The 72,089-nt window shown below is 45.0% G+C and overlaps 1 protein-coding gene across 1 annotated transcript; it reads right to left on the reverse strand.

Moving 5' to 3' along the window:
* Positions 1-12,068: 12,068 nt before the first annotated feature.
* RAB12 (RAB12, member RAS oncogene family) lies at positions 12,069-59,020 on the reverse strand. The gene is made up of 6 exons (XM_077492469.1): positions 58,614-59,020; positions 30,739-30,799; positions 22,340-22,478; positions 19,186-19,275; positions 15,258-15,362; positions 12,069-13,382 (listed from the first exon to the last, which is right to left on the reverse strand). The coding sequence occupies exons 1-6, from the start codon at positions 58,861-58,863 to the stop codon at positions 13,269-13,271; spliced, it is 759 nt and encodes a 252-aa protein (XP_077348595.1). The 5' UTR covers positions 58,864-59,020; the 3' UTR covers positions 12,069-13,268.
* Between the last annotated feature and the right edge of the window lie 13,069 nt (positions 59,021-72,089).

Here is a 72,089-nt window from a genome sequence, read left to right on the forward strand (position 1 = left end):
ACTCACTCTCGCTCCCTCTCACTCGCTCACACCCACCTCCATCCGGCCACACCCCTCCAGGAGGTACATCCAATTTTAAATGCCGCCCTACCATCGCATGCGTGCTGGTCGGGACCCCCGTGAGTCCGGTCGCGGGTCCTACGGATTCGATCGCCAGGGGGATACCTGCGATTGTCTCACGGGGCGGCTGAACGGGGAGATGCCGCTGTAAACAGCATCTCCCCGTTCTGCCTAGCAACAAGTGACGCTGATCTCAGCTCCATGTGATTGAAGCAGCGATCAGTGTTCACTAACACAAAGCCCAGCCCCCCACAGTTAGTAACACGCCCCTAGGAACACTTAACCCCTACAATGCCACCCCCTGGTTAACCCCTTCACTGCCAGTGTCATTTACACAGGAATCAGTGCATTTGTATAGCATTGATTGCTGTATAAATGACAATGGTCCCAAAAATGTCCGATGTGCTCGCCACAATGTCACAGTCACAATAAAAATCGCTGATCACCGCCATTACTAGTAAAAAAAAAAATGAATAAAAATGCCATAAAACTATCCCCTATTTTGTAAACGCTATAATTTTTGCGCAAACCAATCAATAATCGCTTATTGCGATTTTTTTTACCAAAAATATGTAGAAGAATACGTATCGGCCTAAACTGAGAGAAATTTTTGGGGGATATTTACTATAGCAAAAAGTAAAAAATTGTGCGTTTTTTCAAAATTGTCGCTCTATTTTTGTTTATAGCGCAAAAAATAAAAACCGCAGGGGTGATCAAATACCACCAAAAGAAAGCTCTACTTGTGGGAAAAAAAGGAAGTCAATTTTGTTTGGGAGCCACGTCGCATGATCGCGCAATTGTCAGTTAAAGCGATGAAGTGCCGAATCACAAAAAGTGGTCTGGTCTTAACCTCTCGAGATCCGCGCTGTAGCCGTCATTCGGCTATAGCGCGGATCTCGAGAGGTTAAGACCAGACCACTTTTTGTGATTCGGCACTTCGTCGCTTTAACTGACAATTGCGCGATCATGCTTAAAGCGACGAAGTGCCGAATCACAAAAAGTGGTCTGGTCTTAACCTCTCGAGATCCGCGCTGTAGCCGTCATTCGGCTATAGCGCGGATCTCGAGAGGTTAAGACCAGACCACTTTTTGTGATTCGGCACTTCGTCGCTTTAACTGACAATTGCGCGATCATGCTTTGCCGGGACGACGTCTATTGACGTCGTTCCATGCACGAGCGGCCTGCGCGCCCCCTGAGGCTCGCCTGATCACAGATCGGAGCAAGGGGTTGATCCCGACCCCTTACCACGTGATCAGCTGTCAGCCAATGACAGCTGATGATGTGACACAACAGAGCCGGTAATCGGCTATTAGCTGTCAGCGCGAGGAGAAAAAAAAAGCCGATCACCGGCGGCCGTGATCGGGACATCAGTCCCGATCACACCAGCGTATCAGTGCCCACCTGCCCCCTGACAGTGCCACCTAATAAAATAAGTGCCCCCCCATCAGTGCCACCCATCAGTGCCCATGGTGCCACAAATCTGCCTCAACAACAGTGCTGCACCCCAGTGCCACATATCCGTGCCCATCAGTGCCGCCCATCAGTGCCACCTATCAGTCCCATCTATCAGTGGTACCTATCAGTGCCACCCATCAGTGCCATCTTATCTGTGCCCATCTTTGCCCATCAGTGCCGCCTTATCTGTGCCCATCAGTACTGCCTTATCTGTGCCTATTAGTGCCGCCTTAACTGTGCCCATCAGTGCAGCCTATCAGTGCCCACCAGTGCCGCCTCATCAGCGCATTTCAATGAAGGAGAAAAATGACCTGTTTGCAAAATTTTATAACAAACTATGAAACATGATTTTTTTTATTTTACATCTTTTTTTGTTTGTTTAGCAAAAAATAAAACTGCCAGCTGTAACTAAATACCACCAAAATAAAGCTCTATTTGTGGGAAAAAAATGATAAAAATTTCATTTGGGTACAGAGTTGTATGACCGCGCAATTGTCATTCAAAGTGTATCAGCGCTGAAAGCTGAAAATTGGTCTGGGCAGGAGGGGGGTTTAAGTGCCCAGTAAGCAAGTGGTTAAAGTGGTGTTGCCATCAAAAAATAAAAAATTGTTTAAAATTCTTTAAAAAAAATGTTGAATTTTTTTTTTTTGCTCACCTCTAAATACCTGTTGCTAAGGGGTCCCTCATAGTCCGCCTTCTTCCTTGCCCGGGCTGGTGACATCACTTCCCCTCATGCCGCACAGTCACCTGGGAGCTGTCACGTGTCCCAGGTGACTGCACAGCATATCACGGCGCCCTGCGCCGCTTGTGCAGGTGCAGTGGGTGCCCGGCTGTGGCTTCACAGTACGAATGACAGCGCCGCGAGCAGAGCGGGGAACGAGGGGAGGCTTCGTTCCCCCGCATCGCTGAACCCTGGGACAGATAAGTGTCCGATTATTAAAAGTCAGCAGCTGCAGTATTTTTTTTTTTTAGGGGGTACCCCACTTTAAGCCAGCAAAATGGTCCAGTCTGAAAGTGGTTAAACAAGCACACTATTGCAAGTTTTTCATTTTTATTTTTCCGTCTTTAAAGGTTTCAGTTATTTTTGTTTTATTGAATTGCAGAGATTAAAATGTCACATTAAAAGGTGGAGAAAAAAAAACCAGATAAAAAAAAAAAAAAAATCAGACCAAGATTAATTTATAAAATCTTAAAAACCTGGCCTTTTTTTAAATGGGTGTGCACACTTTTTATATCAACTGTAGATTAAAAAAAAACCCCAAAAAAAACATAATATACACACTGTATATATTGAGAAATCAGTACATACATTTTAAATCTCATCCTTCTGTAACCAACCCAGAACAACTACGATCACTGTCCGGTCTTCCTTCTGACTTGTACGTTGCACTACGATATTATATTTTCCAGGGTAGTGAGTCAAAATATTAAACATATCTACAAGATGGCCAAGGCACTCAGCCTTTTTTAGAAATAGGTTGTCAAAACCAGCCCACACATCTCTCAAATTTTTTCTTTTTGACTGAAAACTGCATTGCGATTGCCTTAACACAATGGTAAATAGTTCTATAATCATTAGTATCGAGGGTCTATGAATAAGGGCTTTGTGAGCATACCTAAGGCAAGTTAGACTGCTGCGTGTGTTAAATGGCCACCTGTAGTCTCCATCAGAAGCCTGTGTGACAGAGCACCAGCGTAGCAGTGCCATCAGAAGACAGACAAAATGTTTTTCACCCCATATTAGGACATGCTTAACCCATGTCAGCATAACCAGGTAACCATTAAATTAGATTTTAGTTTACAATAAAATGTTAAAATTGATGAAAGAGCGAAATGATTAGTTTGGACATGTACTTAAATACCCACATCTACAGTGGGCATAGAAAAGAATCTCTGAACTTTATAATAATCACATTATGTTGCTTTGCAGCCTGAAATGAAAGAAGCAAGACAGAAGACAGCAAAAATTACCACACAGTGGTCGAAGGAGAAAAGGATGAATGTCCTTGCATGGCCTAGTCAGAGGCCAGATTTAGACCCCATTGAAAACCTGTGGAATGACGAAGACTGCCGTCCACAAGCAGTCATCATCAAAACTTCACTGAAGTTGAGCAGTACGGCAAAGAGTGGGCAAATATTCCAAAGTCTAGATGTACAAAGTTAGTAGAGACATATCCCAACAGACTAAAGGCTGTAATTAACGCAAAAGGTTTTTTCAGAAGGTCTATTTTAGAATTTTTTAACTTTCTTTCTGACATATTGGTGTTGTATTTTTCACTTGGATGTTATATACAGTAAATACAGTTGGATGAAAAAAATAAAAATAAACCTGCATCTGTTTCTATTTCAGGCTGCAAAGAAACAAAATTTAATTTTAAAGGGGGATGATTATTTTCTATACTCATTGTGCAAACAGTTTGCTAAAATATTTAGCGCCCATGCTTTAACCACTTCAATACATGCCCATAGTCATATGATGTCCGCAGATGGGCTTTACCATCCTGATTAAGCATCATATGACGTTCCCAGCTTTCTGTGTCACCAAGGAGCTGATGCGCGTTCCCGGTGGCTGTGATGTCTGCCTGGCACCCATGATCACTCATGACAGAGCAGGAACATGGGTGTGTAAACATACAGATCCATGTCCTGTTAGGGGAGAGGAGACAGATAGTGTGTTCCTAGTATATAGAAAAACAAATCGGTCACCTCCCCCAGTCAGTCCCATCCCCCCAGTTAAAATCACTCCCTAGGTAACACATTTAACCCCTTGATCGCCCCTAGTGTTAACTCCTTCCCTGCCAGTGACATTTATACAGTAATCAATGGCTATTTATAGCACTGATCGCTGTATAAATGTCAGTAGTCCCAAAATACTGTGAAAAGTGTTTGACCTGCCAGCCGCAATGTCACAGTTCTGATAAAAATCGCAGTGAAAGAAATATATTTCAAATTATATATATATATATATATATATATATATATATATATACACTCGCGCGAGAAGTAAAAAAAAAATATGAATATGTTAAACCATATAAAAATATGAATAAAGTTGCAGCTGCTGTACAAAAAGTGCTATACACTCGACAAATTAAATGAATAAATGACAGCGCTCGTAGGAGTGCAAATGATGTATCAAAAAATAAAGTGAAAACAATTCATAGGTAAGTGAATATTCATATATTGGTAAATGATGTGCTCCAATTCATAAAGTGTGATCATGCTCCAAACTCCCTCCTGTGTCCCCACTCACTGGATGGACTGGACCCCCAGCTTTTCAGGCTTAGAGTGTTGGCCAGGGATGGTTATTCACATCAGGATACCAGGCAGATCTCAAATGCTCATGACGACCATGCGTGGATCATAGTACCCAAAACGACATAAAGGAAGGGGATTATAGTGAAGTACTGTTTGGTAAAGGTATTTATAGGGCAGATAAAAAAGGTACTTACAAAATGTAGGTTAAAACAGGCATAGGTTTAACAAAGGATTGCAATTAGAAACACCACTGATGGCGTGTGTTCCACCAAAAACTGAAAGTGACGCTGTGTGGATTTAGAGCCGGAAATTGCGTCAATGCATTTCTCACTCCCTAGGGGTCAATAAATACCTTTACCAAGCAGTACTTCACTATAGTCCCTTTCCTTTATGCAAGCACTGTAATTTATTCATTTCATGATTTAAAAAAAAAAAAAAACGCAGATCACTGCCATCACTAAAAAACAAACGTAAAAAAAAAACATTTTGTAGGCGCCATCACTTTTGCGCAAACCAATCAATATACGCTTATTGCAACTGTCATTCAAAATGTTACAGCGCTGAAAGCTGAAAATTGGCCTGGGCAGGAAGGGGGTGAAAGTGCCTGGTATTGAAGTGGTTAAAGTCTAAACGCCCCGTTTACTGTGCCTTCAAATAACAGATGTGCCTGCTGTATAAACTTTATGTAGCAACTGCTACATACCGTGCTGTGTTCTGGCAGTGGGACAGAAACTTCCCGTCCTGCTCTGGGCACAAAATGGAGTAGGGCTGAGCGCTGCTCAGCCATTCAAAGTAAGCTTTGAATTCTAGAAATGAATACAACGCTTCCTTTATTTGGCTTAGGCAGGCATTGCAAAGTTATCCGCCTGCCTCAGCCAATCTGTGGAAGCTTTGTATTCATTCATATGATACAAAGGTTCCTGTGAATGATTGCTGAGCAATGCTCAGCATGACTCAAATTTGTTTTGGGAGCAAGATGGGAAGCACTCATCTCGCTTCCAGAGCACAGCATTGCATACTGTTTCTAGCTGATGCTACATACAATTTATACAGCATGCCCAGCAGGCACATCTGTTAGAGATAGTTTTAAAAGGCAGAGAAAACTTGGCTTTAGTCCGGTACATAAATTCTTAAAGCCTAACCCCTAGTACACACGATGAGATTATCGTCCGACTTATGGTTAATTTATTTGTTTTTGCATGCTAGTCTCCATATTGAAAATTAATAGGTTACTAAAGTACAGAAATTCTCGTATGACAGAATAAAAATTTGGAAGTGTGGTAATGAATTTTTCTATTTTCTGATAAAAACTGTAGTATGAAAAAAAAATTTGTGTTTGCCCCTTCGGATAACTTTGGATGAAAGCTGTGTATGAACTATCTGATTACCATACGATTGCTTTGAAAGCTCTGTTTTTTGTATGACATTCTGATTATGTGCACTAGGCTTAAGGCTGGCCATACATTATACACTTTTCTTGTACAGGTTATGATGAGAAGGGACTGAAGCAACCAAAGTTTTCACACAAATCAGTGCTCAGCATAGAAAAGCCTTTTTAAGAACATTTCCCAAAAAATAAGAGGCTTATTCCTCATTTCAGGACAGTGGACATGCAAATCATTGCTTTATGACTCGTCAACCAGATTTTTTTTAGTGCACATATAGCCTAATATTATAGGGCAATTTATTCCAAACTGCATACAGCGGTTTGAAGCGATTTGGCCATCATCCGTACAGTAAATGGAAACCATGGTTTCTTTGACGTAGGCTTTGGTACCCAAAAAGAAAGTATAACAATAGGATTTTTAAAACAGCTTACCTGTAAAAAATCATTTTCTTTGAAGTACATCACGGGACACAGAGCCATAGTAGTTACTATGTGGGTTATAGACCACCTTCAGGTGGTGGACACTGGCACACCCTAAGACAAGAAGTCCACTCCCTATATAACCCCTCCCACTACTGGGAGTACCTCAGTTTTTGTAGCAAAGCAATACACGTGTATACCAACAAGAAGGGAGGGACCTCTGTGTCCCCTGATGCACTTAAAAGAAAAGTATTTTACAGGTAAGCCGTTTTAAAAATCCTATTTTGTTATCGTACATCACGGGACACAGAACCATAGTAGTTACTATGTGGGATGTCCCATAGCAATGCCAACTGAAGGGAGGGAGACAACAAAAGTAGGGCACCAAGAGACTAGAGGACTTATACTGCTGCCTGCAGTACACTGCGCCCAAAGGCAATATCCTCATGACCTTTTACATCTACTTGATAGAATCTGGTAAATGTATGGACTGAAGAGCAAGTTGCTGCCTTGCAGATTTGAGCCATGGAGGCTTGGTGATGCACTGCCCAGGAAGTACTAACAGCCCTGGTGGAGTGTGCTTTAATATGAAAAGGTGGAATTCTCCGCTTTAAACCATAAGCTTGAACAATCACTTGACAAATCCATTTAGAAATAGTAGATTTCGATGCTGCCTGTCCTTTCTTAGGACCTTCTGGCAACACAAACAAAACATCTGTTTTATGAATCTGAGCAGTCACTTTCAAGTAGACCTTGACTGCTCTCACCACATAAAGAGAATATAGGGTGAATGAGCAGAATGGGGTTCTGGAAAAAATGAAGGCAGAACAATATCCTGGTTTAAATGAAAACCTGACACTACCTTCGGTAGGAAATTAGGTTGAGGACGTAGAAGATATGGCAACCAAAAAAACTAATTTCCTTGTCAAAAGGACCAAGGGAATATCTCCCATTGGCTCAAAAGGCTGTTTCTGTAATGCCGACAGGACTAAATTCAAGTCCCAAGGGTTCAGGGGTGACCTAACCGGAGGATTAATCTGCGTTACCCCCTGAATAAAGCTATGAACCAAAGAGTGAGAAGCAAGTGGTCGTTGAAAAAATACCGATAAGGCCGACACCTGGCCTTTGATAGTACTCAAGGCCAGCTTAATTTCTAATCTCATCTGTAGAAATTCAAGGATCCTACCTATGACATATTTCCTGGGGTGCCAACCACTGGATTTACACCAGGAGACATATGCCTTCCAGACTCTATAATATAGGAGTCTGGAGGACAGCTTCCAAGCCTTAACCAAAGTAGAAACTACTGAACCTGACAGCCCACGCGCCTTTAGAATGTGGGTCTCAATGGCCAAACCGTTAAATTTAGCATTTGTAAGGTAGGATGGAATACCGGACCTTGCGAGAGGTCTGGTTTGTGGTGGGCCATGAGTCCCCTACCGCCAACTTTACAATCTCTGCATACCAAGATCTCCTGGGCCACAAGAATCACTGCCTTCCCTTCCTGCTTGATCCTGCAAAAAAGTATCAGAAGCAACAGAACCGGAGGGAATGCATAAATCAGTGAAAACTGATCCCACGGAAAAACCAAGGCATCTGTTCTGCATGTCAGCGGATCCTTTGTCCTTGACACAAAGTTGTTGATCTTTTTGTTGAACCTGGACACAAACAGATCCATGTCCGGAATTCCCCATCTTTGACATATTGATAGAAAGAGGTCGGGGTGAAGAGACCATTCTCTTGGGAACAACTGTTGGCGACTCAAGCAGTCCGCCTGCCAATTCTCTATTCCTGGAACGAAGACTGCCGATAGGATATGATTCACCTCTCTCTGGGCTGCACGACTTCTCGTGCCCCCTTGGGGATTGATATAGTCCATTGCTGTGGCACTGTCGGATTGGAGCAGGACAATTCCGTAATCTGAGCGTCCAGCCTTTCAGGGCCAGAAGAGTTGCCCGAATTTCTAGAATATTGATGGACAAGGTTGTTTCTGATTTGGACCATCTTCCTTGGCCAGGAGCTTCTTCTAGGACTGCTCCCCAGCCCAGAAGGCTGGCATCTGTTACCACTTTCAGGTAACTGGTAGGTTTTTGGAGATACTTGGTTATCAACCACCGACTGAAGCTTTGACGCACTTTTGGGGATAAACGCATTGGGAAGTCTAGAGCTTGGACCTTCTTGTTCCAAGTTGATAGGATACTGTTTTGCAACAGTCTTGAATGAAGCCACCATCTTTCCCAACAATCTCACGCAAAGTCGAATAGAAGGATTCTTTTTTGCTTTGACCACCTGAATCAGTTCCCTTATGGAACTGATCTTTGTCTGGGGCAAGAACACCCTCTTCTGAGCTGTATCTATGATCAGACCCAAGTACTCTAATCTCCTTGATGGTTTTAAGGAATATTTCTCTAGATTGAGAATCCAACCTGGGTATTTCAGGTAGCTGACTGTGGTGACCAAACTTTTGTTTAAGCGGGCTACAGACTGATCTATCAAGGAGTAGATCGTCCAAGTAAGCTAGAATCGTTATACCCAGAGCCCTTAATCTGGCTAAAGGGGGGGCCAAGACCTTTGTAAACACTCGAGGTGCAGTAGCTAGACCAAAAGGCAGAGCTACAAACTGAAAATGAACATTTTCCATCTGAAAGCATAGATATTTCTGGTGAGCGGGAAACATAGGTACATGGAGCTAAGCATCCTTGATATTGATTGACGCTAGCAGTTCTCCACTTTGTAGAATGGAGACTACTGATCGAATTGACTCCATGTGAAAAGAGCTGATATTCAAAAACTGGTTTAGATCTTTGGAGATTTAAAATGGGTCTGACCACCCGTTTGGTTTTGGTACCGTGAAAAGGTTTGAATAAAACCCTAACCCTCGCTCTTTCATGGGGACCACCAATATCACCTTTTGAGACAGGAGATGGTCCAAAGCCAAAAAGAGAGACTTCTTTTTTTCTGGATCTCTGGGAACGTTTGATCTGAGAAAAACAAGGAGACAGGAACTCCAGGAACTCTAGTTTGTATCCTAGAGATATTGAGGAAGCCATCCATTTGTCTTGAGACTGTTTCTGCCAGATGCTTGAGAACTGCAGAAGTCTTCCCCCCACTTGAGCGAGCGGGTGCATCCCTTCATAAGGAGGTTTTAGTATTTTGGTTTGTGGGTTTCCTCCTCCAGGGCCTCTTGTCCCTGGGTTTGACCCTGAGGTTTACCTCTTGAACATGACGGTGGAGGCCATCGTGACTGCCTGGAGGCTGATGCTCCTGGCACTGGAGAAGAAGCCTGTTTAAAAGAAAACCGCTTAAACCACTTCTTAACTGGTAAAAGGGAACTTTTTCCATTAGAAATTCTTTGGATGTATTTATGAAGATCGTCCCCAAACAACCGTTCACCGCGAAATGGAAATCTAGCCAAGAGCTTTTTGCATGGCGCTTAGGCTGACCAATTTTTCACCCATAGAACTTTGCGCACATGCACAAGCCCGAGCACAAGCTGTGAGGCCTGGAGAATAGAATCTCTCATAGCGTCTATTGTAAAATAACGCTTCTGATATCCTGGCCAAATCTTGGGCCTGCTGATCAGGAATAATCTTGAGCACCTGTTTAAACTGGTCTTTTAAGGACTGACATACACCGATCGTTGCCAGCGCAGGCTTAACCACAGAACCTGCCAGAGAATTATTGTTTTTAAATAGGAATTCCAACTTATTATCCATTCTTCATACTTCAGCATTTGAGCATTGTCTACCAGACAAGTCATGTTTTTATTTACAGAGGATATAGCAGGGCCAATTGCTAGAATCCCTAATTTCTTTATTAAACTCTTCCTCCATAGGATAAAGTGTTGAAAACTTTTTTGGAGGAAAAAACTGTTTATCTGGGTGCTCCCATTCAGAAAACATGAGCCTTTTTTTTAGTAAAGAATGGATAGGAAAAGAATGAATAGCCTGGGGAGGCTTTAGCCAACCCAAACAAGAAGTGGGCTTGTTGACTGACTCTGCTGCTGGCAGCAAAAATGTGAAGCGGACCAATTTAGTGAGAGATTGTACCAACAAACTTTCCGATTGTGAACCTGATCCTTCCGTATTACACTCTTCAGAAGGAGTCATCAGCCTCTTCCTGGTCCCCTGAGAGAAATTGTCATCTCTCGCCCCCGTTCCACAGTTTGAGGGCCCTGGGTAATGGAAGGGGACATGTCACACTTAGTCCCACTCTGGGATGCGATTAACGCATCAATCTTTTGTTCCAAGCCTAAAATGGTTGAGGAAAAAAACCTCTTCAGTAATATATACAAGAGCTGCAACGGTAAGAGCAGCTGCAACACCCGGCATCCCTGATGGCTCATTCTGACCAGTCATTTCACTTTCAGAGGAGGATGCCTTCTTTTTTTCTTGGCTTTTTTAGTGGCTGTAGAAGTCTTTCTATAGCCCTTTTTTTAGGTGTTTTTACCTCCCTTCCGACCATAACCTGATGCACAAAGCAGAGGTACTACCAGAAGGAACGCATCCACTGGTTGAGCAATAGTCCAGCCCTGCTGCTGCTTTTAATGCTCAGCCTGATGCAATAGTAAATGTGTCAAAAGGAATGCCTGTGTCACCAAACCTCTTTCATGCCCCTCTTTGCGCGTGTCCCTCCGTCAGCTTGCAGCAGCAACAATGGAGCTTTTAAAAAGCACATTCTCGCATTGGATGTTGGAGGATGTCAATGCTGCGCTAAGCCCTACCCACCTCCATCCAATTTGCCTCCCTCCTCCTTTAAAAAAAAAAAAAAAGTTTTCCAGAGCGAGCGGCAGGCCTGTGATCCTACAGGATCATTCTGTGATGAGGAAAATGGTGATTAAGGAACCTGGAAGCCACCAAGTAGGGCGGTGTGCTGATTGTTTTATTTTTGTTGTTCTCTCCTAACGCTCTTCCTTGTGAGAGTACAGCCCAGGTGGGGGGTGTCTGGTGAAGAGGAACCCCCACCCCTTGACTTAACAGAGGTCTGCTGCTAGCTGGAGAAAAAAAAAAGCCTATTGCTCCGGACACAGCGTGATCTCTTGAGAAAGCATGAGAAGGTATGTGCTCCATACAGCCCTACACCATAGAAGTTATGGTTTCCATACACTACTCCAATGATGGCTAAAAAGCTTGAAACAGCTGAACACAGTGTGGAATAAGTGGTTCTATAGCATCAGACTATATTTTCACTATATATTCACTATATAGTCAATGGAGTATAAACCAACGATTTTCATGGACCCGCCCACAGTCTGGAAAATAGTTACTTTTGGGATATGTAATGGCATGATACATGTAAGTATCTTCTGTTCTAAGAAGGCTTTACTGGGAGATGTACCAGACTAAAAATGACCACAAAACCAATTTTAGTTGGCAGCAGTTTCTGCTGTAAGTAAAAAAAACAACAACAAAAAAAAAAAACAACTTTTAATTATGTTGTAGCGATGTTTTTAAAATCAAGGCATAAAAAGAACACAGGCATTCATAAATAAATAAAAAAAAAAGTTTATTTCACTTCATTAGTTAGAAATACGGTCTTGATTCCACAAGGACACGTTATCCAAATGCATTATCTGCCACGGTTTCCCCATACTGTATTATACAGTGCATTGAAATAGAGAGATATCAAATACAGACTTCACAAAACCACCATGATTAGAAGAAGTGTGCCATTTAGGTGTATGTTATGTCTTTTCATCAAAACAAAAAAAAAAAAACCCTCCCATGAAAATTGGCGAGGTCAAATTTGCAGATTAGTAAGTGAATAGAAAAAATACATTATTTTCAGTCCTCTTGTGATCCATTCCCAAGTGGAAAAGCAGTCTTTTTCAGTCAATACATCCACGTAAGCCCATCATCTGGTGTGCGCAGTGAAGTCCCTACAAAGTTCATAAACCACATAACTTTTATGTTTGATCAATTAAGCCTTAATACCACACAATGGATCCTGTGCCAGAGGGACTTAAAAAAAAAAAAAAAAAAAGAAAGAAAATGGGGAAACTGACAGCTCAAAGTGTAAACCACTAAGAGCAAATGCAAAATAGTGGAACATAAAATAGATCCTTCAAACTATTTAGACGTTAATAAATACTTCAAATAAAATAAACTACTGGAACAAACATTAATATTCGTGGCAGATCCAGTAATCCTATAATGCTACAGATTAAAAATAAAAATTGCACTGTATAATAAACTAAATATAATACTGTATATGGAAGCATTTTATGGAAACCTTAAATACTTAAATATTTTGGAGTGATAATACAATTTAGCAAAGCACCATATATATGTCTAGATTTAAAAAAAGAAAACAAAAAAAAAAAAAGGGAAGAAAACAAGTTTGGTAGCTGTCAGCCTGATTAAACATGGGAGCAGAAAATGCCATGACTTTAACACTAACTACTACACAACTAGTGGAGCCTGAATAAAACTGCTTTGCAGGAACCACTGCAGTACAGCGCTTACAATGGGCCAATCCCTTTATCCAGAGGCCATTGACATTCGTGTGCAAACTCCCGACTGTGAGAAAAAGAAACTCTTCCCAAATGCAGACCTATTCTCCATTTGCTGCTTATGTATTTACACATTTTACTGAGTCAGAAGTGCAAAATGGGACCTTCCAAATGATTGTTTAACAGTGCACGGGGGCCGAGTGTCACTGTGCCACTCTGTCGGGGCACAGAAGAGAATCAACAGCACCGGACTGGAGGTCGAGGTGGTGGCAGTTCTGGAGGAACTTCGGGCTCTGGCTGCAGAGACAGGATGCTGTTGGAGAGCTCATTCCTCATTATATCCAGAGGCATCTGAAGAAGACACAGATGACAAGATTAGGTCAAATGATTATACTTTCTTCTAAGTAAATCAGATATTAAAGCGGGGTACCCCCTAAAAAAAATATATATATATATATAAAAGTCAGCAGCTACAAATACTGCAGCTGCTGACTTTTAATAATCGGACACTTACCTGTCCCAGGGTCCAGCGATGCGGGGGAACGAAGCCCCCCCCCCCCCGTTGCCCGCTCCGTTCGCAGCGTCGTCATTCGTACTGTGGGCACCCGGCTGTCGCTTCACAGCCAGGCACCCACTGCGCATGCGCGAGCGGGGCAGGGTGCCGTGATATGTCGCGCAGTCACCTGGGACACGAGACAGGTCCCAGGTGACTGTGCGGCGCGAGGGGAAGTGATGTCACCAGCCCGGGCAAGGAAGAAGGCAGACTACGAGGGACCCCCTAGCAACAGGTATTTAGAGGTGAGTAAAAAAAAAAAATCCCATTTTTTTTTTTAAAGAATTTTAAACATTTGTTTATTTTTTGGTGGCAACACCACTTTAAAATATTAGCATTTTATTTTAATATTTAAATTAAGAGAAATAAGAGTGTTGTCAGTGCCAACTCATCATTTTCCAAAACTAGAAGAAGATCAGCAATCCCTGACTACCTGTTTCTCCCAGCACAGGTAAAAATAATAATTTCTAGTGGGGAAACCAATGTTTTTTTACCCAGGGATGGAATTTTGCCATGCATTGTAAGCAGTTAAAGTAGAAATAAAACAAATACTTTGATCAGTCTATGTGGTAAACAGTTGTTCTGCCCATATACTATATCCATTTTCTATCACTTTTTAGATTAATAAATTGAAAAAATTAATAGCCGTAAATGATCAATAGGTTTCCAACCCAACCAATTTATACTTCTCTATTATGAATATTTCAGTTCGATACACTGCACAATTATTGCCAACCTGTGTCAGGGAGGAAAGTTTCAACAAAACATTGAGGTTTGTATATAAATCATAACTGTACTCATCCACCGTCCTCATCTGCAATTGGTATCCAGCTAAAGTACTTTGCGAGGTCTGGTTTTCTGAAGTTGGTATTTACTAGCGTTGCACTGATAACAGTGGCGATACTAATCATTTGCACATAACTCCGATACTAAAACCAATACCTTCAAACTTTGTTCACATGTGTAGGCTGATTGCACCTGGAAATCAAGCCATGCATGGTTCCCCTAAAGCCTGGTATACATCACTATTTTTTTTTTCCTCGGGTGAACGGAAAAAATAACTTACAACTCCGGTTACAGCCGCTATACTAACGATCCAACGTTAGTAGAGCGATCTTTCCTGCTGTTCTTTTGTGTTCTGACAGGGGAAGGCCTCGCCACCCCCCCACTTTGGTCATTGCTCTCAGCCATTGGCTGCGAGCACTGATCGGGAGCCAGTCGGCCGATGGTTTTCGAGCATGCTCGTCTGACAGGAGCCAGCCAATCAGCCAGCTTCTGATGGACCGTCTGCCTTACACACGGCCGAATATCGGCCCGTTTTTACTGAACCGGTCAATGTTACCCGACATAGTACACTTAGGATTAAGTGTTTGGTGGCTTTTTGTACTCTTACAGCATCAACCCCCTCACTCTGTGCTTTTTTTTTTTACATAACACAAAACTACTGCCAAGTGTTTGGCAAGGGCTAATGGGCTAACAGTGAGTGGCCCGGCAGTTTGTTTCTAAAATTGTGAAGCCTCCTTTAATATAATACAAAGTACTAGCATGAAGTGTGCAACGATATAACTTATAGAAATATGTAACATGACATTGCTTCAACATACTATAACATTTATGTAACATTCTTTATAACTATCCATTGTGTGTTTTACTAAAAAGGAATCGGCAAGTACCTTTTTTAATATGTCATCAACCAATTTCAAAAAAATTTCATCTACATTAAAGTTGTCCTTGGCACTTGCTTCACAAAATCGCATGCCAGTAATCTGTTGTGCAAACTACAAAGATAGAAACAGACAATTATGTAAAAATTATATAAAAAAACAAAACAAAACACAATATAGGTTAAAATAAAGGATTAAAATATCAAATAAGCAATCAATTCAGAAGCTGTGGATTATTTTATAAAAAAACATAAAAAAAAAAAAACACACAAGAAAAAAGGCAGTGGGTTCCATACTGTATTAGAGAGTGGAAAAATTAGCCTGGCTGTAGCCTGAGAACATGATTGCTAAAATTACCAAACTGTCTCACATATCCTCTGTCTGCACCAGGACCGAGGAATCTTGTTTCAAATTTTTGGCAAGGTGGTATAGGGTCTTGGACAAGTTGTCTCGCATTTATCCTTCAGTGTCCTCACATTTCTGGAGAGGATGCAGACAAAGGGGAACATTCCTACATATTTGGTGGGACTATCCCCGTATTAAACCATTTTGGGCGGGGGTTCGGAGCACTATAGCTGCGGCCATACAAACACTAGTTAAAAGATGATCCTCTTCCTGTATTATTTCACGCTACCCATTTGCCCGTTGGTAAATATAAAAGGTCTTTGATACCCCATCCCCTTAAACGTCAGCAGGAGCCCAATACCCCTATATTGGAAATCCTCAGGAGTTCCCATGGTGAGAGATTGGCTCCTATGGGTACAAGGAATCCAATAGGCAGAGGAGTGGAGGTATCAATGTGAAGATAAATACTCAGTTTTACAAGATTTGGGCATTGTGGATTGATTGTCCCACCTCTGCCAAGTACAAGCAGCGAATAGTGTAAGTTTTTTGAATGTGTATACTGATTACTTTGGAACATAGATCTTCATTGGGGATGATTTGACATTTTTAAATGTCTTCTATGTTGTGATCATCTCTTCTGCCCTAGGTGGTAGGAAGGATTTTTCTATGTTTTTTATCTTTCTTTTTACCTCCCCCTTGTGCTTTTCACTAACCCTGCTCTGTTTCTTTTGTCTTCTTTGACTCCAGTAGGATCTAGTATTAGGTTCTTATTTGGGCCTTCATTGTCATCTATTTGCTAGCCATTTGCACCAATTTGCAGCGATTGCTGTTGTATTATGCTCCTGGTTTATACAGGATATTGGATTTTTCCAGGGCAACGTGTGTGAGACCAGTCTTATATTTTATTTTATCAGAACTATGCTGGAGTCTGTTCTTATTGACTCATTGCTATGTTTTTTATATGCCTATAATGATTTTTTTTTTTTTAAAGTGGAGGACTAGGTGGTCAAGGAGAAGTTGGGTGGATGGAGTACAAAGTACTTAAGTTCATGGTCTGAGCTACCCAAGTCTGATAACTGCAATGCACTTCCAGGACCAGCAAAAGCTTACTCAAGTCTCCAATATAAAGTGTCAGCTCCACATTGGGGGAGTTAACACAAAGCTTCCTGTGCCATTTATAATGGCACAGGAAATCAGCATGAGAGGCTTGCGCCATATTATCAAAGCAGACAGACCTGTTTCAGTTCTATCTGTGCCACCTGCAGCAGATTCTATTTCAGAGTAAAACATAAACCCGTGCAGGCTTCGTGCCCAACTAAATAAGAGGTTGCATCAGTTTTCAAGGGCAGAAGACTGGATCTGGTGTATGGGATGTGAACACACTACAGAGCCTGCATATAGACAGGGAAATGGTGAGGGCATTAGGAGTTGTGGCAGTGTGAGGCAGAGCAAGCAGCTCCAGCTCCAGAATGTAGTGTCGGACACCGATGCAGCATAGAAATTAGAGCAGATCGATCCTAATTAACAAAGAAGCTTACACCGCTTTGTCAACTAGTGGCAAGATCTGCTTAGTTTTCTCAGTTTAGAAGAGGGGTGCAGGTTTTATCCCTGCTCCACGGTTCGTTAAAGCCTGATTTTAGGCTCCGTTCACACTTGTGCAATGATGTCCAAAGTCGCATGACAAATCGCATTCCATTCTTTTCAATGGCACCCGTTCAAACCAGTGCAACATTAAAAAAAAGTGCATGCACTACTTTGGTGTGACCTTGATCCATAGAATGCAAAGGTGAATCACAAATTGCACCAAAAGTCGCACTGGAAATCATGCGACTGGAGATGCACTAGTGTGAACAGAGCATTAGTCAAAAAAAAAAAAAAAAAAAAGGCATTACTTACAATAAATGTAATGTGTCCCTTGTGTTGCTGGCTGGTGCTTAGTTGAAATATTTTATTTTCCGATGCAAAATTCTGGTGCGGCAGCATTTATAAAGTCGAGGGACCTGTCACAAGCACTCAACATATCTATGCCCACCTTCTCCAATCATAAAAGCTGCACTGTAGCTTCTATGGATCAAAAAACAATCTCTGCATTGAGGAGAGGTGAATAAAAGGTCTGTCTACTTCAAGCATACAATATTTTTAATTCATAGAAACTATAGTACAGCTTTTAGGAATGGAGAATGGGGGCAGTGGACACGTCTCTTGGATCTATTAATCCTAGCGCACCAGATCTAAGTCATTAGCCTGCAGCACAAGGGACACACATCATTGATGGACTTTGTGCTGTTTATTTTTTTTGTGTGTTTTTTTTCCCCCCACTAACCTTCGGCTTTAAAGGGATTGTAAAGGGAATTTAGAAAAAAAAATAAAAATAACAAACATGTTATACTTCCCTCCACTGTGCCGCTTGTTTTGCACAGAGTGGCCCCGAACCTGCTCTTCCGGGGTCCCTCGGTGGCTGTCTCAGCTTCCCCCCCGGAAGTACTTCTCATGTTCATACAAGCTCCCTCACATGGTGAGAAGTGCTTGCAGGCGCGCTCCTGTGATACAGCCGGCGGCTATAGCCACTCACTGTATCACTCGGCCTCGCCCCCCGGCGCACCGCGTCATTGGATGTGATTGACAGCAGTGGGAGCCAATGGCTGCGCTGCTTTCAATCCATCCACTCTAGCCAATCAACGACAAGGCTGAGCGGCGAAGAGGATGTCGGAGGCAAGCGCGGGACTTCGGGGGGTCAGGTAAGTAAAACGCGGGGGCTGGGGGGACCGGCATTGTCAGATGTTTTTTCACATTAAGGTGAACGTTTTTTTACCTTTACAGCCCCTTTAATTTCCCATATTGTGCGACACCTGGACAGTTTAAAAAGTAAACCGGAGGGGAATCTCACTGGGACTACAGCCAATGGATCAGGAAACTTTGCAATATTTTTGATATCTACTCAATGTAAACTTATTTTCAATTACAATTAAGCCAATTTAAATCTATAGCTAGAAATTGAGCGGATTATGATGTCTCCCACTACATGCTAGTGACACAGAGTAGGCTTTGCTGAGCTAAAATTTACACTATAGATTTGCAATTTCCAGCATATTGTTAGTGAAGATATTCTGGATAGCAGGTCCCCACAAATGTTGGCAGAAATTAATTAGGAAATTACCTGATTGCTGAAAAGCCTTTTTTCTGGACACAGATTCAGCACACAGAGCATATCTGATTGTAACACAGCCTGTGTGCATTGCTGTGCCAAGCTTTTCTTGTCTCTTTTCAGACACCAAAAGAGAGCTGGGTGCACATTTATAACATAACCTGCAGACTTTTTCTTAGTAATGTATATCCCAAACATTGTAATTATCATCCAACATTTGCCTATCAGTATAAAAAAAAATAATAATAATAAAAAATATATATATATATAAACTTACACTTTCTCACAGCAAAATGTAAAATCTGACTGCAGGATGTACTAATCCACTTGCAGTTTAACATCCAGTACAATAAAAAATTGTGGGATCTAATAAAGTGCTTAGCAAGGATGTGATTTGTTTAACGACAAGCATTTTGTAGTTTCATGGGGTTCCTCTGTGCTTTTTACCTTTTCTCCTTGCTGTCGGGTAATTTCTCGGTTGCTTTCACAATCCAGCTTATTTCCAACTAAAAGAAGTTCTGCGTCTTCAGAGGCATACTGGATGAAACAAAAGGAATTACATTTATTTTTACATATTATGAATGGCAGAGGTTACAACAAGGCTTCGCTTCTTTATTTATCTGTATAATAGATTGCCAGATCAATCTAATATTGTTTTTTCATCTTATTGTCAAAGTGGATCCTGGCTGGAAATACCTTTGTGTGGCAACATCTAAGACCCCACCCCATGTACCAGGACTAGAAGGTGCCCTGCTTTTCAAAGCTGGATCCAGGCACTACTCACAAGGAAGCCTTGAAGATTTTGAAATACACGGTAAAGAAACTCAGGGATCACATTTTGATTGTATTTGTGATTACAATTCTTTGTAATAAAGCTACAACCATGGCTGCCATAGATACAAGACGGCACCTTTGCTAGGAATAGGAACATCTTTTGTGATAATTATTAGCACAAGTAGCTATATTACAAGGGAGCATGACAGTATGCTGGAAACTAGGCTAATGTACAAAACCTCAAAATACTGCATAAGCTGGCCATACGTTTGTATGGAAATTTAGAAAAATGTTTGTTAGAGCACCAAGTAGTACCATTATGGCAGGGCTTGACAAATCCCAGGCATTAGGTGGCCATGGTGGCTAGAAAGTATCAGCCCAGTCACTGTTGCAGGGATGCACAATTTGAATTCGCCTGAGACATGCAGTTCCGGGCACTGGGCAAGATGTTTTGTTTCTGCATTTAGCCCTGCCTGAGCAAGCAGCAGGGCTCACTTGTCAGGTGGAAGCATTCGGGAGGGTGGATTGCTTCCACACGTGCGGGTAAAGTGCCCCCCAAACTTATCTGCGGGCCCAGGACTGGCATAGCGGGCACCACAGAGTAGATCCGGGTTTCCTTGGGTTGTATTATCACTTCCGGCTCCCCGTTGACAATTTCCCTGGTGAAATTTTTTTTATTGCAGTGCAATCTGAACCGCATTAAATTCAGTGGAGTACAGGGGAGGACATGCAGGGTTGTTGGATTGGGTTACTGGATGTCTCATTATAGAGGACCTGTCACCAAGCATGTGATAAAAAAAGAATAAAAAATAAAAATTATATATATTTTTTTTTTACGGTAGAAAATTTAAGTTACACCCAAATATACACATGTATAGGCTTAAACATGTTGGGGTGCCTATGCATGAAGTCAATTGTGATACACGTTACATATCGCCGGGCACACACTAGCTCCTAACTTTTTAGCTAGCTCCTAGAATCAAAGCAAAATTTGTCAAGCCCTGCATTACGGACTAAACAAATTTCGTATATAATTTCATATATATAACCCTGAATTTCTTTTTTGACTGCCATACAATATTTTGAGCTCTACATGCAATTTTGGGATGCACGTGCTCATTACTATATACTATAATATGCAGATCCTGGTGCCGTGTAATCTGCCCCCCTCTAAACTGTAAAATAAATAAATAAATAAATCCCTGAACTTGCCACTTCCTGTATGCCCTCTTTAAATAGACCACGATAACCAGGGTAGTTCTGCCCTGATCACCGCAGTCAAAGTGCACCCCCCCGTCAAACACTGTCCCCTCTGCTCTCCTCTCCTCCCCTCCTTCCTGCCCGTCATCCCCCTCTGTGTCTGTCTCGAGCCGGCCCCGCCCCACCCACCGCTATTCTTGTAGAATAAAATTAAACAAATTTCACTGCCAGCCACTCTATTACAGGCTGGCATAGCACACTGTCTATAGTTTTTCAAAAAACGAGTGTTGTAAATACCCAATTTCAGCTGTCTTCAGGATGGTCACTCGCTGTGACAGCTATGAGACACAGCTTCTGAGGAGGGGATGAGCAGCCACGTGATATACCCTGGCTGATGTCAGAGGGAGATCACGGCCCCTCCCTCAGAAGCAATAGATCAGAGCTGTAAAGCGGCTGTGAGTGATGTGACCGGCATGAAGATAGCTGAAATTAGGTATTTACAACACTCGTTTTTTAAAACTACAGAAACAGGGTGCTATGTCAGCCTCTAATAGAGGGGCTGGCATAGTTTTATATGGATGGGTTAACAAACATAGTAGCCCATTATGTGTCACTTACCTGAAACCGAAGCCTGCAATGTCACCGCTGTCCCCACTAGCAGCAAGCGTCCATCTTCACCCCTCTTCCTTATGGGGGCCACAAACTCTGGCTCTGACTGTCTGGAGTCATGGGAGCCGTCAGTCACGGCATGACCCCCTTTAGAAACATCACGATCTGCCCTTTCTAAAACGCACCATAGACATCGGCGCACGGCTTTATTGTAAATATCTCCTAAACCATGGAGGTTTAGGAGATATTTATGGCACCTACAGGTAAGCCTTCATATAGGCTTACCTGTAGGTAAAAGTGGTTGTACAGGGTGTACAACCACTTTAAGAAAAAGGTTTCAATTCTTCTCCCTTGATTTGCCTTGTCACTACAGTTGAAAATAATCATTGATTTGATCCGTATTACCCATTTTAAAATTGAACAAACATTCAGAATTTTTTTTCAAAACAACATTTTACTGGTGTGTACCTAGCTATAGCTTAATGGAACTTTGCAACTTGTCCACCATCTGATTAAGGGTAGTGGGTATAAGGGCAGTTGAAAAGTATTAAGTTGGGCACCCACTGGCTGAAAACCATCCAGTTCAGTAGGACTTTAAGTCAGTATGTACAGCTGTCTGACAGAAGTCGATCTAACGACTGGATTCCTTGAAGGGACATCCTAGAAAACCAGCATCCAATCAGCGATTGCAAACAATGGCTCCACGAGCTGACCTGTGAATTCTGGCTATGGGGGGACGAAATCTCCCCGCTGTTAGAATTCAATAGAACAGCAGGGGGAGATTGCCGCACCAACATCGCTTGTGTTGGTATGGCATTCTTTCAGGTTTTTTATATAAAAAGAACAGTGTGTATCCAGCTTTAGAGTTCACAAAAATAATTTTCTCTGGTAATGGCAAAAATAAATAAATCAACATAAAATAATTTAAAAAATTTTTTTTTTTTGACACTAATAAAATAAGTGCAAACATTGCTTGGGGCCTTGGGATACCCTTATACAATGATTTCAAATAGCTCACCTTATCAATCATCTTCATCCATTTAGGCAAATCCTCAAAGGTTTCTTTCTTGGTAATATCATACACTAATACGATTCCCTTGGCACTTCTGTAATAAGCGGAGGTAATGCTGTTGAATCGCTCTTGGCCAGCTGTGTCCCTACAAAACAAAATTAACAGTACAAATCTCATATAGGGAAGAGCGATTAGCATTCACAGTCACACCTACTCATGCTGTGCAAGACAAAGCCTGATTGTAAGAGCACACAACCCAAACAACATGTTGGCACAAAACAGACTGTAATTACAAAATGAGGCCTATTTTAAAATGTCAAAATTAAGGACATTCATATGCATAGTCTGTACTAATTGATACAAAAGACAAAATCATGTGGGGATTAAGATTTAAACTCTCTCAAATAACACTATTTTTAATCTTTATGCTGCTAGCATTAGTAAATAGGATAGTATATTTACTTGTTTTAAACTTTTTTATTTTATTTCTTTAGTTGCTTCCTGGTTTCTGGCCTAGACAGAATGAGTTTTCTCAGCTCACCCACCTGTCTTCATGCCTGAGCTAAGGGCAGATGGACTCCAGGAGGTAAATCAATGAATGCAACTTGAATCATCTGCCCTTACTTAAGATGGCTGCAGCTACAAATGCTAGGGGATTGTTTTTCAAAGTGATTTCTCAACAAAATAAAGGCTGGAGACATAGATAGAGTTTGCTTTGAATAATAAAAATGAATTAAATAGCATTTTAAGTTTGCGGTGCTCAGATGCAGTTTAGTTCTACATTTAAAATAGTCCATAAGGGTTTCTGTGTGCTGACACACTACATGGCCATGCCCCTGTGCACAAATCCACATCTATAGGGACATGGTTTGATGAGTTATATGTGGAGGAACTGTAGTGGCCTGCACAGAGCTTTGTCCTCAACCAGGGCCGAGACAAGGAGTGGGCAGAAGGGCCAGCTGCCCTGGACACATCGTGTATTGTAGGGACGGGGGTTCCACAAGTTCCTTCTACTATAAGCCTGACAGCTGAGCGCTGGAAGCGGCAAGGAGAGGAGGAGGAGAGAGCCGGGAGGAGGTGCAGACTGTGCTCCCTCCTCCTCATAAACTCACATATAATGAAGGGGGGGCGGGGCAAATTTGGCATCTCTGCCCTGGGCACTGGATGATCTTTTTCCGGTGCTGTCCTCAACACTACTGAACATCTTTTGGAGGAATTGGAACAGCAATTGTGAGCCAGGTCTTCTCCTCCAACATTAGTGCCCAACCTCACAAGTACTCAATTGATGGGTGCAACTTCCCACATACTCCAAAATCTTGTGGGAAGCCTTTTGAATGAGTGAACACTAACTGAAGGATGGGGGGGGGGCACTCCATATTGTTTGTATGTGGTCTTGGAGCAAGCTCATATAGGTATGATGGTCAGATCATTGTCAAAATTTTTGGTCACATATACACACACATAACGATATATATTCAAAGGCTGACTCCATCTTTTGCACCATATTACACTCTCGTGTAACATGTAACATTAACCCTTTCATGCCTAAGCCCATTTCTGACATTTGTTGCTTACAAGTTAAAATCTTTTTTGCTACAAAATTACTCAGAACCCCCAAACACACATATAAATATATATTTATTTGTGATCGTTGCAATACTTTGTCACACGGTTATTGCGCAGTGGTCTTTCAAACTCAATTTTTTGGGGAAAAAAAAAAAAACACTTTCATTGATTAAAAAAACCCCAAAAAACGAAACAGTAAAGTTAGCCCAATTTTATTGTATAATGTGTAAGATGTTATGCCAAGTAAATGGATACCCAACATGTCATGCTTTGAAATTGCGCACACCCTCGGAATGGCGACAAACTACGGTATAGAGGAGGTCTTTTGCTAGAATTATTGCTCTCACTCTGACAATCATGGCGATATCTGACGTGTGATTTGAACGCCGTTTACATTTGCGGGCGAGACTTGCGTATGCATTTTGTGTGCTGTGAGAGCACGCGGGGAAGGGGGCGCCTTCATTTTTTTTATTATTTATAATTTTCATTTTTTTTATATTGTCCCTTTAAAAAAAATATAAATAAAAAGTCAGATCACTTATTGCTGTCAAAAGGAATGTAAACATCCCACGTGACACTAATAGGTGGTGACAGGTACTCTTTATGGAGGGATCGGGGAGGTCTAAAACATCCCAAATCCCTTCATTTTACTTAAAAAGTATTCAGATTGCTAAAATCAGCAATTCTGAAGTCATTTTTTTTAAATCGGCGCCATTGGCAGCCGGCTTTGCTTGGGTCTCAGGCTAGGCGGCAGACACGCCGACTGGTGGCTCGTGTCTCCCGGTGGGACGGGAGGCACGGGAAAAGCGGCGGAAGGGAGCGCGACTTCCTCTCCCGCTCCTTAGGATAACAGCTGATTGGCGTGCAGCCTCATAGGTTGTTATCACTAAAAATCCAACCGCTGGCTCTAAAAAACGGTACCTGCAGGCATCCCCTCGGTATAGCCCCTTTAAACTATGAACGCAAAATTGCAGACGGTCGGCGCGAAGGGGTTAAAAATGCAGCGGCAGACAGAATTGTAGCTTTTAATGGAATAGGAGTGCGGTGACCACCACAAGCAAAGTCTATTGACACTTCCTCCAGCTGAAAGTCCGTACCTCGGTCCAGGGAGCTGGAGAAAGTCTTCTGGAACCTGACGTTTGCAAGTTGAGCCACTGATCATGGATGCAATGTAATGTGGATTTTGCCTTTAAAAGCAGATATACCTGTAGGTGTAGGGTGTTTTACACAGGGAGGTGGTGTGTAAATGTGACAAGCCTACTCCTACCTGGCAGATGGAAGCATTCAGATGCTTCCTGATTGCTTCCACACACTCCCGCGAGCCTGAGACTGACATGGCGGGTGCCGTCGGATAGAGAGGAGGAAGCAGACCAGACACACGTCTCCTCTCCTCTGCTCCTTGTTACCGACCCAGAAAACGGTCTGCCATCACTTTCGGGTCTGCTTCTCTGTGCCCCCAGCCCGCATACCCAAGAAAGAATAAAATGCAATATGATCTGCATTGCAATACTTTCAGTGGAGCACAGGGTAGACATATTCCTTAATGAGAACCTGTAATCAAAAAATCATCACATAGGAGACTATTTGTCCCCTATGTGATGGGGGCAAAAAACACAAAAAGTAGAAATTAAAAAGTTATATCCGAGCACATAAACCCCCCCCCAAATTCTTTTGAGGCCCTCTCACCCCCACTTATACGAATGTATGGGGGGGGGGGGGCGCCTATGCATGAAAACACTGATTGCAATATACATGTTATATAATCGCCCCACATGCTGGAGTGTGAGCGATATTTCTAGCACCAGACCACCCCTGAAACACTAAACTTATGACCTATAGGGGGCATTAAAGTGTCACCTATGGAAAACAGAGGGTACTAAAGTCTGTCTTCATTTCACAGGCACACACAAATATAAGGTTTGACATGTTTGGTATCCATTTACTTGATGCAACCTCATCTTTTGGATTTTAACCAAAAAATGTGTAATGTATTGTGCCCTAAAGTTAACCAGCGTATTGTTTACTGACATTTTGTGGTAATATCACGTGATAAATTGGAACTACCACTCTTATTCTAGAGGGCAGTGTTCTCCAAACTTTGTAAACAAGGGGCTAGTTTTATTGTCCTTCAGGCTTTGGGGGGGTCAGACTGTGGCCAGCAGGAGTGGAAATGTTCCTGGCATCAGTGGGAGTAAATATTACATTGTATTCGGTGGAGGAGAAGTGCCCCATTGTCTGTATCATTGGAAGAAATAGTTCCCCATTTTCGGTGTCAATGGGAGAAATGGTGCTCTAATGTTGGTGTCAATTGGTAGAATATTATCTCGCATCAGTGGAGCAACAGTGTTCCAAGGGCCAGATAAAGGCAAACAAAGGGCCGCAATTTGGAGACCATTGCTCTAGTCTAGGGTGTCTGCATTCAGAAACTATATAAAAAATTTTTTTTGGGGGGGAGGCGTTATGTAATCTTCAGGCCTAAATTGATTTTTTTCTTAAGCATGTGTGCAAAAAAATAAAGAAATGGAAAACTGGCAAAAGGGTTAAGCCTCTTATATAGGAGCCATTCTTTTGGCAAATCAGGGTTACTGCTAGACTACATAAGGTTTCCTTATCCACTAATTGCTGTATGATTTTCATTGAGTTAAATTATACAGTACCCACTGACATGAAATGTACACAAAGGGTTAAACATCCATTTGGTAAAGGTTTAGTATTTGCTAAACGTTAGATATGTCCCGATATCTACATCACCAACAGATGAATGAGCCTCAAGTGGTGAGCTCCTTGCAGCATACAATCACGTCATAATGATTGTATCTGCAGACCAGCTACAGAAAACACATCCTCAATGGCACTGTGCACAAATCCTCAATTCAGTGGTAGATGAGACACACAGTACAGAAGCAAGTATAGTGTTACCTTGTGGTGAGCCAGCAGACCTCTTCTCTACCAAGTGTTGTTACACAACCAGCCATGTGACTACAGCATTCCAGACAAGGACACAGAGATGAAGGACCAAGAGATGGCACAGACATTTTAGCAAGAGCGGACCGGTGAAGCCACTGAGAAAGTGTTGGTTTAGTCAGTGGGAGGCAAAATAAGCACATGGTGAGATAACAAAACAAACATTGACTGGATGAATGAAGTTAGAAAAGGGGAAGCAATACAGTGCCATTAATAACACGGTGCAGAATTAGTCATTGTGGTACTATGAGCTGTGTGACGGATGGAAAGCAGGCATATGGCACATATCATATGAGAACGAAGAACAGGGTGTCAACAGTTTTTTCATGCAAACATCCATAGATTGTGAACACCAAGTGCAGACAAATACAGGTAACAGAAATCGGAGAGATGATGAGAAGTACAACACTGTAACAAGGAAAGATACCGTACATATGACAGTCATCAAGGCATATAACAAGCAAAATGTATCAATTCAGCTTACATGAGTGGTGGGGTAAGGCCTAATTCACACTTGAAAAGGTGCCTGCACTACTTGTCAATCTTTACAACTCTGACAGATGCTCCTTCACGTGACACATGTTGCCTGATTGGTACATGAATCTGTTGCGTGCACCAAAATTTCCCATGCGGAGGAGCGTCAGTCAGAGTTCAAAATATTAAAGAAAAACACGGTGGCGCTAGAGGTATATCTGGAGATTGGGGAATAACTAATCAATTAGTAGTGACAGCAATTGTAAAAATAACAATAATAAAAAACAGAAGCACTAGCAAAGAATGGTGACACCAGGATGTATGAACATATAAAAAGCAATTCATGCAATTCCATGTTAAAAGTTTGTGGTGAAAGCACTAGGAGGCAGTACCCTGGAGCGAAGCAATGTACTCTGTGGGTAAACATGAAACAAAGAGGGGCGCCAGACTAAGTGCAGCATTAAAAGTGGATTTAATAACTAAAAACAAATTGGCAACTCACAAGAAGGTGAGAATTGGCAGCTGAAGGCATGGGAGAACTGCAGGTAGCAAAAAAAGTAGGACTGTGGGACATTAAAATTGGAAATTAATTTGGAGAGCGGGGACATGGATTGCTGGGAAACTACCTGGGCCATTGTTTTTATGTTAAATTTAGTCCAGGCATGGGGGGGTTCAGATAATTTATAGATATGATTGAGAGTGAGGTTTAATCTTTGGGGGGCATTGGGAGAGATTGCATGTTTAGGGTATGGTTCAATTTTGAGACCAGCACGCCACACACGCAGTGTAGTGCGCATGGAGGGTGTCACTGGATATGTTGCCTTGGAATAGTAAGGATTTCACCACTGCCATCTCGCCAAAGGTAGTGGGATTAGTTATGTCTGGATTGAGCCACCAGGCAGCGGTGACTAGCTGGGTGGCCAAGAAATATTTATAAAGATTGGAAAATACGCCAGGCCTCCCTGGGAAGTCGGGCGCACTAGTGTGGACCATCTGTAGCGGGGGTGGGGGACTGGGGTTTCCATATAAAAGAGGCGATGCAGGCGGATGAAAAAGGATTTAGGGATCCATTGCGGGGAATGACGAAATAAGTGAATTTAGGTAGGATTTTCATTTTTATAAAATGTATATGTCCCAATAGTGATAGGGAACAACTGTGTTTCAAATTTTATCTTCTTGGTTTATCTTGCACCCCTCCTCCCTACCAAATTCATCTACCTACCATATTTGCATAAACAGAATGAGAATAGATTAGGGCTCGGACTGCTGAGTATATCTTACCCCTAGAATAAATATCGGTTTACTTCACAAGCAGCACACTACAACAGAAACTTGTAACTGATACTAACACATGACATTAATTTACTACAGGAATTTAAACACTGCAACTGAGGCTGCTAATATTACACATGTTACAAACAGTGCCATACCAGCACAAGTGAAAGAGTTCATACATAGAGGAAGACAGAGAACCAAAAAAAATAGACCCACTCATGACAAACATGCACGATATATAATGAGAAAAGGTCAACTAGAATACTACAAGGACAAGGAAATATAATTCAGTTTAGAAACAGAACTTAAGTAATCACCTTTTATGTACTTTAAGTGCAGGTAAAACTTTTTTTTCTTTTTTAGTTTGTGATGTGGTGGGGAAGGATTAGACTCCCTACTGGGTTTTTACTTCCATCCAGGGCTTTGTTAGAGCAATTTCCCCTCCATTATGGTCAGGGCAATTTCATTGCTTCTTGTCCAGTGAAACCTTCGTCACCAGAACAGGAAATTAAGGAAAATCTTTCTAAAGCTAGCCATACATTATACAATATTCTTGTTCAATTTCCTTTAGCTTTACCTTCCACTGTGTAGTGCAATGGCCTGCATGATTGCAAACAACTTGAAAATGTTTACATTTAATCTCATATTATATGGTGCTGGTAAATATAAATTAAATATGTACAAGAACATTGTATAACGTATGGCCACCCCAAGGCTAGGTTCACAACGCAATGTGGGAATGCTCATATAGTCACAAGCATTACTGCAAAGCGCATCCCTTTGCTGGCGTAAAGCAATTCCGTTATATCTTAAGGGCAACTCGCCTTACTATTATGGGACAAAATGCATGGTTAAAAAAGTAGCAAGCCTTCTGGTGAGGCATGTGCTCATTGAAATGAATGGGTTGCACCAAACGTAGTGTGCAAAAACATTCAAAATAGAAGCATTCATGTGGCTCTGCTGCCACCCAATTGCTTCCACACACGCATTCGCTCTCCTACCCATCTTGTTCCTGACCCAGAAGTGACATGTGTGATGTCACTGGTGACCGTTTCCCTGGCCAGCATGGCCACGATGTAATGCAGTGTGATCTGCACTGCATCAGTTTCAGTGGATCACAGGGAAGACATGCATGGTCTTTTAGGGTCCAATTAAAGAAAAAAAATAACAAAATTTTTTTTTTTTCCCATTGTAAAAAAAATCTCCCCTTTTGAGAATAGCGATTGATTCCATGAGGCAGATGTTATCAACCTTGCAGTGCCCCCTTGGCTTAGACTTGGGGTGATTTGGTTTTCTTGTATTTAGAGATTATGCTTTTAGCTGCATTTAGTATGTTGAGAATTTGTTAGGAGCATGGGGTGCTAGTATATATATGCGAACCTTGAAAATTCATATATCTGCTCTAACAAGCTAAGCTGCTTGGTGGTCAGCCTTTCCAAGGTTTGTATTTTGGATGGGCTTCCACTGGCTGTACATAGGGCATTAAATTCCTTTAGAAACCAAGATTTTTATGTGTACGCTTTCCCACTCTATTTGAGACCAACTTAGATCAAAAGTGAAGAATGGGCAGGTTGGAGCAACTGGGAGAGCTGAAAGTACAACTAAAAAGGCCAAGCTTTTTTTTTTTTCTTTTTTCACATTTTTGGATAGAGTGGAGATGGATTAGAATACCTATCCATTTTTATTATGGTCTGTGCCCCCATTAGGGAGATTAGCCCTCTCTATTAGTCCTGTTTACCATTTTTTTTTTAGTTTTTATGAAAGTAAAAGAAAATCCCATATTTAGGTTGTCCCCAGAAAAGTAATAGAGGGCAAATCTCCCAATGGGGAACACAAAAGCTGGTGGTGATCTGCCCCCGCCTAAGAGATTCCGTTAATTTGCAGGGATTTCCTCTCACTTTCGGTTTCGACTATGGGACAGGAAGTGAAATCTCCCCAATGGGACCCAGATGGCAAGAAATAAGCCGACAGGGGTTATGATCCGCCCTTACTTTATCCAAAATAGAAAAAAAGGTTTTGCCTATAGTTCTAGTTTAGGTCCAGGACTTCTTTCTGTAAACAATGGCACAGCAAGTCTCAGCACAGGCTCCTGAGGCGCCAACACGTTATAGATGGAACACACTCACCATATTTGTAACCTGATTTTCTTTCCTCTCAACTCTACAGTTTTGATTTTAAAATCAACACCTGTAAAAAAAAACAAAAAACAAAAAAAAGTGATTAGATGATCCATAGATTCCTGCCAACACTCTCAAAAGGTTGAAGATTCCGTTAATACTCTGATGCAGGGCTCAACATAAAATATGTACCGTATTTTCCCACACCATAAGACGCACTTTTTTCCCCCAGAAATATGGGGAAAAATGTCTCTGCATCTTATGGAGCGAATGTATGCTAGGCACTGCCCCCCCTGCCGCTGCTAGCAATGCCCCCCACCGCCACCACGAGAAGCAGGAGAGCGGAGGACAGACATCTGAAGCCCCTGTCAGCGCCAGGCGATCTCCCGGCTGGGCCCGGCATTATTGCCGAGACAGAAGACAGAGCATTCAGCTGCTCGGACAGCTCTGTCTTCTGTCAGGAGGATGGAATGACATGAGGTAAGGCTGCATTTCATGGGCACTGGTAAATATTTTATGACACCATTTTGTTCAGAATTTTTACTTGTTTTCCTCCTCTAAAACCTAGGTGCGTTTTATGGTCAGGTGCGTCTTATGGAGCGAAAAATATTGATTTTTCGCTCGATGATTTTTACCTGCTGCATTTCTGCTCCAGGTCAGTGACTCAAAGTATTAAGGCCAGGGACAGCCAGGCAATTATTATTTTCATCAGGAAGTCAGCAATGGCAATGTACACATCTCCCTCAGTAAAGATTTTCTTTGCCATTAAAACCAAATAGGTTAGTGGCTGGGTCTCCTTAGCTTACTATGGGGAGGAAGCTAAATTACTTCGTTCCAAAATCTTCTTTAAATGTTTTTTTTTTTAACTGCCTTTTATCTCTGAGACTCTGTTGGTTTGATCTTCCTGCCTGAGTCTCTGTACACTCGCCGTGGTCATTATGAGATGGCATTGCGTTGTTGCATTTGTTTTGATGGGTGACAAAAAAGACCTACTTGTATGGCATCTGCATTAAAGCGGTAGTAAACCGCTGGGCAAGATTTTTTCTTTTTTTTAATTCTCTTTTTTTTTTTTTTTAAATGGACCTGCAAGGTAATATAATGTGCTAGTCTGCATCGCACACTAATACATTATGTGAAACTTACCTGAAAACGATGCCCTGCAGCGAATCGCTGTCATCGCTGGAGGCTGTTTCCATCTTCACCCATCTTCCTTCCAGGCCCGCGGCTCCCGCTGTGTGACTGGCCGGGGGCCGTGATGACGTCACTCCCATGCATGTGCGGGGGAGGCGCCTTTTATGGCACAGGCCCAGATCGCCATTCCTTCAGAGCGCATGCACTGATGATGTCATCGGCTGCATATACAGTAGTGCACGTTTCGGAGATATTAACAGTACATATAGGTAAGCCTTATTATAGGCTTACCTATAGGTACAAGTCAGAGATGGGAGTTTATTCCCACTTTAAACAATAGTTTATTTTGAACTGAGACCCCTTGTCTGTATGATCCGTGTAAAAGATGAACGTTGCCTGGCGGGCTCTGCATGTGGGCTGTGTGAACACACCGGAGCTCATCCTTAGATGTGAGCAAAGATCCTTTTAAAGCCCAACTCCAAGAAAAGTAACAATCCTCCCTTGCAAGAGGGCTACCCCAACATAGTAAGGGTTAAATGCTCTATTAGGTCTAGGGAACTACCAGATCCTTATACTCCGGCAGTGGACTGTTGACCCCGCATAAGGGACTAGAAACTGTGGGATCAGTCTTCCAATGCGGAGGAGCCCGGCGGAAGTTGCATCAGGTAATTAAATCTGCTTTTACCAGTCCTAGATGTAAGGTCCACAGCGAGGAAGGATTTTTACCTTTTTTTTTTTTAAAACAATATTGTTATTTTACAATCTGAAAATTTATTTTTATTCAGTTGTTTTGGCTATATTCCTCATATGTGGAGCAGAAGTTATTTCAATATCCAGAACACATAGTACTCCTATTGTTCACTGTCTCAAAGGTTATGCTAATTGAACACTCTTCCCGAAGGAATCCTTTAAACAGTATGCATAGAACAAATTACAGGAACTCTAGAGGTCATAATGCACCCTTCCCGCGACCCTTCCCAGCAACAGGCTGCAATAAATACAGAAGCATTCAGAAAAGTGCAATTTATGTCTTAAAATACTATGTATAGGTGACTGCAAAACACTGCCTGCAACAGTTAGAATTAGAAAACCTCACTAGACCTACGTATACACCCAAACACATACTGTGCATATACATATACACTGTATCTCACAGCAATTCTACTAAACAGGATCTGACTGACGGAAAGCACATTTTCTATAGTCTGTAATAACATGAAACCCACAGCACTCCTACCAGCCAGCAACAATGTGATCTAGGCCAACGTGATTTGTTGACGTGTTCCCTGATGTGTGAATGTTACCGACAGGTCCACTTTAAAGCACACCTTTGTATCTGCACAAGCCAACAAGCTGTCAGCACTCAACTAAAAACTTTAACCTGATTTCCGGAATTGTTCCAATTGGCAAAATATTGGAGTTGATTTACTAAAACTGGAGAGTGCAAAATCTGGTACAGCTCTGCACGGTTGCCAATCAGTTCTAACTACAGCTTGTTCAATTAGACCCCTTTCACACTGAGGCAGTTTTCAGGCATTTTAGCGCTAGAAAAGAAAACTGCCCCTCATGACTTCCCAGTATGAAAGCCCCGAGAGCTTTCACATTGGGGCGATGCCCTTGTGGGAAAAAAAAAGTCCTGCAAGCAGTATCTTTGGGGCAGTTTGGGAGCCCTGTATACAGCCCCTAGCTGACTACAGCCATCTCTGGGACGGCACACTGCTTCCCCACCCCATCCATCTACCTTGCCTCCGGATCCATCAAGCCACCACCCTTCTATCTGAGGACAGGCATGTGATCCTGGCTCCCCAGGATCCACAGTTTATGCAGAGAAAAGGAAAAAAAAAACAAAAAACACATATATAAAAGTGTGAGTCAACATTGCATTCTACACTTCTTAAGCTGCGTACACATGACTGGACTTTCCAGCAGAAAAGGTCAGACGGAGTTACGATGGACTTCCGACCGAACGGACTTGGCCACACACGAACGGACCAAAGTCTGTTCATTTTGAATGTGATGATGTATGACGGGACTAGAGAAGGAAGTTCAATAACCAGTAGCCAATAGCTGCCCTTGCGTCGTATTTGGTCCATCGGACCAGCATACAGATGAACGGTGATTCCGTCAGACAGATTTGAAACATGTTCTGTTTCTAGGTCCGTCTGAATTCTTAAAGAAAAAAAAGTCAGATGAAGCTCACACACGATTGTAATATCTGACAGGATGATTCCATCGGACCTTTTCCACCGCAAAGTTGGGTCTTGTGTAGTCTACGCATCATTAAAGTTAATGTTTAGGGCTCATTTTAGTTTTCAAAATTTTGCCCATTTGTTCTGCTTGTCAATTTCTATTAGACGGTGTACAAGGGGGGGGACTTACCAAACACAGTGCTGCTATTCTGTTATTAGCCTGCTAGTTCTTAGCTGCTACAGTATAACAGAAACTACAACTATTGTTTACTTTTCATGGTGTTGGAATTCAGACAGTCATGACCAGTGACTGCCAATGAATAACTGAACTGTTTGACATTCATTTTCTTTCCTGAATGTATATAAACTAGGTTTGACAACCTTAATTAATAATAATTGAAAGCAGTACTAAACCCAAAACCAAAAATGTAATATATTGCTTATTACCAGTCCTTAGATGTGGTGGCTGCATTTGTTTTCTAGTTTTTTGTGACCCCCCACCCCCTTTATTTTCACCTAGTAAGATGTCCACATGGGTGTTCTATCAGATTACCGCTACCCTTCAGATCATGAAGTGTTTAGAACGCATAGCGCTGTGGAACGCATAGCGCTGTAAGTATTTTTTCGTCAGAACATCACATCCGTTACACAATCTGATGGGTATCGGTAATCTGATAGAACACAGACTTTGTTCGGTTCTGGGCCATGGTAACCTGGAAATGATGACCTGACGTCACTTCCGGTTTACCAGGATGTAAACAATCAACCAAATCAAAAGCATTCAAACACCCCGATCATGGTGCGATCAAATTCTTTTAAGGGCAGGAGGAGGAATTTGGGGTCTTATAGACTCCAGATCTCTCCATAAAGAGTATCGGTCACATGCCTATAGCTATCACAAATGAGGTTTACATTCCTTGTGACAGCAATAATAGTGATCAGAAAATAAAAGTAAAGCAACAGTGTAAACCAAAAACAATGTAATGCAAAGTGCTCCATTCCTCCGTAAGCAAAGGCAAACGCGTGTGTTGGTCCTGCACACCCGCAAACAGCAAAAATGTCCCACACGTGAGGTATTACCACAATCGTCAGGTTATGGGCAGTACTTCTAGCAGCACCGGACCTCCTCTGTGAGACCTATAGAGGTAACCTGTAAAGGCTTTTAAAGTGTCACCTATACATTGTTTATTGCCGTTGCATGGGCATGCGCAATTTTAAAGCGTGACATGTTTAGTATCTATTAACTCGGTGTAGAATCATCTTTTATATTTACCAAAAATTGAGTTATATTTTTTTGTATTGACATTTTAACCAGCTCTGGACCACCCACCACACATTTACTGCGGCAGGGCAGCCTGTCTGTGCAAATAAACGTACCAGTACGTTGTTCATACTTCCTGGTCTGGCGTGCGTGTGCCGACGGCGACCTGCTCACGCTGTGATTGGACACGGCGGTGGCTACCCACCCGGAATCGTTTGGGGGAATGACAGAACGGGGGTCTGCCTATGTAAACAAGGCAGAGCGTCGATTTGTCAGAGGAAGAGAGAGATCTGTGATTCCTACTAATCAGGAACACCAATCTCTCTCTTCGTCTAGTGTGAGCATCCCCCACGCAGTTAGAAATAGAGATCGACCGATATATCGGCCGATATTTGCAGTTTTTTCATTGATCGGCATCGGCCGATTGAGCTGATAAAAAGGCCGATTTAGAACTACAGCGCGACTTCTGTAATAGAAGTCAATGCAAGTTGCCTGAGTCTTCATAGAAGCACTTGTTTCCTCTCTGGGCAGTCTGCCAAGAAAAGAGCAAAAAGATACAATGTTTACACTTGAAAGAATGAACTCAACTCTGTGTGTACAGTTCTCAGTTTAACCATTTAAAGACTAAATCTTTTCTGACACTTGTTGCTTACAAGTAAAAGTTCTGTATTTTCTGCCAGAAAATCACTTAGACCCCCAAAAAATTATCAGGGCTCGACAAAACCCGGGCGCCCGGTCGCATTTGCGACTAGAATTCCAGACCTGGCGCCTGGGGCAGCACAGCTGGGGGTATGCTGTCTCCGTGGCCCCCCCCCCCGGCGCGATCGCGTCGGGCCGCGCCGCCGCCGGCCGGTAATTTAGCCCCCGGCTTTGAGGCCTTCTACGATCCTATGGTTCCTTCTGTAATCTGGCGCCCTCTTGTGGTGGCCGTTGGAATTACAACCAGCAATGCTAATGGATGTAATGATAATTTTCCCTGCCTGCCAGCCTATCTTTCTTCCCTTTACTCAGAACCCCTAAAAATTATATATATATTTTATTCTAACACCCTAGAGAATAAAATGGTGGTCGTTGCAATACTGTCTGTCACACCGTATTTGCACAGCGGACTTACAAGCGCACTTTTTTGGGGAAAATGTATTTAATAAAAAAAAATAAAAAATAAGACAGTAAAGTTAGCCCAATTTTTTTTAATATTGTGAAAGATAATGTTGCGTCGAGTAAATCGATACCAAACATGTCATGCTTCAAAATTGCGCCCGCTCATCGAATGGCGACAAACTTTTACCCTTTAAAATCTCCATAGGCGACATTTAAAAAATTCTACAGGTTGCACTTTTTAAGTTACAGAGGAGGTCTGGGGCTAGAATTATTGCTCTCACTCTACCGATCGCAGCGATACCTCACATGTGTGGTTTGAACACCGCTTTCATATATGCGTTCGCTTCTGCACGCAAGCTTGGCGGGACAGGGCGCGTTTAAAATATTTTTTTTTTATTTTAACTTTTATTTTTATTTTTTTCACTGTTCTTTAAAAAAAAAAAAAAAAAAAAAAAATGTGTGTCACTTTTGTTCCTATTACAAGGAATGTAAAAATCCCTTGTAATAGAAAAAAGCATGACAGGTCCTCTTGTATATGAGATCTGGGGTCAGAGAGACCTCACATCTCATATTTACACTAAAATGCAATTTAAAAAAAAAATGTCCCTCTAAGAGCTATGGGGGGCAATGACTTGGAGACAGGTGGGGGGCTTGGGGCTATCTTCCCCTCACTTGTCTCCATGTCAGGCCAGGGACAGGTCCGGATCGCCGTCACGGACCCGGCTCCTAACTTTTTTAGCTGGCTCCTAGATTCCAAGCAAATTTGTCAACCCCTGAAATTATATATATATTTTTTTAGCAGAGACCTTAAGGAATAAAATAGCGGTTGTTGCAATATTTAATGTCACACGGCATTTGCGCAGAGGTCTTTCAAATGCAATTTTTTTGGGGGGAAAAAAAAAATACACTAAATGATTTAAAAAACAAAACAAAAAAACACAACCCTAAAACAGTAAAGTTTGCCCATTTTTTTTTTGTTCAAAAGTTTTGACTACCTGTTTTTATTTTATAGGCTGCTTTCACACTGGAGTGAGCAGGCATTGATGGTAAAATGCTGCTAGTTTTAGCAGCGCTTTACCATCATTTTAGCGGTGCTATTCGGCTGCTAGTGGGGCGTATATAATCCAGCTAGCGGCCAAAGAAGGGGTTAAATGCACCCATGAAGCGCCGCTGCCAAATCGCATTGCATGCGCTTCAGCAGTGGTGCCCATTAATATCAATGGGCAGGAGTGGTGGAGGAGCGGTATACACCACTCCAAACGTGCTGCTTGCAGGACTTTTTTTTAACATCCTGCCAGCGCATCGCCTCAGTGTGAAAGCACTCAGACTGCAGGGGAGCCATTTTGCAGGCACTTTACAGGCGCTATTTTTTAGCCCAAAAGCGCCTAAAAAAAACGCCCCAGTGGGAAAGGTGTCCGGTTTTATGAGATGAAGGGGGATAAAAAAAAAAAAAAAAAAAAAAAAAAAAAAATCGGCATCATATATCGGCCATCAGCTGCCATTATTTCTAAATATCGGCATCGGCCAGAGAAAAACCCATATCGGTCGACCTCTAGTTAGAAAGCACCCATAGGGAACACATTTAACTCTTTAATTGCCCCGGATGTTAACCTCTTTCCTGCTAGTTTCGTTTATCGTGTGACAGTGCATTTTTTTTAGCACTGATCATTTCATTGGTGTCACTGGTCCCCAAAAAGTGTCCAATTTGTCCGCCGCAATATCGCAGTCCCGCTAAAAATCACTGATTGCCGCCATTACTAGGAAAAAAAAAAAAAGAAAAAAAAATGTATATATACAGGGCTTGACAAATTTGCTTAGAATCTAGGAGCCAGCTGAAAAAGTTAGGAGCCAGTTATTTAAATCCTCTGCCCAGCGCCCAGAACTGCATGTCTGGGGCATCGGGCAATAAGAATTGCTCATGCCTGATGCCAAGAGAAAAAAGGACAATATTTAAAAATAAAATCAACTTTTTTTTTGTTATAAGATTTTGCAAATACGTTTTTTTTCTCCTTCACTGATGTGCTCTGATAGGCTGCACTAATGGGCACTGATGGGGCGGCATTGAGGTTGGAACTTATGGGCACTGACAGGTGGCACTGATGTGCACCAATAGGCAGCACTGAGGTGTCACTAATGGGAACTGGCAGGTGGCACCGATGGGCAGCACTGGCAGGTGGCACTGATGGGCAGCACTGGCAGGTGGCACTGGATTGCACTGGCATGTGGCACTGGCAGGTAGCACTGATTGGCACTGGCAGGTGGCAATGGGTGGCACAGATTGGCAGGTGGCACTGTATTGCACTCACAGGTGGCACTGGCATGTGGCACTAACTGGCACTGGCAGATGGCACTAACTGGCATTGGAAAGTGTCACTGGCAGATGGCATTGGCAGGTGCCACTAACTGGCATTGGCAGGTGGCACTGGATTGCACTGGCAGGTGGCACTGGATGGCATTGGCAGGTGGCACTGGATGGCATTGATTGGCATTGGCAGGTGGCACTAACTGGCATTGGCAGGTGGCACTAACTGGCACTGGCAGGTAGCACTGCTTGGCACTGGCAGGTGGTGCTAACTGGCAGGTGGCACTGGCAAATAGCATTGGCAGGTGGCAATAACTGGCATTGGTAGGTGGCACTGGATTGCACTGGCAGGTGGCAATGTTTGGCACATGGCACTGGCAGATGGCATTGGCAGGTGGCACTAACTGGCATTGGCAGGTGGCACTGGATTGCACTGGCAGGTGGCAATGGTTGGCACGTGGCACTGGCAAGTGGCACTGGATTGCACTGGTTGGCACTGGCAGGTGGCACTAACTGGCATTGGCAAGTGGCACTGGATTGCACTGGCAGGTGGCACTAACTGGCATTGGCAGGTGGCACTGGATAGTAGCACTGGCAGGTTTCACAGCCGATAGTGTAACTGTGAAACTGAATGCTCCCTGCAGTGCTGCACTGTGTGAAACTGTATGGAGAGAGAGGAGCTGACAAATTTAGCGTGATGTCAGAGGTGGGCAGGACCCGGCAGCTATCCGGCCAATGATTGGGCTGCTTAAGGGGCGGGGCCACATACACGTATCAGCCCACCCAGATCCCACCCTATTGGCTGGTGTTGGAAAGCTGAGTTCCGGCCACTCCCGCCCCCCCCCCCCCCCTCGACATTCAGCCTCAATTTTGACAGCTCCTCTCTACATACAGTTTCACACACTGCGGCACTGCTCTGCCAACAGTGTGTGGAGAAGGGAGGAGGATGTCGGAGGCTGCTGAGCCACTCTCTTCCTGCTCCATCCCGACTACCAGACAGTGCTCTGTGTTTGGAGGCACCAGACACAGAGCAACAGAGGCACCTGTCAGTGACAAAAACCCAGGCGCCAGGGCCCAATTTCTAGTCGCAACGGCGACCTGGGATTTGTTGTAGTTCACGTCCATACATGAGTGCTGCTCAGGCCAAGAGAAAGAACCTACCATGAAAATAAATAAAACCACCACACACACACACACACACACACACACACAGCATTAGATCGGCCTACAGAAAAAATGCTATACTTGAACCAATCGCACAAAAAACATCAAGGTGTATTAATTCATAATCTAAAACAAAAATGCTGATCTGTCACATGGAAAAATAAATAAAAATCTGTGCAGCCCTACAGTATCACTACTTCATATCCACCAAATTAGAATCCAGAGTTCTAGATTGGGTGCTCAATGATTAGAACCTCCTTAGGAAACATACAGGTGGAACCTCTTATTTAAAATCAAGGTTCTGAAGTTCTCTTTGCTATTGGCCTGTATGGTGTCATCACACCAAGTCTAAAGAGCACTCTAAGGCCCCCAGATATATATTTTATATATAAGAGGTTATGGATGGTTATGAGTCAGGTAAGGGATGTAAAAACATTGCCACTCATTTGAAATCAAACATTCCACTGTAAGGAAAGTAAAGTAATCTAACAGAGGTGACTGCTATTTTATCCAGGATTGGCCGACCCAGAAAATTCAGCCCAATCATTGATGCTAAAGAGTCTTCAAAAGCACTAAAAGTTTAGCACAGGATCTACAGGTAACCCCTGGTGTCGAAGTGCATCCATCTACAATCAGAAAGAAATTGCACCAATTTAACCTGTATGTGCCAGGAAAAAAGGTGTTTAAATAAAAAAAAAAAAAAAAAAGGGAAGAACATCAGAGCAAGGTTACAGTTTACCACTGAACATATAGGCAAAGGCCAGGACTGAACAATATGGTGTGGACTAGACCTGCACGATTCTGGCCAAAATGAGAATCACAATTTTTTTTGCTTAGAATAAAAAGATCACGATTCTCGCAACGTAAAATCTCACATTATACAAAAAAAAAAATGGGCTAACTTTACTGGTTAGTTTTTTTTTTTTTTATTCCTTAAAGTAATTTTTTTTTCAACATGCATTTGAAAGATCGCTGCGCATATACAGTGTGACATAAAATATTGCAACAACCACCATTTTATTCTCTAGGGTGTCTACTAAAATATATGTTCGGGGGTTCTAAGTAATTATTTTTTTTTTTGATAGAAAAAGAAAACATTATTTTAACTTGAAACCAACAAATTTAGTGTTTAAAATGGTTAAACTTTTTTTTAACTTACACACAAAGTCTTTTCATTGACAAACTGTTAATAATGTTTATACTTAAAGAGGAAGTAAACCCTTCCAAACAACTTGGACCTATAGGTAAGCCTAGATTAAGGCTTACCTGTAGGTCCAAGCAATATCTCCTAAACCTATATGGTTTAGGAGATATTTGCCCGAAAATGGGCACCGCTGTCTACGGCGCATGCGCCGTAGACAGCGGCGCGCATGCGCACTAAATGCGGCAAATCCAAGAATGGATTTGCCAAATTTGTCGACTCCCGTGCGCATGCGCGGGAGTGACGTCATCGCGGCCTCGCCGTATGACAGCGGCGGAGCTGCGAGGCACGACTCCCGTGCGCATGCGCGGGAGTGACGTCATCGCGGCTTCGCCGCTGTCATTGGTCGGAGCTGCGAGACGCCACCAGCAAGATGGACGCGGCGGACTACAGGGATCAGCGGCGACTTCGCTGGCTCCTGTGTCAGGTAAGTGACACATAATGAGCTACTATGCGATGCATAGTAGTCCATTATGCTTTACCTTTGCAGGGAAAAAAAGAGGAAGTAAACCCATCAGGGTTTACTTCCTCTTTAAAGAGGAGTTTCCATAAAAAATGAAAAAAATGAAAGTCAGCAGCTACAAATACTGCAGCTGCTGACTTTTAATAAATCGGACACATCCCAGCGATGTGGGGAATCGAATCGCTGCTCGCCTGAATTGCAACTGTGGGCACCCGGCTGTGGCTTCACAGCCGGGCGCCCACTGCGCATGGCCAACTGGGGGGTGGGGGGACAGAGCTGAGCCCTTCCTGCACCGAGGGGAAGTGATGTCACCAGCCCAGGCACTGAAGGAGGCAGACTATGAGGGACCCCCTAGATTCCAATTTTTTTTTTTTTTAGGATTTTTTTTTTTCTTCTGTGCAGCACCACTTTAAGTTCAACTGATAAAGAATGTTTTGATTCTTTGCAGACTGCCCGTTTTTTCTCTTCCTTTCTTTTGAGGGCTGTGGCTTCAGAAAAGCAGAGAGAATTCTTTGCATAGAAAGAATTGTGAAACACTTTAGTCAAGATTGCGATAACGATTCTTGATAAATAATTGTGCAGCTCTACTGTGGACTGAAGTGTTTTTTTTGGTCAAGGTAACAGTAGACATGTTGGTGCAAACCAAAGACAGCATTTCAAAAGAATACCCTCAAACCAACTGTAAAGCATGGTGGTGGAAATACTATGGTTTGGGAACGCTTTGCTGCTTCAATGCCTGGACAGTTTGCAGTTATCAAGTTAACAATTAATTCTGCAATATATCAACATGCGCTTCATTGGAATAGGAGTCCATCTGCCAAAAGTTGAAGTTATACAGTAGATGAATCTTTCAACACAATAAAGGTCTGACGCACACTAGCAAGCCCACCAAGGAATGGTTCACAGGCTGCTGAACAGGAGTGTACAAGTTATGGCACTTCACAGTCATAAAAAAAAAATCTGCCCGTTGCATTTGACAGGCAGTACTGCCATTGTACGTGTCCTATTCAAAAAGATGGCGCTGCATCGCAACCAGTGCAATGTATATGGTTGCCAGCTTGATCAGTCAACATTTTGAGGGTTAAAACGGTGGTAAGGAAATGACTTGTTCTTCTCATTGCCTATCAAATGCGATCCACAGCCAACTCTGCTGCACGTTTATAACTAGTTTAAAGCAGACAATAGATTTTTTTTCGTTCAGCCAGCAGACTGAACTGATTCCTCCATCCACACAATCAGGATGAATAGAGGAATTCTCTCCGCAGAGACATTGCAGTCTGACAGCGGGGACTCTCCGCTCTCAGAATAAGAGGATCAGTGGCTGCAACTGCTGATTGACAACATTTTTCCAGCAGGCTTGTTCTACAGAAGTCAATCATTAGATCGATTTCTGTCGAGTGGAAGCCACCCTACACATATCCCTGCTGTACTGGACGAATTCTGATCCATCTTTGCCCAGCTTTAGGCATAGCTACAAAAGTTTAGTTTAGAAGCAGAAATAACCCTGGGTCACATCAGCGGTACTCCTACGGATATATGTGCCCCTTTTGTTCACAATCACGTCTGACCATTCTGATTTGTGACCAGGGGTCTCGCACCGCCAGTTCCACCAATACTAAAATTAATGGTGAAAGCTCTAGCTACAAACATCACTGCCTACTAAATAGTTTATCTGACTACAGTGACTGGGGATAATATTTAATCATTTTGTAGTACAACATAGTCACTATAACCCTGGAGTATGATTATCTGGCAGAATTATAAACACTGAACTCCAAGCATACAGAATATATTAATAAAAAATAAAATTGTAGTTACACATTTGTTAGAAAACAAATACATTTTTAAATATAGCCAATATAAAGTTACTAATCTCTTGTACAAAACACTGCATTGGTGCATTTTTAAAATTTGCAAAACCATTCATCCTGTGAAACTGCATGTACATTCACTTTGTGTGAATTGGGGCTATTATCTCTCCAGGTTGAATGTTCTTCATTCATAAAAAAAAAAAAAAAAAAAAAAAATAACTGCATGATGACCACTAAATGGAGCTGACCGTCATGGTGAATAAGTATTTATTTCCTATGTTCATAATGCAGTATTTTCCCAATTTATTCTGTTCTGTATGAAGAATAGCATTAGACCTGGAGAGAAAATAGCCTAGTAACATTGGATTTTGTCCCAATCACACAAGACTAATCTATATGTAGTTTCACAGGATGAATACATCCATTCAATTGACACTGGAATAGTCCTCAGTGTTAGCTAGTCAGAATAAGGACCCTTTCACACTGAGCCGCGAACAGCAGTAAAATGCTGCTAGATTTAGCGGTGCTTTACTGCTGTTTTAGCAGTGCTATCCGGCCACTAGCGGGGCACTTTTAACCCGCGCTAGCAGCTGAAGAAAGCATTCAATACGCCCGTGTAGCACTGCTGCCAAATCGCTTTGCAGTCGATTTGGCAGCGGTGCCCATTCATTTCAATGGGCAGTGGCCTTAGTCACTAGCAAAAATTGCTGACTAAGACAGCTCCCCATGCCCCCCTGCAGGGAGAACACAATAGTGCTGCGGGAGAGATTCAGTCAGTATTGATGGCGGCAGGTGGGTAAAAATCGAGCGATTTCATGAAAGAAAATCAGATGATCTATGGCAGGGGTCTCCAAAAACTTTTCAAAACAAAGGACCAGTTTACTGTCCTTCTGACTTTAGGGGGGCCAGAAAATGCCCCAGGCCCAGCATCAGTGAGAACAAACATGACCTCAGTGTTGGTCAGTGGGAGGGGGAAGTAGTTCCCCATTAGTGGAAGAAATACTGTAGTGCTCCATTTTTGGTGTCGGTGGGAGGAATAGTGCCCCGAGGGCCAGATAAAGGCTAGCAAGGGGCTGTATCTGACCCTCAAGCTGCAGTTTGGAGACCCCTGATCTATGGCCTGCCTTGTTTATAGTGCCATCGGTCTAACACTGAATCCAAACATAGACATAAACTTGTCATTGTGCTGCTGCTTGGCCAGCAGGCTGGGGCAAGGAAATGAAAGCACTGTATTTAGATGTAATAAAAAAAAAAGGGGGGGGTTATTATTCTTCTGATGGTGCAAGCACAAAAGTAGCAGAACAAAATACTTTTTTTCAGTTTAGGTCTTATTCACATGGCTGCTCAGCCCTGTACAGCGTGAAGAGCCCTTTGTTTACTTTTTAGTCCTAATGCTGAGCTGTGTACAGACAGCCCATATTAGTGATTACACCCGCACAGCTGAGTATGACAGGAACGCAGGGACAGGTGAATGGCCTTGGATACCCAGGCATACTTGCCAAATTCGGCTGTGTGGGTGAGTCGGTACATACAAAATGTGTCACTAATATGGGCTGAGCAGCTTAGCACGGGACAGAAAAGTAAGCAAATGATTTTTCACTCTATAGGGCCAACCACCTGAAAGTCGTGCAACTTTGCCAGGCGACTTGCTGTCGACTTTCTACTAGAATGCAAATTTAGAAGCGACTTTTGGGAATGTCTGGCTGATCTTCCTGTAAGGTCAGATCCAAATCACATCAATATAAATGAGGAACCGACTTGGAGGCGACTTCCATTAAAGTCAATAGGCACAAATCTATAGAAGTCAAATTAAAGAGGAACTGTTATATAAGTTTGCTTACATAATTTGTAATAAATACATCTTTGTCATTGTGAATCTTCCCTCTAACCACTTTGCATATTATTTTATATATACTGTGATTGTATACTTGCCAAATATGCTGCAGAAATCTCCCTCCACTGAATCTGGCTGCAGCCATTTTAACTATGGACAGCTGAAGCTGCTGCCTGTTCACTGCCTGGATTTACATAGACACACGCCTCCAGCTCTGCAGCTCTCATTGGCCCTCTTATGACTCCTCCCTCTCCGTTCCTGGCAAACTCATGAGAGTGAGAGAAAGTTGTGCATGATGTCATAATGTTTTACTATCCAAAGTTAAAAACAACAAGGGCAGAGCATTTAGTAGATTGGATCCTAAGGCAGCATAAACCAAGCCCTAAAAGAAGATAATCCCACCACCCCCCCCCCCCCCCCCCCCCAACATACTTACCTGGGAGGGGGATGCAGCATTGCTCTGATGCTGCATTTGTACCCCGGCTCCTCTACACTGAGAGCCGAGAGATCGAATACCGCAGATGGCTTGGTTCTCAGAGTTCCGTGAGCAGAGAGCCAGGGACTGTCAGTCACCACTGTCTGCTCTGCCCACCCCCCACGCTCACTGGAGCGCTGAGCTGTGGAGGGGCGGAGCAGGTCGGCTCAGACTCTCAGCGGTGCGCTGAGAGGCTAAGAAGGAAGTCGGTCCAGGCACCTGGCAGCAGATCCAGACTTTGTCACGAGGACGCTGTGCCTGGACTGATATGGGTGATGTCAGCAGAGAGCGGACTTCAGCCCACTCTCTGCTGAAAACAGGTCACAGGAGTGCAAAACAAATTGGATCCATAGGAGAAGCCCAGCCAAACTAGCTTTAGCTATACTTCTCCTTTAAGGCTAGGTTACATGAGCTTTTCCCTCTGATGAGTAGTCATTATGTTGCCTCCTCACCTCCACAACACTGATACCCAGGATGTCCACATTCACTTGAGTGGGTCACATTTGACGGGCAGTACTGCCGGCTGAACACAACAGAGGGATCGTTCTTCCTCACCATGGCATGTGTACACCCGTCTGCTGCCTTTACAGTTTAAGGGGAGTGTTTGGGGTGGAAAAATGCAGCTCAACCACGTGTTTGTACTATCCCCCAACTGCAAGTGTAAAGACAGGCCTAAATGGTGTATTTCTATGTATTTTAGCTGTGATCTGGTTGGACTTGAATGTTTTTCCATACTTGTCATGGTGGAATGAACAGGTGTCGGTACAACAGGAACACAAGTCAGCTGCACTAAATAATTCTGGATGACACAAGGATGGAAATTCTACAAGCCGTGATCTCTGATCATGTGTTCTGCACTTGTTGAGCATCAACACTTCCCCCTCCACGTTATCTGCCGAGTCACAAAAGCAGGATGGGCCTGGCCTACAGAAAACATTCCCAGCCCCCTCTGAGGACACTGCAGACACATCGAACGGAATGCCTTCCAGCATGTATTCTCCTATGCTCTCTCACCATCAGATTATTCCTGCAAGGTGTCTTATGATGCCATGAAATATCACACGGCTATACCAAGGCGCCCCTCCCAGATTCTCAACCTTTGCATTAGACGCGCACATTTTCACTCATCACATTCTAACCTGTGATCACAGGTCTAATTAAACCCACAGGAAAATATTAGAATAATTATTCAGAACGTCTTTTCAACAACAACTCCTCTGAAAACAAACCAGGCATAAACGCCATTACAACTCGGGCCAGGACAAGTGCAGCAAACTGCTCTGTAGCTTGGCATTCAGTGCCAGTGTGGCTGACCGATGAGTCTTGTAACACGGTGGGGGATGGGATCAACAAGACAGCTGTGCTTTGACAGCTCAGATTCTATATCGATAGGATCAAATCCCAGCTGTAACCTCACAACAAAATAGACTGTGACCTTCAGCTGAAGCGGCCTCTATAGAGGCCCTGAATGGCTCAGCATACTTCCCATGGGAGACTTCTTACATGCCAAGGCCAGCGCCATAGTTTCTAGGTTTGGTAAATGATTTTAGTATTAGTAAGGCTTTGCTCATATGTGCGGTTAGGGGGCAGTAAGAACAAGCAGCTGAGCTGCACTTTTAGGTCTCATCTCATTCACAGTGAACGTTTTTTAAATGCTACCGATAGGTATTTTTTTCTCTGCCTCTAAATTCTCCCGTGTGTTAGCCTATGTACCCATGCATACGTAGGCATTTAACCCCTTTTTCGCCAGCTCCCGTCGGCCCTTAAAAGGCTTTAAAATGGCGGGAGGCAGGGTGGGGCATATGGCCATGTGACCGCAATGACTGGTTTTCACGTGATCAGAAAACTGAAGGTTTCTTTTAGCTGCCGGTCACCGACGGGAGTATGCACGACACACATTCTCAGCACAGCTCTAGTGGCGCTCTTGCACAAAAATATGCGGCCTCTTGGCGCCAAGGCCCGGCCGTGAGGAAGCATATTTGCGTACGATCTGCGCCAACAGATTAAAGGCAGAAAAATAAACCCATTGCCAGCATGTCCAAGAGCAAGACCAATCTGTGCTGTTGAAGCTGCACTGACCTCTCACTAACCCCCCCGCCCCTGCGTTCTGGCTGCATGTGCATGCTGGAATAAGGGTCTGGTATGGATATTTGATGGGACCGCATGCCATTCTCAAAATCCAAATCAGATCTGAAGAGCCTGGTATGCATTACAGACTCTTTTCTTTACATTCTGCAGTCAGCTGGGAATCGTGCTGACAGCAGATGAGTCAACTACGGTGCCTTGAAAAAGTATTCATACCCTTTGACATTTTCCACATTTTGTCATGTTACAAGAAAAAACATAAAATGGATTTTATTGGGATTTTATGTGATAGACCAACACAAAGTGGCACATAATTGTGAAGTGGAAGGAAAATTAAAAATGATTTTAAAATTAATTTATAAATAAATATGTGAAAAGTGTGGCGTGCATTTGCCCCCCTGAGTCAGTACTTTGTAGAAACACCTTTCACTGCAATTACAGCTCCATGTCTTTTTGGGATATCTCTACCAGCTTTGCACATCTAGAGAGTGACATTTTTGCCCATTCTTCTTTGCAAAATAGCTCAAGCTCTGTCAGATTGGTTGGAGAGCGTCTGTCAACAGCAAATTTCAAGTCTTGCCACAGATTCTCAATTGGATTTAGGTCTGGACTTTAACTGGGCCATTTGAACATATGAATATGCTTTGATTTAAACCATTTCATTGTAGCTCTGGCTGTATGTTTAGGGTTGTGGTACTGCTGGAATGTGAACCTCCGCCCTTGTCTCTTCTGCAGACTCTAACAGGTTTTCTTCTAAGATTTCCCTGTATTTGGCTTCATCCATCTTCCCATCAACTCTAAGGCTACTTTCACACTGGGGCGAGAGCAGCGTCGGCGGTAAAGCGCCGCTATTTTTAGCGGCGCTTTACCGTAGTTTTCGCGGCGGTGTGCGGGCGCTAGCGGGGTGGTTTTAACCCCCGCTAGCGGCCGAAAAGGGGTTAAACCCGCCCGCAAAGCGCCGCTGCAGCGGCGCTTTGCCGGCGGTATTGCCGCGGTGTCCCATTGATTTCAATGGGTAGGAGCGGTATAGGAGCGGTGAATACACCGCTCCTTCACCGCTGCAAAGATGTGGCTAGCAGGACTTTTTTCACCGTCCTGCCAGCGCATCGCTCCAGTGTGAAAGCCCTCCGGCTTTCACACTGGAGTTAAAGGGGCCGGTTTTTTTCAGGCGCTACACAGGCGCTATTTTTAGCGCTGTAACGCCTGAATACCGCCCCAGTGTGAAAGCAGCCTAACCAGCTTCCCTGTCCCTGCTGAAAAAAAAAAGAAGAAAAAAAAACAAACAACCCCACAACATGATGCTGGCACCACCATGGCGTGTTCAGAGTGATGTGCAGTGCTAGTTTTCTGCTACAGATAGTGTTTTGATTTTAGGCCAAAGTAAAATGTTGGTGTCATCTGATCAGAGCACCTTCTTCCACGTTTTCTGTGTCCCTCACATGGCTTCTCGCAAACTGCAAACCAGACTTCTTATGGCTTTATTTCAGTCACTCTTCCATAAAGGGCAGATTTGTGGAGTGCATGACTAAGGGCCGGTTCACACTGCGGCGCGAGGCGAGGCGACACGGCTCGCCTCGCCTCGCTCCCGCAAGTCGTCCCCATTGAGTACAATGGAACCGTTCTGAGAGGAGCGACTCGAGTCGCTCCGACTCAGAAAAAAGGTTCCTGTACTACTTCGGGGCGACTTCGGGGGCGACTTGCATTGACTTCTATGCAGAAGTCCTCTGCAAGTCGCCGCTGACCCCCCCTGCAAGTCGCGGCGAGGAAGTCGGAGACGCCTCGCTGCGGCTCGCAGTGTGAACCGGCCCTAATACTTGTCCTGTGGACAGATTCTCCCACCTGAGCTGTGGATCTCTGCAGCCCCCCCAGAGTTACCATGGGCCTCTTATTCTCTGATTAATGCTCCCCTCACCCGGCCTGTCAGTTTATGTGGACGGCCATGTCTTGGTAGGTTTGCAGTTGTGCCATACTCTTTCCATTTTCCAAATGATGGATTGAACAATGCTCCGTGAGATGTTCAAAGCTTGGGATATATATATATATATATTTTTTTTATAACCCCCTAACCCTGCTTAAAACTTCCACAACTTTATCCCCGACCTGTCTGGTGTGTTCCTTGGTCTTCATAATGCTGTTTGTTCACTAAGGTTCTCTAACAAACCTCTGAGGGTTCACATAACAGCTGTATTTATAACTGAGATTAAATTACACACAAGTGAACTCTATGTACTAATTAGGCAACTTCTGAAGGCACTAGATTTTAGTTAGGGCTTTCAGAGTAAAGGGGACTGAATACAGATGCATACCACACTTTTCAGATCTTTTAAATTTTTATTTTTTCCAAATAATTTCTAATTTTCCTTCCACTTTACAATTATGTGCCACTTTGCGTTGGTCTATCACATAAAATCCGTTTACGTTTTTGGTTGTAACATAACAAAAAGTGGAAAATTTCAAGGGGTATGAATACTTTTTCAAGGCATTGTAGATATTTCCTGGTTGTTAAGGATGCCTGTTGGGTGCCAGCTCCTTGACAAGCAGCTGAAATGTAAACATTTTAACTATTGCATGCCTGGACCAGTACTTGTTTACCACTTGCATTTATTTCCTTTAGTGAATTGACTTTAATGCCATTTCATGCAGTATATACAACTTCTTTTCCTTCTGAGGTAAATCCTGCATAAAAAGTTAGTTCATTGACATTTTCCATATCACATTCGATATTTAGGAAAAATGCACCATGTGACCCAAATACCTCATGTGATATGTTTTAGTGAATGGAGCCCACTGTCATTATACATTTTCTACCCTACCTTCTCCTTAGCCAGCACACTGATTATACAGTGGATATAAAAGTCTACATACAATGCAAAAAATTACAGGTTTCTGTGATGTAAAAAAAAAAAAAAAATTACAAAGATAAAACATCGCAGAACATTTTCCACCTTTAATGTGACCTATAAACTGTACAACTCAGTTGAAAAACAAACTGAAATCTTTTAGGTAAAGGGAAGTAAAAATAAAAAAATAAAATATGGTTGCATAAGTGTGCACACCCTTACACTAATACTTTTTTCGAAGCACCTTTTGGATTTTTTTCTTACAGCACTCAGTCTTTTTAGGTATGGGACTATCAGCATGGCACATCTTGAGTTCACTTCTTTGCAAAAACACTCCAAATCTGTCAGATTGCGAGGGCATCTCCTGTGCACAGCCCTCTTCAGATCCTCTCACATATTTTCAATGGGATTCAGGTCTGGGCTCTGGCTGGGCCATTCCAAATCTTTAATCTTCTTCTGGTGAAGCCATTCCTTTGTTGATTTGGATGTATTCTTTGGGTCGTTGTTATGCTGAAAGATGAAGTTCCTCTTAATGTTCAGCTTTCTAGTAGAATCCTGAAGGTTTTGTGCCGGTATTGACTGGTATTTGGAACTGTTGACAATTCCCTCTACCTTGACTAAGGTAAAGCTGCTGAAGAAAAACAGCCCCAAAGCATGGTGCTGCCACCACTATTCTTCACGGTGGGTATGGTGTTCTTTTGATGATGTGCAGTGTTGTTTTTGCGGCCAACGTTTCTATTGGAATTATGGCCAAAAAGTTCAACCTTGGTTTCATCAGACCATAACACATTTCCCACATGCTTTTAGGAGACTTCAGATGTGTTTTTGAAAAATTTAGCCCGGCTTGGATGTTTTTCTTGGTAAGAAAAGGCTTCCATCTTGCCACTCTACCCCATAGCCCAGACATATGAAAATTACGGGAGATTGTTGTCACCACACAGCCAGTACTGGCCAGATATTCCTGCAGCTCCTTTAATGTTGCTGTAGGCCTCTTGGCAACCTCCCTGACCATTTGTATTCTCATCAATTTTGGAAGGACGTTCAGTTCTTGGTAATGTCACTGTTGTGCATATTTTCTCCATGTGATGATGACCATCTGCACTGTGTCCCATGGTATATCTAATGACTTGGAAACTCTTTTATACCCTTCTCCTGACTGATACCTTTTAACAATGAGATCCCTCTGATGCTTTGGAAGCTCTATGTATACCATGGCTTTTGTTGTAGGATGCGACTAAGAAAATGTCAGGAAAGACCTACCAGAATAGCTGAACTTTACATGCGGTTAATCAGAGGCACTTTAAATGATGGCAGGTGTGTACTGACTCCTATTTAACATGAGTTTGAATGCGATTGCTTAAATCTGAACACTGCTACATCCCCAGTTATAAGAGAGTGTGCACACTTATGGGACCACATTATTTTCATTTTTTTTTACCCCCCTCCCCCAAAAGGATTTCAGTTTGTTATTCAATTGAGTTGTACAGTTTATAGGTCACATTAAAGGTGGAAAAAGTTCTGAAACGATTTATCTTTGTCTCATTTTTTATACATCACAGAAACCTGACATTTTATCAGGGGTCAGTCCTACCCTGCCGCCTCCTTACCCATCACACCGATGACATATGTCCCCCCCGTCCCCCAGGACTGGTCACACCGATGACATGTGTCCCGTCCCCCAGGACTGGTCACACCGATGACGTGTCCCCCCCCCCCATCCCCCAGGACTGGTCACACCGATGACGTGTCCCCCCCCCCCCCCATCCCCCAGGACTGGTCACACCGATGACATGTGTCGTCCCCCCCCCGTCCCCCAGGACTGGTCACACCGATGACATGTGTCGTCCCCCCCCCGTCCCCCAGGACTGGTCACACCCATGACATGTGTCCCCCCCGTCCCCCAGGACTGGTCACACCCATGACATGTGTCCCCCCCGTCCCCCAGGACTGGTCACACCCATGACATGTGTCCCCCCCGTCCCCCAGGACTGGTCACACCCATGACATGTGTCCCCCCCGTCCCCCAGGACTGGTCACACCCATGACATGTGTCCCCCCCGTCCCCCAGGACTGGTCACACCCATGACATGTGTCCCCCCCGTCCCCCAGGACTGGTCACACCCATGACATGTGTCCCCCCCGTCCCCCAGGACTGGTCACACCCATGACATGTGTCCCCCCCGTCCCCCAGGACTGGTCACACCCATGACATGTGTCCCCCCCGTCCCCCAGGACTGGTCACACCCATGACATGTGCCCCCCCCGTCCCCCAGGACTGGTCACACCGATGACATGTGTCCCCCCCGTCCCCCAGGACTGGTCACACCGATGACATGTGTCCCCCCCGTCCCCCAGGACTGGTCACACCGATGACATGTGTCCCCCCCGTCCCCCAGGACTGGTCACACCGATGACATGTGTCCCCCCCGTCCCCCAGGACTGGTCACACCGATGACATGTGTCCCCCCCGTCCCCCAGGACTGGTCACACCGATGACATGTGTCCCCCCCGTCCCCCAGGACTGGTCACACCGATGACATGTGTCCCCCCCCCGTCCCCCAGGACTGGTCACACCGATGACATGTGTCCCCCCCCCGTCCCCCAGGACTGGTCACACCGATGACATGTGTCCCCCCCCCCGTCCCCCAGGACTGGTCACACCGATGACATGTGTCCCCCCCCCGTCCCCCAGGACTGGTCACACCGATGACATGTGTCCCCCCCGTCCCCCAGGACTGGTCACACCGATGACATGTGTCCCCCCCCGTCCCCCAGGACTGGTCACACCGATGACATGTGTCCCCCCCCCGTCCCCCAGGACTGGTCACACCGATGACATGTGTCCCCCCCCCGTCCCCCAGGACTGGTCACACCGATGACATGTGTCCCCCCCCCGTCCCCCAGGACTGGTCACACCGATGACATGTGTCCCCCCCCCGTCCCCCAGGACTGGTCACACCGATGACATGTGTCCCCCCATCCCCCAGGACTGGTCACACCGATGACATGTGTCCCCCCGTCCCCCAGGACTGGTCACACCGATGACATGTGTCCCCCCGTCCCCCAGGACTGGTCACACCGATGACATGTGTCCCCCCCGTCCCCCAGGACTGGTCACACCGATGACATGTGTCCCCCCCGTCCCCCAGGACTGGTCACACCGATGACATGTGTCCCCCCCGTCCCCCAGGACTGGTCACACCGATGACATGTGTCCCCCCCGTCCCCCAGGACTGGTCACACCGATGACATGTGTCCCCCCTGTCCCCCAGGACTGGTCACACCGATGACATGTGTCCCCCCCGTCCCCCAGGACTGGTCACACCGATGACATGTGTCCCCCCCGTCCCCCAGGACTGGTCACACCGATGACATGCGTGTCCCCCCCAGGACTGGTCCCCCTGATGACATGTGTCCCCCCCCGTCCCCCAGGACTGGTCACACCGATGACATGTGTCGTCCCCCCCGTCCCCCAGGACTGGTCACACCGATGACATGTGTCGCCCCCCCCCCGTCCCCCAGGACTGGTCACACCGATGACATGTGTCCCCGTCCCCCAGGACTGGTCACACCGATGACATGTGTCCCCGTCCCCCGTCCCCCAGGACTGGTCACACCGATGACATGTGTCCCCGTCCCCCAGGACTGGTCACACCGATGACATGTGTCCCCGTCCCCCGTCCCCCAGGACTGGTCACACCGATGACATGTGTCCCCGTCCCCCGTCCCCCAGGACTGGTCACACCGATGACATGTGTCCCCCCCGTCCCCCAGGACTGGTCACACCCATGACATGTGTCCCCCCCGTCCCCCAGGACTGGTCACACCCATGACATGTGTCCCCCCCGTCCCCCAGGACTGGTCACACCCATGACATGTGTCGTCCCCCCCGTCCCCCAGGACTGGTCACACCCATGACATGTGTCGTCCCCCCCGTCCCCCAGGACTGGTCACACCGATGACATGTGTCGTCCCCCCCGTCCCCCAGGACTGGTCACACCGATGACATGTGTCGCCCCCCCCCCGTCCCCCAGGACTGGTCACACCGATGACATGTGTCCCCGTCCCCCAGGACTGGTCACACCGATGACATGTGTCCCCGTCCCCCGTCCCCCAGGACTGGTCACACCGATGACATGTGTCCCCGTCCCCCGTCCCCCAGGACTGGTCACACCGATGACATGTGTCCCCGTCCCCCAGGACTGGTCACACCGATGACATGTGTCCCCGTCCCCCAGGACTGGTCACACCGATGACATGTGTCCCCGTCCCCCAGGACTGGTCACACCGATGACATGTGTCCCCGTCCCCCAGGACTGGTCACACCGATGACATGTGTCCCCGTCCCCCAGGACTGGTCACACCGATGACATGTGTCCCCGTCCCCCAGGACTGGTCACACCGATGACATGTGTCCCCGTCCCCCAGGACTGGTCACACCGATGACATGTGTCCCCGTCCCCCGTCCCCCAGGACTGGTCACACCGATGACATGTGTCCCCGTCCCCCGTCCCCCAGGACTGGTCACACCGATGACATGTGTCCCCCCCGTCCCCCAGGACTGGTCACACCCATGACATGTGTCCCCCCCGTCCCCCAGGACTGGTCACACCCATGACATGTGTCCCCCCCGTCCCCCAGGACTGGTCACACCCATGACATGTGTCGTCCCCCCCCCGTCCCCCAGGACTGGTCACACCCATGACATGTGTCCCCCCCGTCCCCCAGGACTGGTCACACCCATGACATGTGTCCCCCCCGTCCCCCAGGACTGGTCACACCCATGACATGTGTCCCCCCCGTCCCCCAGGACTGGTCACACCCATGACATGTGTCCCCCCCGTCCCCCAGGACTGGTCACACCCATGACATGTGTCCCCCCCGTCCCCCAGGACTGGTCACACCCATGACATGTGTCCCCCCCGTCCCCCAGGACTGGTCACACCCATGACATGTGTCCCCCCCGTCCCCCAGGACTGGTCACACCCATGACATGTGTCCCCCCCGTCCCCCAGGACTGGTCACACCCATGACATGTGCCCCCCCCGTCCCCCAGGACTGGTCACACCGATGACATGTGTCCCCCCCGTCCCCCAGGACTGGTCACACCGATGACATGTGTCCCCCCCGTCCCCCAGGACTGGTCACACCGATGACATGTGTCCCCCCCGTCCCCCAGGACTGGTCACACCGATGACATGTGTCCCCCCCGTCCCCCAGGACTGGTCACACCGATGACATGTGTCCCCCCCGTCCCCCAGGACTGGTCACACCGATGACATGTGTCCCCCCCCCCGTCCCCCAGGACTGGTCACACCGATGACATGTGTCCCCCCCCCCGTCCCCCAGGACTGGTCACACCGATGACATGTGTCCCCCCCCCGTCCCCCAGGACTGGTCACACCGATGACATGTGTCCCCCCCCCGTCCCCCAGGACTGGTCACACCGATGACATGTGTCCCCCCCGTCCCCCAGGACTGGTCACACCGATGACATGTGTCCCCCCCCGTCCCCCAGGACTGGTCACACCGATGACATGTGTCCCCCCCCGTCCCCCAGGACTGGTCACACCGATGACATGTGTCCCCCCCCCGTCCCCCAGGACTGGTCACACCGATGACATGTGTCCCCCCCCCGTCCCCCAGGACTGGTCACACCGATGACATGTGTCCCCCCCCCGTCCCCCAGGACTGGTCACACCGATGACATGTGTCCCCCCCCCGTCCCCCAGGACTGGTCACACCGATGACATGTGTCCCCCCCGTCCCCCAGGACTGGTCACACCGATGACATGTGTCCCCCCCGTCCCCCAGGACTGGTCACACCGATGACATGTGTCCCCCCCGTCCCCCAGGACTGGTCACACCGATGACATGTGTCCCCCCCGTCCCCCAGGACTGGTCACACCGATGACATGTGTCCCCCCCGTCCCCCAGGACTGGTCACACCGATGACATGTGTCCCCCCCGTCCCCCAGGACTGGTCACACCGATGACATGTGTCCCCCCCCCGTCCCCCAGGACTGGTCACACCGATGACATGTGTCCCCCCCCTCGTCCCCCAGGACTGGTCACACCGATGACATGTGTCCCCCCCCCGTCCCCCAGGACTGGTCACACCGATGACATGTGTCCCCCCCCCCGTCCCCCAGGACTGGTCACACCGATGACATGTGTCCCCCCCGTCCCCCAGGACTGGTCACACCGATGACATGTGTCCCCCCCCGTCCCCCAGGACTGGTCACACCGATGACATGTGTCCCCCCCCCGTCCCCCAGGACTGGTCACACCGATGACATGTGTCCCCCCCCCGTCCCCCAGGACTGGTCACACCGATGACATGTGTCCCCCCCCCGTCCCCCAGGACTGGTCACACCGATGACATGTGTCCCCCCCCCGTCCCCCAGGACTGGTCACACCGATGACATGTGTCCCCCCGTCCCCCAGGACTGGTCACACCGATGACATGTGTCCCCCCGTCCCCCAGGACTGGTCACACCGATGATATGTGTCCCCCCGTCCCCCAGGACTGGTCACACCGATGACATGTGTCCCCCCGTCCCCCAGGACTGGTCACACCGATGACATGTGTCCCCCCGTCCCCCAGGACTGGTCACACCGATGACATGTGTCCCCCCCGTCCCCCAGGACTGGTCACACCGATGACATGTGTCCCCCCCGTCCCCCAGGACTGGTCACACCGATGACATGTGTCCCCCCCGTCCCCCAGGACTGGTCACACCGATGACATGTGTCCCCCCCGTCCCCCAGGACTGGTCACACCGATGACATGTGTCCCCCCCGTCCCCCAGGACTGGTCACACCGATGACATGTGTCCCCCCTGTCCCCCAGGACTGGTCACACCGATGACATGTGTCCCCCCCGTCCCCCAGGACTGGTCACACCGATGACATGTGTCCCCCCCGTCCCCCAGGACTGGTCACACCGATGACATGCGTGTCCCCCCCAGGACTGGTCCCCCTGATGACATGTGTCCCCCCCCGTCCCCCAGGACTGGTCACACCGATGACATGTGTCGTCCCCCCCGTCCCCCAGGACTGGTCACACCGATGACATGTGTCGCCCCCCCCCCGTCCCCCAGGACTGGTCACACCGATGACATGTGTCCCCGTCCCCCAGGACTGGTCACACCGATGACATGTGTCCCCGTCCCCCGTCCCCCAGGACTGGTCACACCGATGACATGTGTCCCCGTCCCCCGTCCCCCAGGACTGGTCACACCGATGACATGTGTCCCCGTCCCCCAGGACTGGTCACACCGATGACATGTGTCCCCGTCCCCCAGGACTGGTCACACCGATGACATGTGTCCCCGTCCCCCAGGACTGGTCACACCGATGACATGTGTCCCCGTCCCCCAGGACTGGTCACACCGATGACATGTGTCCCCGTCCCCCGTCCCCCAGGACTGGTCACACCGATGACATGTGTCCCCGTCCCCCGTCCCCCAGGACTGGTCACACCGATGACATGTGTCCCCGTCCCCCAGGACTGGTCACACCGATGACATGTGTCCCCCCCCGTCCCCCAGGACTGGTCACACCGATGACATGTGTCCCCCCCCGTCCCCCAGGACTGGTCACACCGATGACATGTGTCCCCCCCCGTCCCCCAGGACTGGTCACACCGATGACATGTGTCCCCCCCCGTCCCCCAGGACTGGTCACACCGATGACATGTGTCCCCCCCGTCCCCCAGGACTGGTCACACCGATGACATGTGTCCCCCCCGTCCCCCAGGACTGGTCACACCGATGACATGTGTCCCCCCCGTCCCCCAGGACTGGTCACACCGATGACATGTGTCCCCCGTCCCCCAGGACTGGTCACACCGATGACATGTGTCCCCCAGGACTGGTCACACCGATGACATGTGTCCCCCAGGACTGGTCACACCGATGACATGTGCCCCCCCCCCCCCAGGACTGGTCACACCGATGACACAGGGGTCCCCTCTAACCCTGGACTCCAGTCCGCTCCCCCGGAAGCACAGCTCCCCGTCTTACCCACAGTGGACTTGCACGCCTCACAGAAGGTGTCGTCGGTGAACCTCTCCATCAGGCTGGTCTTGCCCACTCCTCTGGAGCCGATGATAATGACTTGGAGTTTAAAGTCCGCTGGTCGAGGTGGTTGCTTCCTCCGGCGGGCCTGAGCTCCGGTCAGGGCTGGGGAGTTGGAGGCCGACCCTCCATAGGCAATGTTATTGGAGCTCCCGCCGCCCCCCAGTCCCCGATGATAGCCGGGCCTGGAATCCATCAATACACCCGCTCACACTGCGGGCCCTGTGACGTCACTCCGTACACTGGCGGCCCGGATGATCCCCCCACTTCCCGGGCACAGACCGGTCCAGCCCAAGGCTGATAGCCGAGTCACAAGGCTGATCCCTATTCCACACAAGGAGAGCAGAGGAGGCGGGATGTGAGGAGAGACTGTCACCCACACAGGATGAGAGGGGGGCTCCCTCTATGGATGAGGAGGGCTGGAGACAAAACACATACCGCTACAGAAGAGAGATACACACAGATTACTACGGGAGAGAAATACACACTGATTACTACAGGAGAGAGATACACCGAGATTACTACAGGAGAGAGATACACCGACATTACTACAGGAGAGAGATACACCGACATTACTACAGGAGAGAGATACACCGAGATTACTACAGGAGAGAGACACACCGAGATTACTACAGGAGAGAGATTCCACGAGATTACTACAGGAGAGAGACACACCGAGATTACTACAGGAGAGAGACACACCGAGATTACTACAGGAGAGAAACACACTGAGATTACTACAGGAGAGAGACACACCGAGATTACTAAGGAGAGAGATACACCGACATTACTATAGGAGAGAGATACACCGAGATTACTACAGGAGAGAGATACACCGACATTACTACAGGAGAGAGATACACCGACATTACTACAGGAGAGAAACACACCGACATTACTACAGGAGAGAGATGCACACAAATTACTACAGGAGAGAGACACACCGAGATTACTACAGGAGAGAGACACACCAAGATTACTACAGGAGAGAGACACACCAAGATTACTACAGGAGAGAGACACACCAAGATTACTACAGGAGAGAGACACACACAGATTACTACAGGAGAGAGATACACTGAGATTACTACAGCAGAGAGACACACCGACATTACTACAGGAGAGAGATACACCGACATTACTACAGGAGAGAGATACACCAACATTACTACAGGAGAGAGATACACCGACATTACTACAGGAGAGAGATACACCGACATTACTACAGGAGAGAGATACACCGACATTACTACAGGAGAGAGATACACCGACATTACTACAGGAGAGAGATACACCGACATTACTACAGGAGAGAGATACACCGACATTACTACAGGAGAGAGACACACAGAGATTACTACAGGAGAGAAACACACCGACATTACTACAGGAGAGAGACACCCTGAGATTACTACAGGAGAGAGACACACCGAGATTACTACAGGAGAGAGAAACACCGAGATTACTACAGGAGAGAGACACACCGAGATTACTACAGGAGAGAAACACACTGAGATTACTACAGCAGAGAGACACACTGAGATTACTAAGGAGAGAGATACACCGACATTACTATAGGAGAGAGATACACCGAGATTACTACAGGAGAGAGATACACCGACATTACTACAGGAGAGAAACACACCGACATTACTACAGGAGAGAGATGCACACAAATTACTACAGGAGAGAGACACACCGAGATTACTACAGGAGAGAGACACACCAAGATTACTACAGGAGAGAGACACACCAAGATTACTACAGGAGAGAGACACACACAGATTACTACAGGAGAGAGATACACACAGATTACTACAGGAGAGAGATACACTGAGATTACTACAGCAGAGAGACACACCGACATTACTACAGGAGAGAGATACACCGACATTACTACAGGAGAGAGATACACCGACATTACTACAGGAGAGAGATACACCGACATTACTACAGGAGAGAGATACACCGACATTACTACAGGAGAGAGATACACCGACATTACTACAGGAGAGAGATACACCGACATTACTACAGGAGAGAGATACACCGACATTACTACAGGAGAGAGACACACAGAGATTACTACAGGAGAGAAACACACCGACATTACTACAGGAGAGAGACACCCCGAGATTACTACAGGAGAGAGACACACCGAGATTACTACAGGAGAGAGACACACCGAGATTACTACAGGAGAGAGACACACCGAGATTACTACAGGAGAGAGACACACCGAGATTACTACAGGAGAGAGACACACCGAGATTACTACAGGAGAGAGACACACCGAGATTACTACAGGAGAGAGATACACCGACATTACTACAGGAGAGAGATACACCGACATTACTACAGGAGAGAGATACACCGACATTACTACAGGAGAGAGACACACAGAGATTACTACAGGAGAGAAACACACCGACATTACTACAGGAGAGAGACACCCCGAGATTACTACAGGAGAGAGACACACCGAGATTACTACAGGAGAGAGAAACACCGAGATTACTACAGGAGAGAGACACACCGAGATTACTACAGGAGAGAAACACACTGAGATTACTACAGCAGAGAGACACACTGAGATTACTAAGGAGAGAGATACACCGACATTACTATAGGAGAGAGATACACCGAGATTACTACAGGAGAGAGATACACCGACATTACTACAGGAGAGAAACACACCGACATTACTACAGGAGAGAGATGCACACAAATTACTACAGGAGAGAGACACACCGAGATTACTACAGGAGAGAGACACACCAAGATTACTACAGGAGAGAGACACACCAAGATTACTACAGGAGAGAGACACACACAGATTACTACAGGAGAGAGATACACACAGATTACTACAGGAGAGAGATACACTGAGATTACTACAGCAGAGAGACACACCGACATTACTACAGGAGAGAGATACACCGACATTACTACAGGAGAGAGATACACCGACATTACTACAGGAGAGAGATACACCGACATTACTACAGGAGAGAGATACACCGACATTACTACAGGAGAGAGATACACCGACATTACTACAGGAGAGAGATACACCGACATTACTACAGGAGAGAGACACACAGAGATTACTACAGGAGAGAAACACACCGACATTACTACAGGAGAGAGACACCCCGAGATTACTACAGGAGAGAGACACACCGAGATTACTACAGGAGAGAGACACACCGAGATTACTACAGGAGAGAGACACACCGAGATTACTACAGGAGAGAGACACACCGAGATTACTACAGGAGAGAGACACACCGAGATTACTACAGGAGAGAGACACACCGAGATTACTACAGGAGAGAGACACACCGAGATTACTACAGGAGAGAGATACACCGAGATTACTACAGGAGAGAGATACACCGACATTACTACAGGAGAGAGATACACCGACATTACTACAGGAGAGAGACACACAGAGATTACTACAGGAGAGAAACACACCGACATTACTACAGGAGAGAGACACCCCGAGATTACTACAGGAGAGAGACACACCGAGATTACTACAGGAGAGAGAAACACCGAGATTACTACAGGAGAGAGACACACCGAGATTACTACAGGAGAGAAACACACTGAGATTACTACAGCAGAGAGACACACTGAGATTACTAAGGAGAGAGATACACCGACATTACTATAGGAGAGAGATACACCGAGATTACTACAGGAGAGAGATACACCGACATTACTACAGGAGAGAAACACACCGACATTACTACAGGAGAGAGATGCACACAAATTACTACAGGAGAGAGACACACCGAGATTACTACAGGAGAGAGACACACCAAGATTACTACAGGAGAGAGACACACCAAGATTACTACAGGAGAGAGACACACACAGATTACTACAGGAGAGAGATACACACAGATTACTACAGGAGAGAGATACACTGAGATTACTACAGCAGAGAGACACACCGACATTACTACAGGAGAGAGATACACCGACATTACTACAGGAGAGAGATACACCGACATTACTACAGGAGAGAGATACACCGACATTACTACAGGAGAGAGATACACCGACATTACTACAGGAGAGAGATACACCGACATTACTACAGGAGAGAGATACACCGACATTACTACAGGAGAGAGACACACAGAGATTACTACAGGAGAGAAACACACCGACATTACTACAGGAGAGAGACACCCCGAGATTACTACAGGAGAGAGACACACCGAGATTACTACAGGAGAGAGACACACCGAGATTACTACAGGAGAGAGACACACCGAGATTACTACAGGAGAGAGACACACCGAGATTACTACAGGAGAGAGACACACCGAGATTACTACAGGAGAGAGACACACCGAGATTACTAAGGAGAGAGATACACCGACATTACTATAGGAGAGAGACACACCGAGATTACTACAGGAGAGAGATACACCGACATTACTACAGGAGAGAAACACACCGACATTACTACAGGAGAGAGATGCACACAAATTACTACAGGAGAGAGACACACCGAGATTACTACAGGAGAGAGACACACCAAGATTACTACAGGAGAGAGACACACACAGATTACTACAGGAGAGAGATACACACAGATTACTACAGGAGAGAGATACACTGAGATTGCTACAGCAGAGAGACACACCGACATTACTACAGGAGAGAGATACACCGACATTACTACAGGAGAGAGATACACTGACATTACTACAGGAGAGAGATACACCGACATTACTACAGGAGAGAGATACACCGACATTACTACAGGAGAGAGATACACTGACATTACTACAGGAGAGAGATACACCGACATTACTACAGGAGAGAGATACACCGACATTACTACAGGAGAGAGATACACCGACATTACTACAGGAGAGAGATACACCGACATTACTACAGGAGAGAGACACACAGAGATTACTACAGGAGAGAAACACACCAACATTACTACAGGAGAGAGATGCACACAAATTACTACAGGAGAGAGACACACAGAGATTACTACAGGAGAGAGCTACACACAGATTACTACAGGTGAGAGCTACAGACAGATTACTACAGGAGAGAGAGACACAGACAGATTACTACAGGAGAGAGACACACAGCGATTACTACAGGAGAGAGACACACAGAGATTACTACAGGAGAGAGACACACAGAGATTACTACAGGAGAGAGACACAGACAGATTACTACAGGAGAGAGACACAGACAGATTACTACAGGAGAGAGACACACAGAGATTACTACAGGAGAGAGATACACCGAGATTACTAAAGGAGAGAGCTACACAGAGATTACTACAGGAGAGAGCTACATACTGATTACTACAGCAGAGAGCTACACACAGATTACTATACGAGAGAGCTACACACAGATTACTACATGAGAGAGCTACACACAGATTACTACACAAGAGAGCTACACACAGATTACTGCACGAAAGAGCTGCACACAGATTACTACACGAGAGAGCTACACACAGATTATTACACGAGAGAGATACACACAGATTACTACACGAGAGAGCTACACAGAGATTACTACAGGAGAGAGCTACACACACAATACTGCAGGAGAGAGCTACACACACACACACACTACTACAGAAGAGAGCCACACACACACACTACTACAGGAGAGAGCTACACACAATACTACAGGAGAGATCCACACACTACTACAGGAGAGAGCTACACACAATACTACAGGAGAGAGCCACACACACACATACACACACTACTACAGGAGAGAGCCACACAAACACACTACTACAGGAGAGAGCTACACACAATAATACAGGAGAGATCCACACACTACTACAGGAGAGAGCTACACCCACACACACTACTACAGGAGAGAGCCACACACACACTACTACAGGAGAGAGCCACACACTACTACAGGAGAGAGCTACACACAATACTACAGGAGAGAGCCACACACACACTACTACAGGAGAGAGCTACACACAATACTACAGGAGAGAGCTACACAGAAGCATACTACTACAGAAGAGAGCTATACACACACACACACACACACACACACTACTACAGGAGAGAGCTACACAGATATTACTACAGGAGAGAGCTACACACAGATATTGCTACAGGAGAGAGCTACACAAACTACTACAGGAGAGACACACACACACACACTACTACAGGAAAGAGCTACACACACACATACTACTACAGGAGAGAGCCACGCACACACACACATTACTACAGGAGAGAGAGACACACACACATACTACTACAGGAGAGAGCCACGCACACACACACACACATTACTACAGGAGAGAGAGACACACACACATGACTACAGGGGAGAGCTACACACACGCACACATAACTACAGGAGAGAGCTACACACACACATTACTACAGGAGAGAGCTACACAATGCACACACACATTACTACAGGAGAGAGCTACACACACACACACACATTACTACAGGAGAGAGCTACACAATACACACACACATATTACTACAGGAGAGAGCTACACAATGCACACATTTTTTTCTTCTATGGAGCTCTGAAGTGCAGTTTTTTTCTCAAGAACTCCTGTGAATAAAAAAGGGAACCATGAAATCACAGCACTATGGTACAGAAATGGCCAACCCCTCTGAAGAAGAAGGGCCTTAAAACCTGAAATCCACCCCCCCCCCCCTTTATTTGGGGCACAAGGCTCCAGACCAGGGCAAGGTACTCTATGGTCTACCTAAGTCGAAGCTAGGTAGACTCCACTCCTTAGGGACCAGCCGAAACCAGTCCTCCAAGCACTTGGTTAGGAGCCCTCCCAAATTCATTCATAACAGCTGTGTTTTCTATGCTGTGATTGTCCCAAAGCTATCACATGGTACCTGGGCCAATCACAACACCCCGTACCATGTGGTTAGTTGTAGCCAATCACAAATCACTAGTAATCACAGCTGTTATGAATGTAACTCATTAATGACAGTATAAAACTTTGCAATGATCATAATTGCAAAAGCAATCAAAATGTAAATCAAACCCCCCCGGAGATGTACAGTGTTGCTATGTTGACACTGAACTACTTTTTTTTTTTTAAAATGTAACCATTTGCCAATTGCGCTATAGCCGGATTTTATTATTGTTTCATTCATATTGTTATTTCATTTTTTTCTTTTTTTTCCTTCCCGATGAGGGTATACTGTGGAGTTTATTTTTCTGTGATTTACATGACCCAAACTTCTGACCCGAAGATGCAATATAGGAGGGAACTTGATAAAGTGGTTGCTGTAGGTCGTGAGGCTGGTAACCTTAAGCCGCGTACACACGGGCGGACTGTCTGGCCAACTAAGTCCGTCAGACAATCCGACAGACAGTCCATCCTACTTTTGAATGAACGGACTTGACCACACACGATGAGCAGACAGTCCGTTGAAAGCTTGCGCGATGACGTGTACAGCACGTACGACGGGACTAGAAATAGGACGTCCAATACACAGCAATGCAACCTTTCGCCGTGTAAATCCTTTCTGAGCATGCGCCATACTTAGTCCGTCCAACTTGCCTACACACGAGCGGACTGTCCGCTGAAACCAAAGTTGGACGGACAAAAAAAAAAAAATTCCGAAAGACTTAGTCCGCCAGACTGTCCGCTGAAAAAGTCCGCTGAAGCCCACACACGAGCGGACTGTCCCCTGAAATGTGTTTCAGCGGACTAAGTTGGACAGACAGTCCGCCCGTGTGTACGCGGCCTAAGTCTTAAGGAACGTTTATTTCTAATTCTTAGGGCACCGCGCACTCCGGTCCTATACTAATTGCCCAAACTACATAAGAATCCAATCTGCCCCCCCGGGACACCCCATTGTGAGTGGGATCGATTCCATCACCTCCTGGGTGGGCAGATATATAGATTCTAGACATGTGCAAAAGTAAAAAATTTGTTTAGTTTCGTTTCGTTTTAATTCGTTAATTCATTAATTTCGTTTAGTTAAATTCGTTTTTGGATTTTGTTTAGTTTTCTACCGAATTCTAAAAATCGGCCACATTCAAAAATATTTCAACCAAATTCGAAAATATTTCTACCGGATTCGAAATGATTTCAACATGATTTGACATTATTTCAACCGCATTCGAAATTATTTCAACATGATTCGACATTATTTCAACCACATTCGAAAATATTTTGTGACCCGACTTTAGGGCCATGTATCTCGGGGTCACTTGGTGCTAGAAACCCCAAATTTGGATATGTAGTTCTAGTACTATTGTGTATGCATACCAAATTTGGGGTTTCTAGCTATAAGTGACCCCGAGATATGTGGCCCCAAATTCGGGTTGCAAAATGTCATTCTCTGCTCTAATAACTAATAACATTTTGCGACCCGATTTTGGGGCCACATATCTCGGGGACACTTATAGCTAGAAACCCCAAATTTGGTATGCAAACACAATAATACTAGCACTACAACATATCCAAGTGTCTAGCACCAAGTGACCCCGAGATACATGGCCCTAAAGTCAGGTCACAAAATATTTTCGAATGCGGTTGAAATAGCAGTTGAAATAATGTCGGATCATGTTGAAATAATTTCAAATACGGTTGAAATAATTTCGAATCATGTCGAATTCATTCGTTATATTTCTTTCGTATTCGTTGTAATTTGTAATTTTTTAATTCAGCCGAATTTCGATTCGTTACGAAACGAATTGCACAAGCCTAATAGATTCTTATTTACAGCCTCTGGTTCGTAGGATGCCCTCCTATGTTAAAGATTCAAGGCATATTATCAACCTGCTGACCAATATTTCTGCTAAACCCAGTCTTTGGATGGTAACGGTTGACGTTACCTCCTTATACATGATCATTCCGCATGATTTGGGGTTTGAAGCAGTTCAGACCTATTTAGAAAGAGATTCTGGCCTTTTCAAGGAACAGATGACCTTTCTTATGATATTACTCAAATTTGCGGCCTCCCCATAACTACTTCTTGTTCAATAACCAATTTTATAGACAAATTATGGGAGTGGCTATGGGGGCTAAGTATGCCCCCAGTCTGGCCAATTTATTTATGGCCAGGTGGGAGGAGGATGTCATCTATGCCCGAGACATACCACAATTAGTCCTATGGGCTAGGTATATAGATATGATGTCCTCCTCCTATGGGATGGTCAAAGCTATGATTTGCAAAAGATTTTGGAGTCCCTCAACAACAACTAAAGGGGGATACAACTCAATTACTGAGCCAAGTGATGATTCACTTTTTAGAGCCAAGTGATGATATACTTTTTAGATCTCAATATCTCAGTGAGGGATGATCGGTTCTAGGGGTGCAACGGATCAAAAAACTCATGGATAGGATTGTTCCTTGGATCAGAGTCACGGATCTGATCATTTTTGGGATCAGCAAATAATAATTTAATTTGCAAAAACCTGTGAAACTTCCACCACCATATAGTCCCCACTGTAATATCCACAATCTCCCCCACTGTAATATTGGCTGGGTATGGCTGAGCATGGCTGGGTATGGCTGAGCATGGCTGGGTATCGCAGAGTATGGCTGGGTATTGCAGAGTATGGCTGATGGCTGAGTATCGCAGAGTATGGCTGATGGTTGGGTATTGCAGAGTATTGCTAGAGTATTGGCAGGGTATTGCAGAGTATTGCTAGAGTATTGGCAGGGTATTGCAGAGTATTGGCAGGCAGGGTATTGCTGAGTACTGCTAGAGTATTGGCAGGGTATTGCAGAGTATTGGCAGGCAGGGTATTGCTGAGTATTGGCAGGCAGGGTATTGCTGAATATCGCAGAGTATTGGCAGGGTATCACAGAGTATTGGCAGGCAGGGTATCGCAGAGTATTGGCAGGGTATCGCAGAGTTTTGGCAGGCAGGGTATCGCAGAGTATTGCTAGAGTATTGGCAGGGTATTGCAGAGTATTGCTAGAGTATTGGCAGGGTATTGCAGAGTATTGCTAGAGTATTGGTAGGGTATTGCTGGGTACTGCAGGGTATGGAGGGATGGCTGCTTCCATCTCTGGATCTCTCCCCTCCACTGTACAGATTAGTACAGAGAGGGGAGAGAGGAACCGGCGTCATGTCACACTGTCTGAGCGATCACAGTGTACATAGCCTGGGTGTAGAAAGATGGCCGCCGCCTCGGAGCTAGGCCGAAGCCGCGGCCTTTCCTAAGGCCGAGAAAGTGCAGCGCTCCGCGGATCGCAGCATGTGCCGATCCGAGCGGGGTGACCCGTTCGGATCACGAATCGGTGACGATCCGTTGCACCTCTAATCAGTTTGTTACTTCTACGTTCTTTAAGGAGACGGATAGGAACTCTTTCATCCCTACTGATAGCTGTCATCATACTCCCTGGCTCAGGTCAATCCCTAAAAGCCAATATATCAGATTGAGACGTAACTGTTCAGATGTAGGTGAGTTTCTCATACAGGTCGAGGTTCTTACCTCCAGGTTTCTTGAAAAAGGATACCAACAGGACTTTTTGTCTGATACTTTGGACATTGTTAAAAATATGAATAGGGATGATTTGCTGGTTGAGAGAGGCCCACGTGAAAACGACATTCAGGGAAATGTCCCCTTTGTTACTACGTACTCCTTGCAACATAAGAGTATAAAGAAGCTAGTAAACAAGCATTGGCATATAGTTAGTAGCGATGCTGTACTAAAAAGTGTGGTATCTGAAAGACCTAGAGTAGTGTTTAGGAGTGTTCCCTCTCTAAGAAATTGGCACTCAATGTCATTGATCCACCTATGAGAAGTAGTGGCTTCTTTGACCAGCTATCAGGATACTATAAGTGTGGGAGATGTAGGGTATGTTCCCTCAATTCATGCTCTCGTAGACGTACCACCACATTTACCTGTACAGCTACAGGGGCCAATCATGTCAATAAGCCGTGTGTTACTTGTTCTTCCACTGGGGTGGTCTACATGTTGCAGTGCCCCTTACAGGTACGGCTTAATGAATATATTACAAACATACTGATAGGGTTCCCAAAACATTCCGTGTCCAAACATTACCTGTTAGAACATAATAAGGATCCCTCAAAAACTTTGTTTCTTGGAATAGATAAGTTCAAGCCACGTTGGCGAGGGAGCTCGCTAGTGAGAGAAATCTCAAAGCTTGAAATGGCTTGGATTCACCGTTTGAAATTGTATGCCCCGTATGGATTAAACATAGACACGGATGTTAATGCTTTTATAGACAATTCTTAATTTGTCATTTTAATTTTTATTCTGATTTTTTAACTTATGTAAACTTGATCTGAGATGCAGGAAAGGCTTATTCACGGTGACCATATAATTACGAACTATGTGGTTTTCCACTTACTTTTTCTCCACTAAATATATAATCTTTATAGGGTTTTATAGCAAAAATTGAATTTTGTATATAGTCATATATTATTTATTTGGTATATATTTATCCTAATTTTGGTGCTGACCACTTTGGGGTGCATATTTATTAGGTGATTAGTTATAGAATTCATCACTTATTTGTGGTATAATTATTGTACCTATTCGTTATATTTATAATGGTGTACAACTTATGTAATTGTTAGTATAATTCAATATCTAATTATTACTTTTGGGCTTTTTTGATATAATTAATTTTTAATTCTTAGATAACGGTGATTTGACATTTCACCATTATGAATTGAAATGTATATTTTCACATATCCTCACTTTTAATTATTTATTTTTTATTATTTATTTTTATTTTTTATTTTTATTTTCATCTTCATATTTATTTTTATTTTTGAATAATTAATTATTTCTGTTAATGTTAATTATTACTATCATCTTTGATAGTTTTTTAAGTGGGGAGATTGATGTAATATCTGTGATCCCCGCTGCCATCACAATACTTTTGATAGTTATTTAAGTGGGGAGATTGATGTAATATCTGTGATCTCAGCTACCATCACAATATTTTTGTCGTTTACCTACCAATAATCTTTAGTGTTAATAAGGGGTATATTGCTGCTTTGTTCCTATTTGTTATTGGGAGTTATCAAGGGGGGGTGGGGGTAGTATATAAGAATCGGTGATAAATTGATTATTTATATGCTTGTACCATCTAAATGGGCAAGTATAGCTGTTTTGCCCATGACTAAAATGGTGCCGATAGCCAGATCTTGGCATCTCAGAACGAAGTTTGGCCTATAAATGGTGGTGCATCACCACGCTGCCCGGTCTCCAATGACAACGTCATTTATGATGAAATGCGTCTGGGAAGGCACGTAGTGACACCACCACGCTACACAAGGGAAGGACGGGCTACCGAAAGAACGCCGGTCGGCTTTTTGAATGTGTTTTTTATATGCGTTTGATGCAAGTTCTTTTGTAAGTGCAACTATTTATTTATTTTAATTATTTTTTTAATCGGGTTTACATTATGGGGGTTTCCTCCTCTTTTTGAGTTACTATTAGTGCAACATCTTTCTGATACTTGGCGTACTGACTTGGGGAGATCTAAGTGACGCTGTAGAGGTCCAGTCCAAGGCTGATCCCTGATTTCTGGTGTATGATCAATGATGCGGATGGTTCACATTTAAGGCCTCTTTTGCTTTACCGTCTGGTAAGCGCATTCACGGTGACAGGCACTTGCTTGCTATTTTTGTGTGGAATCACAGTGGTGTCCTGATAAGAACTATTAAATAAGGACTGTGTATCTGCAACTTTTTTTCCTCTTTTGTGGATGAACTGTTGCCCTATAAGAGTCACTTTCAGTAAATTAATACTGATGGGAACCTTATGAGGATTTAAAATCATTGATCACAGTTTTTTACTATATATATATATATATATATATATATATATATATATATATATATAAAATCTTTTTTTTACTTATGTAATTTACTTAATTCCGGTATATATTTATTTTGTGATTATATGAAATATTATCAATCCAGTTACTAATTACTATATGTGACGCAGCTCTTGAGTCTTTTCCTTTGTGATTTACATGTACATGTGAAACTGATCATGGATGCCATTTGAAAGAATGATTTGATTTCTGTCTTTTCTTTTTTTTTCTTATTTTTTACAATTGAAGCCACTAGGTTTAGGGAAGAATCCGTAACCTTATGGATGCCCCGGGCACTTGTAATTACAGTGGCCAACCAATCACCTTGATTCTTACTTGGGCCCTCAGGCACCGTTCTTTAGCCTGTCCATTCCTCTATTTCCAACGTCTTGACCATGGGCTGCTTGTGAGCTCCGGTGTTACGCTCAGGGAGAGCCCATCCATCTGCTTCATTTTTCGGATAGGTTGTTTCCTGTCCATCTGTGAACCGGGCGGATGTGGAGTATCCAAGATGGAGGAGGGTGACCAGATGCGATATGCGTTTGAGGTCACTTCCACCGCTTTTACTATGGACGTGCGCAATGGCGCTGCTAAATGC

This window comes from Lithobates pipiens, unplaced genomic scaffold, assembly GCF_037356315.1.
Source record: "Lithobates pipiens isolate NorthernLeopardFrog02 unplaced genomic scaffold, aLitPip1_a1.2 Scaffold_19, whole genome shotgun sequence".
In the NCBI taxonomy this organism is placed as follows: Eukaryota; Metazoa; Chordata; class Amphibia; order Anura; family Ranidae; genus Lithobates; species Lithobates pipiens.

Excerpts from the sequence above, each read along its gene's own strand:
- RAB12 (XM_077492469.1), bottom strand. The coding sequence starts at position 58,863 with ATGGATTCCAGGCCCGGCTATCATCGGGGACTGGGGGGCGGCGGGAGC. Across the intron at positions 22,479-30,738 it reads AAAATCAGGTTACAAATATG|GGACACAGCTGGCCAAGAGC; the intron begins GTGAGTGTGTTC and ends TTTGTTTTGTAG. Across the intron at positions 15,363-19,185 it reads CCCGACAGCAAGGAGAAAAG|TTTGCACAACAGATTACTGG; the intron begins GTAAAAAGCACA and ends CTATCTTTGTAG.